Below are 70,799 nucleotides of genomic sequence, written 5' to 3' on the forward strand. Positions count from 1 at the left end.
TATCACTTATAATGTAGCTCATTACAGTCTCAGAAGCTGGAAATTTGTGTGTGGTTGTGTAGCATTATCTTATCTTTGATTTATTTGTGATAGTGTTGAACACAGAAAATATCATTATTCATCCTCTTCCATTTCAGTATCTACCTGTCTTTGTGACTCTGAGACATGGAGTAAACGAGAAGCCAGGCTCTCTGTGTATTTAAATAAAAGAAAGAACCCTGCTGTGATTTGCTTGCCTGAGATCCTTCCTCAGAGACCTGTGGTGGAGCTGCAGGGGCACATGGATGTGTGCAAAGGTGGAGGGAAAACGAGCCCTGACACAGCAGCACTGCCAGGGAGCCCCAGGAGTTATTAATTGTATTGTATTGTATTGTATTGTATTGTATTGTACTGTATTGTATTGTATTCATTTTTTTTTTCCAAGCTATTCTCTTTCACCTCCCACATTTTTTTCGGAGTCCTTGTGTTACTGTGAGGACTGATTCTTCTTGTTGCTGAGGAGAGTAAGCAGAGCATGGAACATACAGAACGAGTCTGTCCAATGTGGAGGCACCCGGGTGCTAAAGCATTCAAGATGCTAAATCAGGGCAAGGAGAGCTCTGCAACTCCAGGAAACACAGCAGGCATAGGGAAAACAATCTGTTGGATTAGTTGTTATACCTCTGGTAAAATTTCATAGACTGAATACAGTGAACCACCCTGTTATAAATGAAGTCTCAACTCCGAATTTAGTAACATGAAAGAATATTTATAAAAGGCAAGTAAATAGCGCTGGGTGCGCGGGGAGTCTATGCTCTACCAACACACACACACGCACCCGTCGAACTTTCCAAATATATGTAGGACATTGCTGTTACATATTTACAAGAAACCCAAGTACACCTATATATACGGATATCCTATCCCCGCTTCATATTATAATTCTCTTTGTGGTAGTCTTAGTGGGTGAAAGGCTCACGGTTTCCCCATCACCATTAGCAACCTTTTGTTCCAGAATGCAGGAGTGGCTTCGACTGTCTCCCTTTTCTTCTGCACATGCTCTGCCCACCACAAGGTTCCCGAAAGCAACAAAACGTGATTGCTTTTCCCGCGTTTCGTTAACCCTTGAAATCACACTAATAATATTATTATCATATAACATTAAACAATAAATGTTAACAGTTCTAACCAGCAACCCCCCCAGCAACTTCCGTGCCTTAACAGAGGGGAAAACAAGCAATCCCAGATGGCAGGGTGTCACCTCAATCACCCTTCTTTGTTTCCTCTAAACTCTTTACATTCCTGATGACCTCATCGTTAAGAGTCTGATGTTATCACCAACCACTAGGCTTTCCAACCCCCATTGCTACATTCCCAAATCTCCCCCTTCTTTATTAATATCAACCATTTTTCTGACATGAATTAACACTCCATATATAACAACCCCAAAACATCTAATGACATTGGAAATGAGTTGGACTTGATGATCCTTGTGGGTTCCTCCTTGTCAGGCTATTCCGTTAGTCTCTGACTCTGAAGAAGGTGATCTGTCTGTGTGTACCCTCCACGGCCAAAAACCACTTGTGTGGGAGGCACTCAGTGACAGTGACCCCCACCAGCTGGCTCTGCCTTCCCTGGCTGATCAGCACAGCCCTGAAGAGTGCCCCCATGGCCCCACACACCACAGCCCCCTCGCTCTGCAGAGCAACACCGCCAGCTGGGGGGGCTGTGGGCAGCATGGGCAGAGGCTGCAGGAATGGCTGCTCAGGCCAGCCCAGACGTGCTGGACTGGGACAAGGCTGTGTGGGACATGGGGTGTCCCAGGAGCAGAGCAGGGAGCTGTGTGTTTACAGTGGTTCTGCCTGAGGAGCCCCAAGGGCAGCAGTGTGGTGCTGTGCTGTGCTGGGGAGCGGGGCTGGCCTAGGGAGCTGCAGGCTGTCTAAGAAGGTGGTGCAGTGGGGTTTACATCCTGCAGATGGCAGCAGCAGGGACACTGCTACTGACGTCCTCTTCTCCATTTCCTGTTTGTGTGCCATCCCAGCATGGGCTGTTCTGCTGGTCTGGTCTGGGATGGGCTGGGGAGAGGACAGGGAGGTGTGGAGAGCTGAGGAGGGTTTGGGCTGGGGTGGCCTCCTGAGAGGACAGCAAATGTCCAATAGCAGCTTCCCCAACGAGTTCCTCCTCCTGTTGTTATATATGGAGTGGTAATTCGTGTTGAGAAAATGGTTGATATTAATAAAGAAGGGGGAGATTTGGGAATGTGGCCATGGGGGTTGGAAAGCCCCATGGTTGAGATAACATTAGACTCTTAATGACGAGGCCATCAAGAATATAAAAGAGTATAGAGGGAACAAAGGAGGGTGGTTCAGGAGACTCCATGCAGTCTCCGGTTTCTTGTTCTCCAGATGGTTCTCTTGTTCTCCAGCCCTTAAGGCATGGATGTTTCTGGGTGTTTGCTGTTGTTGTTACATTCAAAGTTGTTTGACCAATGAAAAGTTGTTTTGAAAAGAACTGCTGTGGAGAGAAGGGTATAAGAGGGGAGCCTGCCCTCAAGATAAAAAAAAAAAAAAAAAAAGGCAACACAATGAAGTTACATCATCAATAAAGAAGCAGAAAAAGAAGTGAAGAGGAACAGGCTGGCAGAATGGAGACCAGGATGGGAACAGGCATTTTGATTGCCTCATGAAGATAGGTTTGGCCAGACTCAGCAAACCGCTCAGAGAAGCTCGTCGCTGGAAATAGGCGCACTGGAGCTGGAGAGAAGCTCGAGCTGAGAGAAGTGGACCTGTGCACACAACTGCCTCTCGCTGGTAAGCCGTTGCGCATTATGGGGAATCATACGTCCTTAGGAACAAAGACTGTCCTGGTAAACTTACAGCTTATTCTCCTTATTAACAATTGGACAGTTTATGAGCCTGAAATATGGGACCAAACTGCGGTCAAGGTGTGGGACTCTGCAACTAAAAATGACAACGTTGCGGTGGGATTGCTTGGCACCTGGCAAGCAATCTCTGAGGCCTTAAAGAGCCATGTGGAGCCACAATCACAAACGTGTGGCTTGCCTGATAGTGAGGGAGCTGTAGGCTCCTTTACTGATCTGACTGCTATGCCACAGGCCACTCTGCTGCTGCAGCCATCGAAGGCCTTTGCTATTACGCCCCCTGCTGACCTGGACGTACCTTTTGACCCAGGCCTCATTGGCCTTGCAAAGGAGATGGATATGTTTTTCTTCGATCTGGGAAGAACGGGATACAAAAGGCCTGAAGACCGAGTTGCTTGACAACTTAACGCGAGACATATTGTTCAGAAGCAATGGAAAATGGAGACTTGTTAGTAATCAAGTAAAGGAATGGAAAATGGAGACTGTTAAGTCATGGAACTTAAAGCATTGTTTGTTACCTTTCCTGAGTGTACGTATGTATAGGCATACTCAGGTTTAGTATGTAAAGCAATGTTCTGTATATTTAGAATGTTTGATGTTCGTGTGTGAATGTTGGTGGAGCGTAGACTCCCCGCACACCCAGTGCTGCTTACTTGCCTTTTATACCTTTTAGAAATATTTGTTTTATAAATATTACAAAATTCAGATTGAGTTGAGACCTCATTTATAACACTGCCATTCACAGACACACGTGAGCTGCAGCTCCTGCACTTTGGGCTCTTCCTAGGCATCCACCTGGCTGCCCTCCTGGGCAACAGCCTCATCCTCACAGCCGTAGCCTGCAACCACCGCCCCCACACCCCCATGTACTTCTTCCTCCTCAACCTCTCACTCCTCGACCTGGGCTGCATCTCCACCACTGCCCCCAAAGCCATGGCTAATTCCCTGTGGGACACCAGGATCATTTCCTATGCAGGTTGTGCTACCCAGGTCTTTTTCTTTGTTATGTTTGTAGCAGCAGAGTTTTCTCTTCTCACCATCATGGCCTATGACTGCTACATTGCCATCTGCAAACCCCTGCACTATAGGACAATAATGGACAGCAAAGCTTGTGTCAACATGGCAGCAGCTGCCTGGGGTAGTACTTTTCTCAATGCTGTGCTGCACACTGCCAATACCTTTTCCCTTCCCCTCTGCCAAGGCAATGCCCATGGCCAGATCTTCTGTGAAATTCCCCAGATCCTCAATTCTCTTGCTCAGATGTCTTGATCTGGGAAACTGAGCTTGTTGTTTTTACTCCTTGTTCCCTTTTTGGGTGTTTCTTTTTCATTCTTTACTCCTATATGCAGATCTTCAGAGCTGTACTGAGGATGCCCTCTGAGTAGGGTTGACACAAAGCCTTTTCCACGTGCCTCCCTCACCTGGCTGTGGTTTCCCTGTTCATCTGTACTGGATTATTTGCCTACCTAAAACCCCCCTCCATGTTCTCCTCCTCCCTGAATCTTTGGCTGGCAGTTCAGTACTTAGTTGTACCTCCAGCAGTGAACCCCCTCATCTACAGCATGAGGAACATGGAACTGAAGGTTTCCGTGTGGAAAGTGATGACTGGACATTTTTCTGTAGCAATAAACTGCCCATGTTTTACATATAGCTAAGGTAACTTCTTACAGCTGCAGAGACCCAATATATATATATATATATATAATTTTATGTTTTAAAATTCATTTCCTTTATTCACGATAGAATAAGAAATGTATTTTTTCATCCCCTTCCATTTCAGTATCTACTTGTCTCTTGTGACATAGAAACTTGGTGTGAAGGAGCCAGGCTCTCTGTGCATTTGCATTATAGAAAGGACGTAGCAAGGAATCGTTTCCTGAGATCCTCCCTCAGAGACCTGTGATGGAGTTGCAGGGGCACTTGTCTGTGTGCAGATGTGCACGGAAAGAGAATCTTGGCACAGCAGCAATGCCTGGGAGCCAAACAGCTTGGTCTGCCCAGAAGTGCTTTCCTTCACCACCCACGTTCTCCTACAGAGCCCTTGTGTTGCTGTGAGGACTGATTGTTCTTGTCGCTTGCTCACTGTTCTGCTGTGTGGCAGTCCTGTGTCCACAGACAGGGACAGGCCAGTGGCACTTCTCTAACACAGACGGCTCCATACCAGCATCTCCAGCATAAAAGGGGATCTGCTGAGGGCAGTGCCTTAAGGCTCAGATCTTCTCCTAGAGCTGTTGTCATGGATATTGCAAAGGAGTAGACTTGAAGGAGGCTCCCTGCTTAGCTTATTTCTCTTCTATGAGTCTCTGACTCTGAAGAAGGCTGGCTATCTGTGCGCAGCCTCCATGGCCAAGGAACCACTTGTGTGGGAGGCAGTCAGTGGCAGTGCCCCCCACCAGCTGGCTCTGCCTTCCCAGCCTGACCAACACGGCCCTGCAGAGTGCCCCCACAGCCCCACGCACAACAGTCCCTCACTCTGCAGAGCAGCACCACCAGCTGGGGGTCTGTGGGCAGCATGGGCAGAGGCTGCAGGAATGGCTGCTCAGGTCAGCCCAGGCAAGCTGGGCTGGGGCAAGGCTATGTGGGACATGGAGTGTCCCGGAAGCAGAGCAGGGTGCTGTGTGTGTGCAGTGGTGCTGCCTGAGGAGCCCCAGGGCCATCAGTGTCATGCTGTGCTGTGCTGGGGAGCGGGGCTAGCCTACACAGTTGCAGGATGCCTATGGGAGGAGAATCTCCTGCAGATGGCTGCAGCAGGGACACTGCCACTGACCTCCACTCCTCCATTTGCTGCTTTGGGGCCTTCCCAGCCTGGGCTGCTGGGCTGGGCTGGGGAAAGGAGAAGGAAGTGTGGAGAGCTGGGGATGGGCTGAGCTGGGCTGGCCTCCTGGGAGAGACAGGGAGGACCAACAGAGCAGGGGCTGGGCTGGGCTCTTCTTCTCTGGACACCCTGGCAGATGCTGCCGCAGGAGGTCAGCATCAGCCCTAGATCAGCCCTGTTCAACCACCGTTCACAGCACTGGGCTCCAACCCCAGCTCACACAGGCGGTTTCTTTCTTTCTGTGAGAAGAATCCAGAAGTTATCCCATCTTATATAAGGGGCCTGCCGCTGGTCAGAGCTGAGCCAATAAGCAATGTTGTCTGTGCTTCTCTGAGAGAATATTTAAGGAAAGGGAAAGAAAATAAATAAATAAATAAATAAATAAATAAATAAATAAATGCTACATAGCAGCTGGGAGAGAGGGGACAGATAAATAGCCAGGCAGTGGCCAAGTGAAGGAGGGGGAGGAGGTGCTCCAGGTGCCAGAGCAGAAGCTCTCTTGCTGGCTGTGGTGAGGACCGTGGTGGAGCAGGTAGACCCCCTGCAGCCCATGGAGTACCATGGTGGAGCAGATCTCCATGCTGCAGTCCATGGAGGAGACCACAGTGGAGCAGGTGGACCTGCACTGATGGAAGCTGCGGTCTGTGGAGAACCCCCACCAGAGTAGATTCCAGGATGGAGCTGTAGCCCATGGAGAGGAGCCCACACGGGAGCAGGCGACCTGGCAGGAGCTGCTGCCCACGGGGGACAAGGTTGGAGCAGTTTGCTCATGATGAATGGAACCCGTGGTTCGGAGCCATAACTGGAGCAGTTCTTGAAGAGCTGCTGCCTGTGGGAAGCCCACTCAGGATCAGTTCAGGAAGGACGGCATCCCATGGAAGGGACCCAACCTTAGAGCATGGGCAGAGAGTGACTCAGAAGGAGCAGTGGAGACAAAGTGCTATAGATCGCCCATAAGCCCCATTCCCCCATTCCTCTGTGCCGCCTAAGTGGAGGAGATAAAAGAGGGTGGATGGGGGAAAGGTGTTTGGGGTTTCTTTCCTTTGTTCCTCACTTTTCTAGCTTGTTAGTAGTAGACAGTAAATTTTAATATCTTCCTAATCTGAGTCTGTTTTGCCCATGATGATAATTATTAAGCGATCTCCATGTCCTTATCTCAACATTTGAACTGGTTTCATCATATTTTCTCCTCCTTTCCCTTAGAGGAGGGGGAGTGATAGAGCAGCTGTGATGAAGCTCAGATGCCCACCTGTATAAAACCACCATAGAAGGTTGCAGAAAGTGGAAGCAAGGGCAGCTAACCTGAGAGGAATGCAGAGACATCACCTGAGCAGCCAGGGATCAAGTCTGGAAAGCTAAGGCTATGGTAAAATTGAATCTAGATAGGAAGTTCAAGGGCAACAAGAAGGGCTTCTATAAGTACGTCAGTGATAAAAGGAAGACTAGGGAAAACATGGACCCTCTCCAGAAGGAAACAGGAGACCTGGTTACCCGGGATGTGAAGAAGGCTGAGGTACTCAATGAGTTCTTTGCCTCATTCTTCACTGGAATAGCTCCAGCTACACCATCCAAGTCCCAGAAGGCAAAGGCAGGGACTGGGAGAGAGAACCACCTACTGTAGAAGATCAGTTTTGGGAGTATCTGAGGAAACAGAACGTGCACAAGTCCACGGGACTAGGTGAGATGAATCCCAGAGTCTTGAGGGAACTGGCAGATGAAGTTGCAAAGCCACTACTCATCATATTTGAAAAGTGGTGGCTGTGCAGTGAAGTTTCTACTGATTGTAACAGAGAACATAACCTCCACTTTTTAAAAGGGAATAAAAGTAGGCCCAGGGAAGTCTAGCCCAGTCAGACCCACCTCTGAGCCCAACAAGATCATGGAACAGATCCTCCTGGAAACTCGGCTAAGGCATATGACAAATAAAGAGGTGATTGGTGACAGCCAACATGTCTTCACTAAGGGCAGAGCGTGCCTGACATATCTGTAGGCCTACTGCAATGGTGTTACGGTGTTTGTGGGTAAGAGAAAAGTAACTGACATCATCTACCTGATTCGTGCAAAGTGTTTGACATATCCCTGTGGCATTCCTGTCTCTAAATTGGAGAGACATGGATCTGACAGATGGACCACTCAGTGGATATAAGGAATTGTCTGGATGGTCGCACTCACAGGGTTGTGGTCAACAGATCTATGCCCAAGTGGAGATCTGTTACGAATGGTGTTCCTCAAGGCTTGGTACTGGGACTGGCACAATTTCACATCTTTGTTGGTGACATGGGCAGTGGGATTGAGTGCACCCTCAGCGAGTTTGCTGATGACAGCAATCAGTGTGCTGGAGGGAAGGGGTGTCATCTAGTGGGGCCATGACAGGCTTGAGAGGTGGGCCTGTGTGAAACTCATGAACTTCAACAAGGCTGAGTGTAAAGTCCCACACATGGGTTGAAGCAGTCCTATGCATAAATACAAGCTGGGTGGAGAAGGGAGTGAGAGCAGCCTTGAGGAGAGGGTCCTGGGAGTATGATGCTTCAAAAACTCAACGTGTGTAGGCAATATGCACTTGTAGCCCTGAAAGCAAAATCCTGGGCTGCATCAGAATGAACATCGCCAGCAGGTCAGGGGAGATGATTCTCACTTTCTCTTCCTAAATTGTGAGACCCCACTTAACTTACTGTGTTCACCTCTGGGATCCCCAACGTGAGAAAGACATGGACCCATTGGAGCAAGTCCAGAGGAGGGCCACAAAAATGATAAGAGGGTTGGAGCATCTCTCCTATGAAGAGGGAGAAGAGGAGGAATTAAGAACAGAAGGCCCTGGGAAGAACGTAGAGCAACCTTCCAGTAGCTCCAGAGGGCATAAAGGAAAGCTGGAGAGAAAGAATTTATTAGAGGATGTAGTAATAGGACAAGGGGAAAAAGCTTTAAACTCAAAGAAGGTAGATTGAGATCAGATATTCAGAAGAAATCATTTACTCTGAGGGTGGTGAGGCACTGCAGGAGGTTGCCCAGAAAGGTTGTTGGATGGTGTCCCATCCCTAGAAGCATTCAAGGCCAGGCTGGATGGGGCTTTGAGCAACCTGATTTTGAGGAAAGTGTCCCTGACACAGCCAGGACAGCTGACCCAAATGGATCAAACAGACATTCCAGACCATCCAGCACTCCCTGCAGCCCACCACCCTACTACCAAAAGCATCTCTAAGCCTGCAGCGGAGGCGCCTGCTGGGGAAGAGCTGGGGAGGACCTACCAGCAGGATTAGAGAGGGCAGTTTGGGTACCAAGTCCTGCCCAGGGGTCCAACACTTCTCACCACTCTAATCCTGCAGGAGAGGTTCCTCTGTCTGTGGGTGCTGGGCAGGAATCCTTGGGTTTCTTGAGGGCCCAAGGCTGTAGAAGATGGGCGCTACCAGCGAGTGCATCATGAGGCGTCACACAGAGCCACTTTTGCTGGAAACTGCCTGTGGCCGGCAGGATGGAAATGCCTCTGTCAGTAGGAATAGTGTCTAGGGACTGGGAGTTCTGGCAGCCGTGCAGCCTTGTGAGGAATGTTTTAACAATTTGTGTCCATAAAGAACAATTCTGTTTGAATCCTGTCTGCCTCTGGGCCCTGCACTGGCAATTTAATTCTTGAACCACAGATGCAGTGTGTCCCAGTCTCCCCCTCATTCTAGTCAATTTATCAAGTCTTCAGAAAACACTCCTTAAATTTATGAACCTGTTTGCTTTTGTTATTCCGGACTTCTATTTCTAACAGTTACAGCCTTTTTTTGCCTGTCTTCTTCGAGATTAACTTAACACTGCTATAGATGTGACTGTGAATGGCTGGGGAAGAATGTTTTAATTACTCGTGAAGCGTCAATAAGAAAGCTGTTTGTGTTTGATGTCTGGGAGTTTCAGAACAACTGATAACAACTAGTGACTATTATGGGATACTATGCAGATCTTTGGTATCTGGCCAGGGGGCCAAGAGATTAAGAGGAAGGAAAAAGAAGCTGAAGGATGGCTGGGAGACAAGACCTGCAGAAAATGTTCTATAAACTTGGTATGGTGTCAAGTGAATACAAAGGGGAGAGGAAGACTACGAGCCTTCAGCATGAAAGACCCCTAGAGACCCCCAGAGGAGACTGATGCGCATGCTCCAGTAGGAGGGACTGGACCCCGGAAGCTAATTATAATAATCTATTTTTTTAGAAGTAGTAATGAATATGTATTAGTCTAGGAGCATAAATATCAGCTGCTTGATGTAACTGGTGTGTGTCCTGGTGGAGCGGACACTCCCAGTGCACCCAGCGCTGTTTGCTTACCTCTATTCCTTTATATTCTTTTAATAAATCCTATTTTTTTTTTATTTAATCCTAATTTGAATCCTGAGCCATTTATAACATGATGAATGGAGGTTTTTCAGAAGGAATAAACTGCCTGTGTTCTTAATGTTAACTGTATACAGACCCAGAAATCTTTTTATTTGTTTCTATTTTTTTTTCTCACCCTATTCTTCAGCCTTTCATCCCTAGCATTGAATTCCAACCTTAACATGATTCCTCAACAGAGCCCTGAAGAAAATCCCAACGTAACATAACATAGTCTCTACACTAGACACAGACTAGAAGCCAACGCAGTAAACACAGGCCTCCTTCTAATACTCTGCCCAACCACTAACCCTGGAAGGCAAGATCTAACCCCTAAACCCTAACCTGAACACCTAATCCCCAAATCCTGCATTCTTTTGGTTTAGTCACTTAACTGAAGCAGTTTGGCCTCATGAAGCTGAGAGAAACAACCCTGCAGACACCAAGGTCAATGAAGAAATAGGGTGTGGAAGTGCTCCAGGTGGCAGAGCAGAAGTTTCCCTGCAGCCCATGGTGCACCATGTTGGAGCAGATCTCCACATGGCAGCTGATGGAAGACCCCATGTGGAAGCAGGTGGATGTGGCCTGAAGGAGGATGCAGTCCAGGGAGAGGCCCTGCAGGAGAAGACTCCAGGTCAAAACTGTGGAGAGGAGCCCAGCTCTAGGCAGCCCCTTGTGATGGGGCCTTTCTTATGAGGACAAACGTGTATTGACCCTTTGATAGATGCTGCACAGGCAAGGACAGGACTCAGGATGGCATCGCCCTTCAGGAAGGAACTACCTTTGCAATTCCCTTGAAGTGTGGAACTCCTGGCTGTGTCACAGCTTGAGCCACTGAACTGTGCAGGCAGACCAAAGTCCCACTGTGACAGAAGCGACCTCGTGCTTCCCCTGAAGCCACTCCCCTCCCAGTCTTCCTGAACTACCATTGACACCGCAGACTCAAGCAAACAGAGATAAAAGGGAGTGCGAGAATGCCAGTGCTGTACAAACTCAACGACAATGATACATGATATAGCAAGTAACTGCAACACGACCTGAGCACCAGCTCATCACAAGCACCAGCTTCATGCTTAGTTGGTTTGAAAGGACTGAGAACGGGGCATTAGAAAAAGCATAAAAGAAGGAGCTACATCTTAGTATGCACTCAGCCTCACCAGAAGTAGCCCTGCAGAATGACAACCCATCTGGACGCTCATGGCTTGGACAAGTGTACAGTTTGCTGGTTGAAGAACTTTCTGAATGGCCATGCTCAAAGAGTGAGGGAGTGAAGGGAGTTCAGTCCAGTTGGTGTCAGTTGTCCAGATGTCCAGTTTAGTCATCAGTGACATTCCCCAGGGCTTGGGATTGGGTCCAGTTTTATTTAATATTTAGATCTACGATCCGAATGAGAGGATCAAGTACACCCTCAGTATATTTGCAGATGACAAGAAGTTAGGTGGGACAGTTGATCTGCTTGAGGGTAGGAAAGCTTTGCAGAGGTATGTGGAAAGGCTAGATTGATGGACTGAGTCCAATCACATGACATTCAACAATGCTTCTGCACTTGGATCATAACAACCCCATGCAGTAGCATAGGCTTGGGGAAGAGTGACTGGAAAGCTGTCCAGAAGAAAAGCACCTGGGGATGTTGGTCAACAGCCAGCTGGACATGAGCAGCCACCACCCATCATGGACAGGGACTCTGACATCTTCCAATAGATCATCTGTGCTTATGAGGTCACTGTCAGCTGAAGATCTGATAGGCCACGAGCAGGCCCATGGCAGGTGAATATTCCTGTGATAACAGTGGTGCCTGAGTCGCTGACAGGCTGAGAGCAAGGGTGGCCTGTGCTAAGTGCTGTGAGGACCCTGGTGCCTGAGAAGCCAGTAGGCCAGGAATAAGCATATGTCTTGTGTGGGTCTTTGGGAGCTTATGATGTCATGTCAGCGATGGCACCCCATGCTTGATTATTCCTGAAATACAACAGAAACCCCAGGCACCTGTCTACTGGTGCATCACACTACTTCATTGGGAACAGAAACCAAACAGGTGTCTATGTGGTGCTCAGGTCAGTGGTGCCTGTGGAGCTGACAGACCAGCAGCAGGCCCACAGCTCTCGTAAGAGCTTGTGAGGTCACCGGAGCCTGAGAAGATGACAGGCAGGAAGGAGACCCATGCCTGGGAAATGTACCTGTGATGCCACTCCTGGCTGAGTAGCCAATAGGGCAGGAGCAGGTGCATGGCCATATAAGTTCTTGGGAGGTCACTGGAGCCTGACTACTTCCATGGCGAGTATGCATCAGCTGCACGGATATCAGAGAATCACAGAGTCATAGAATGGTTTGGGTTGTAGGAATTCTAGTGACCATCTAGTCCACATCCCTCTGCTACAGGCAGGGACACCTTCCATTAGGCAGCATGTGCCTATGAGGTCATGGTCAGCTGAGGAGTTGATAGGCCAGGAGCAGGCCCCTGGCCTGTGGATGTCATTTGGATGCCAGTGGTGCCTGTGTAACTAAGTGGCTGAGAGCAAACATGGCCTGTGCTAGATGCTGGGAGGACCCTGGTGCCTGAGAAGCCAGGAGGCCAGGAATAAGCACATGGCTTGTGTGGGTCTGTGGGGAGGTCACTGGTGATCAATTAGCTGATAGGTCAGGGCAAGGCCCACGGATTGTACAGATACCTGTGAGGTCACTGGTGCCTGAGGAGGTGGCAGGCCTGCAACAGGCCAAGAACTTGTGTAGGTGTTTGTGAGGTCATTGCTGCCTGACTACAGGCCAGGAGCAGGCGCATGGCAGGTGAAGATGCTATGGCATCACCTGGAGCTGTGTTGGGCAGAATCATGAAATAGCCCAAGTTGGAAAGAATCAAGGATCAGTGAGTCCAACTCCAGCCACCAGACAATAAAATAAATTATATATGTATCTAAAAAACTATACAAACTGTAAATACATATTAAATATTAAAATATATCATGTATATATTTATAAAAGAATAAACCTTTTACATATGTATAATACATGTAAAATTAATGTAATGAAAAATAAAATAAAAAAGTAAAATAAAATAAAATAAAATAAAATAAATAATATAATTAATATAATATATTATACTGTATAATATAACATAATACTGTATAATATGTATAATATACTGGAATACTGTATGTAATATAAATATATATCAAATAAAAATATAATATAATCTATAATATAATATCGGTAATTATATATTATATAATATGAACTATATAATAATACATAAAATATATAAGAATAATATTTAATCTAATAAAATATATAAAATATAATAATGTATAAGTAATATATATATTGTATATATTCATAAAAATGTGTGTTCTATTAAAAATATAAAATGTATATATATGTGTGTGTATTTATATATATATATATATAATATATATTTATATATATTATAAATATATATATATAATAAATATATATATATATTTATATATATATATATATATATATATATATATATATATATATATATAAAAAACTATATGTCTGAGAGCGTTATCCAAACACTTCCTGAACCCTGCCAGGCTTGGAGCTTTGAGGAGGCTGGGAGGCACCGCAGGGCCATGCCTGGGCACGGGGCCAGGAGGAAACCACCGTCTTCCTGCCCGGGCGCCATGTCACGTGGGCTGCGGTTTGTGCACCTGCAGTGGCAGGCAGGCTCCAGCTCCCGACCCGCCACGGGGAATAACGGCCCCTGGGTGACACGCTGAGAGCCAGGGAGACGCCTGAGGCTCTGGGCTGCAGCTCTGCTGCCAGGGCAGGCCCTGGACCAGCTCTGGCTGCTGCCGGGACCCCACAGGAGGCTCCCTGGGGAGGGACGGGACAGCCAACGCTCCCGGCATGGGGCTCTGGCCCTGCCCAAGGGCCTTTCCCAGCTGCTGCAGCCAGCACAGCGGGGGCTGTAGCAGGGGCAGGGGCTGGTCCCTTCCCAGCCTGACACAGCCCTGCTGCAGGCACAGACCTGAGGATTCAATGGTGCAAGGATGGCCGGACAATCGCACCTTGGGGTCTTGGATGCTACAGCTTAGGAGATGCTCCGTGCTCCCACAGCAGGCTGCAAGGGGTGTCAGAGCCAGCTGCCCCCACACCCAGCCCTACCCCACGATGATCTCCCACCGCAGTGACGTGAGAGCCGCAGCGGAGCCGTCCCTCATATATGGTCATGAAGAGCGCTGGAGAAGTTCATTGGAGAGCTGGGCTGCGTCGGAGGGGAGATAAGTGCCGATAACTTCTAAAAAGGTGCCTGCTGCTTCGATTGGCTCCTCCTGCAGCTGGGACAGCATCTGCACAGATATATTGCCCTCCCATCATCTCCATTTCACTGTGGGTCCCCAGGAGCTCCAGCAGCAGGGCACTGCTGTCAGGACAGGAGCCTCAGGATGGGGACAGAGGGACTCCTGTCCCCTTGGGTGCTGTGGCTGTTCCTCTGGGTGAAGCCTTGCAGAGGTAAGTGCCAGCTTCTCTGTTCCACAGCCTTGGGACAATGGGCAGCAGTGGGGTCATTGGGATCTCTCTGGGAGTGGGGTTGTTTTCAGGCACCACTGAAATGAGTGGCAGAAGATTCTCAGTCTCTCAGCTCTGTTCTTTAATCTGTGCCTGTCTGGGTGGGAGGGGTAATCCATTTTCATATCTCCCATGTTTTTGGCAGCCCAAGCCTGACTTCATTTCTAGACACCTTGTCCTTGGGTACCCTTTTGTGACCCCTTGTTCCCCAGCACTGTGCCTCTGGATCTGGAGGAGTCCCAGACAATGAGGGTGGCCCTCAGTGAGCTCCAGGGCACAGCCAATGTCTGGGATGCCCCAGGGGGCTTGTGTGCTGTTCCCTGCCCCTGGGATCTGGGGAAGCACTGACTCCAGGAGGACAGGTTGTGTCCCATTAACAGAAGGGGACTGGGGCATCTGCACCGAGAGGTGCTCTTCTTGGGGACCCTGGTCAAGCACAGGGGCCAGTCTGACAGCAGGGATCGGGAAGGGACGTGGGCAGTTGGTATCCTTGTGGTCAACCCAGACAGTGAGTTTGGGAGGTGCCTGTGGCAGACAATGGGTAATGGAAGCTGCTCAGGGGCATGGGTCTGTTTGGGGGACACTGGGATGGGGAACAGTGGGAGCCCCATGCAGGGCTGGGGGCTGTGTGGGGGTGGGCATGGGTGGGGGCAGGGGTCCGCTGGGGTGGGAGGAGGTGGTGAGGGCTGTGGGGCAGCAAATGGCCCAGGAGGGCTAGAGCTGGGTATCCCCAGCCCAGCATAGCCCATGGGGAGAGGAGGAACCCCCCACTGCCCCTGAGATAGCCTATGGGGACAGGGATCCCACCCTGGGAACTGGGAGTCTGCCTCGGGAGGGGGTCCTCACGGACATGCAATGTGGGGCTTAAAACTCTCCTGACCCTTCCTGTGTTGGTGTTTGAAGGGGCTGCGGAGGTGAGGCTGGCGGATGGCGGCAGTCGCTGTGCTGGGAGAGTGGAGGTGAAACACCAGGACCAGTGGGGGACCGTGTGTCATTTCTCCTGGGACATGACTGATGCTGCAGTGGTTTGTAGGCAGCTGGGCTGTGGGGTTGCTCTCAAAGCTCCTCAATATGCACACTTTGGGCCAGGCTCTGGGCGCATTTGGATGAGTTATGTTGGCTGTCGTGGCACCGAGTCTGCCCTGTCTGACTGCACACATGCAGGATGGGGTCAAACAGGCTGCACTCACAGCTTGGATGCTGGAGTGACATGCTCAGGTAAGGACTGAACTTCTTCCCTACCTCTGGGACGAAGACACTTCTAAGAGACCTGGCTGTGACCTCAGGAAGCAACAAGTGGACACCAGAACATGGCTCTGTGTGTCAAGTTGCACTCTGAGCTGGGTTTGTCACTGCTGGTGTCCCTTGTCCCTGGGGAAAGCCCAGTGGGAGCACACTGAGCCTGGCCCTGAAGCTGGAGCAGCCAAGCCTGGGGAGGTGCCTGCGGTTGGGAGAGGAAAGCCCTCACCCTTCCCCACTGTGTTGCCTGGTTCCCATCTTTCTCCTCCCATCCAACCAGGCCCTGTCTGGCAGGCTGGTCCCTATGCCGGGGGAATCTAGAGCAGCTCCCCCAGCCACCAGCAGCCTCAGGGAAGGGCGTGCAATGGCCCAGGACTTTTGGGTTGTACCCCCAGCAGCCAAGAGAACGTTGGCCAAAGCAGAGGGGCTGCTCAGAGGGCAGGAGCACTGGGTTTGTGCAGAGGAGCAGGGTGGCAAGCAGCACCTTGTTCCTGTCCCAGGGTCCCCCCAAGAGAGGCAGCCCCCAGTGACATGGCCCCTCCAGGCAGTGCTGACCCACTGCTCAGCCTCTCCTGCCTGCCCTGTGCCCCAGGGGCTGTGCCAGCACCTCCTGGCTCTCCTCTCTGCCTGCCCTCACACCGGGAGCTTGTGTCAGCCCAGGGCTGCTCTCTGCCTGCTTTCCTGACCCATGCATGGTAGGTGGCTGGGGACGTGCATGCCCAGCACCACACTGTCCCTGCCGGACGACCCCCCTTTGCGGAGGATCCCCCGAAGTGCCCCATCTAACAGGAGCTCCCCAAAAGCCCCACCATTCCCTGGGAACAAGGGAGCTTTTTGGCAGACCAAAGATTTCTTCTAACTGGCCTGAGCCTTGTGGGGCAGAGCAGGCTGAAGTAAGCCCCCAGTTCCTGGGCCTGTTTCCCCGGGCCCACGTGCTGCAGGTGCTGCAGTGGTGGGTCGGGGGCCAGGCAGCCCAGGGACTCCGGGCAGCAGCAGTTTGTCTGAGCGGTGCCTGCGGCTGGGGGCTTGCAAAAGAGGACATGGGTGCTGGGCTGGTTTCTGAGGAGCAGCAGGGGGGCCCTGACCTCTTTGTGGCATCAGCACCCATTGAGAGCTGCTGGGCTGGCCGTGGGGCTCTGCATGTGGCCACCTCAGGGATGAGGTGGGAGGTGGGCACGGAAGTGCCAGAGGGCTCTGGGAACTCACAGGTCTCCTTGGTTGCTCCAGGATTTGTCCGGCTGGTCGGAGGGGACAGCCCCTGCTCAGGAAGTGTGGAGGTCTACGACAGGGACCAGTGGAAAGCTGTCTGTCACTCCCACTTTGGTGCCAAAGCTGCCGAGGTGGTGTGCAGGGAGCTGCAGTGTGGCACAGCCCTGTCTGTCCATGGGGCAGCTCAGCTGGAAGAAGGGGCCGGTCCTGTCTGGGACAGAGAGCTGCAGTGTGTGGGGAATGAATCCGTCCTCTCCTTCTGTCCCACGGGGGCCGCCAAGGACAAGGCCTGCACCCACAGCAATGGCACTCATGTCACCTGCACACGTAAGGACTTTGAGTGGGATGATGGCCATGGGGGCTGTGGTTGGAGCTGGAAAGCAGTGTGGGCACTAGGCTGTGCTGGGTGGGGGAGATGTGAGGAGAGGTGGTGGTCTGCAGCCCTAAAATTAGAGTGCTGCAGGAGGAGAAAGGCACGTTGTCTCTTTGGCCACTACTGCAGCTCCTGTGGGAGCAAGAGCACAAATGTGGCCTCTCTCACCCTCCTTTGTCCTTGTGTACACAGGGTTCAGGCTGGTGAACGGCAGCAAAGCGTGTGAGGGCAGGGTTGAGGTCGACGTGCTGGGGACATGGGGCACCCTGTGTGCCTCCCGCTGGGACCTCTCGGACGCCCACGTTCTGTGTCGGCACCTCGGCTGTGGCTTTGCTGAGTCCATTCCTGGAGGAGGGCATTTTGGGAGAGGAACCGGCCCCGTCTGGAGAGACTCGTTCCACTGTGACGGGACTGAAGCCCACGTGGGGCAGTGCCCGGTGACTGCCCTGGGGGCCTCGCCGTGCTCCCAGGAGAACGCTGCTGCTGTCATTTGCTCAGGTGAGTGCTGGGCAGTGCTGCAAAGTCCATTTGCCCCTGGTGTGTGACACGGCCACCCACAGCTGGGGACCCCACGGCAGTGCCAGGCTGAATTTCTCCTCTCGCCAGGCCCCAAGTCCCTGCGGCTGGTGGGCGGAGGGAGCTGGTGCGACGGGCGCGTGGAGGTCTTCCAGCACGGGACGTGGGGCAGAGTCCTGGATGAGCAGTGGGACATGCAGGAGGCCAGCGTGGTGTGCCGGCAGCTGCAGTGCGGAGAGGCAGAGGCAGCCTACACCCCCGTGAGGGCCGAGCGAGGACCAGGACCTGTGGGGCTGCGTGGGGTGCGGTGTGCAGGGCACGAGGCTAACCTGAGCCTCTGCAACACCTCCCTGCCTCAGAGCACACCGGCAGAAGGGATCATGGAGGACGTGGGGGTCGTGTGCCGGGGTGAGTGGTGCTGCACGTCCCCCAGGTGTGGGGCTGGGAGGGCAGCCAGTCCCTGAGGGTCGGGGTTCTCCCCACTGCAGGGAGCCGGCGGGTCCGGCTGGTGGACGGGGCCGGGCGCTGTGCCGGGAGAGTGGAGATCTACTACCAGGGGCGCTGGGGCACTGTCTGCGACGATGCCTGGGACCTGGCCGACGCCGCCGTCGTTTGCCGCCAGCTGGGCTGCGGAGGGGCCCTGGAGGCAGCCGGCTCTGCTCGGTTTGGGGAGGGCTCCGGGCAGATCTGGCTGGATGGCGTCAACTGCTCCGGGGCCGAAGCTGCTCTCTGGGACTGCCCTGCCGAGGCCTGGGGGCAGCACGACTGCAGGCACAAGGAGGACGCGGGAGTCATCTGCTCAGGTCTGTGCTGGGAGTGGGGCTGGGAGCTGGGGCCAGTTAGGCTGGGTGAGGGCAGAACCAGGTAGGGCCAAGGCCATCAGTGGCTGACATCCAAGGATGTCCCTGGGGCCTCTCCTCCTTCCAGAGTTCATGGCCCTGAGGCTGGAGAACAGCGACGGCTGCTCTGGGCGCCTGCAGGTTTTCTACAATGGGACGTGGGGCAGCGTTTGCTCCAACTCCATGACCACCGAGACGGTGTCACTGGTGTGCAAGGAGCTGGGCTGCGGGAATGAAGGGGACCGGGAAATATTCTTAAATTATGCCAAGCTGTCTGGCACCGCATGGCTGGATCTCGTGGAGTGTGGGAAGAGCAACAGCTCCTTCTGGCAGTGTCCCTCTGCTCCCTGGCATCCGCAGTCATGTGATGACCTCCGAGAAGAGACCCACATCACCTGCAATGGTAAATCTGAGCCATCAAGGCACCAGGTCCTGTTCCCCACTGGGTATGGTGAAATGCAGAGAAGGAACCCAGAGGTTCCAACTTCCTGCTTTAGACCCTGTTGCTGCTGGTGGCACAAAGGTGACTTCAGCTCTCAGAGCCACCCATGTCCACCAGCAGCAGTCAACAGCTGGGCTGCCAGCAGCTCCCTGGGGGATGCAGAGGCAACTGCAGGCAAGGTCTCAGAGGAGACCATGCAGGGCTTTCAGGAGTCCCCCCTCCTGGGACAGCCTCCTGCTGCTCTGTGAACCAGGGACCCTGTAGGGCCGAGCACTTGGGTCCCCCCTGCAGTGCCGTGTGTGTCCCCTGAGTGAACAGGGTTCTGCTGCTGCCCTGACCCAGCATGGGGATGTGCAAGCAGAGGTCAGCCCTGCTTCCTTCTGCATGACCCCCAGAGCAGCCCTTTTCAGCCCAACTTCTCTTTCCTTTGGGACATGGACAGAAAGGCCACAGGTGGCTGCATGCCCCAGCTCCACCAGCTGCACAGGTAGGGAGCTGCCCCTGCACGTGCCCCCCTCACCTGGCAGGGCTCTCCCAGCTGTCCTGGTGCCATGGGACATTGCTAACTCCCCAGACAGGGAGAAGATCCATGCTGTGGGAGGCAAGGATGGCTGCTCAGGCAGAGTGGAGATCTGGCACCGCGGCACCTGGGGGACGCTGTGTGACAATGCCTGGGACATGCGGGATGCCGAGGTGGCGTGCAGGCAGCTGGGCTGTGGCCCCGCGGTCTATGCCCTGGGCCAGGCTGCTGCTGGAGAGGGGACGGGCCCCATGTGGCTGATGGAGTGCAGGGGGACGGAGCTGTCTCTGCAGGACTGCTGGGCCCAGCCAGGGGACAGCGGTGCCTGCCAGCATAAGGCAGATGCGGCTGTGCATTGCTCAGGTGAGCAGTGGGGCTGGGAGACATGGCTGGGGGCTTGGCAAGGAGCTGGCTTGGGTGTCTGCCCTGCTGGATCCTGGCATGGCCCCGCTGCTGGCCTGAGCAAGGGTGTTTCTGCAGAGTGGGGGGCTGGTGTTGGGTGGGGAGCAGCCTCAGTGGGGCTGGATGTGCCAGTACATCCCCTGGACTGCCTGCACTGTCCTGTGAGCAGCCCAGAGCAGAGGTGCTGGGCCCTGTCCTTGCCACCCTGCTCAGCCCCAAAGGAGGGACAATTCAGGGGGCACATGCTGGGGTCATTTGCCAGGGAGGCTGCCTGGTGCCACAGCCCCAGCCTCTCAGCCCAGCTCTCCTTCTCCTCTCCTGCAGCTGCACCCAGGACAACAACATCCCCCCCACAAGCAGGTAAGCTGTCCTTCCCCAGGGCTGGTGCTGTCCATGTCCACGCTGTGACCCACAGCCAAGGGAAGGGGCTCCTTGCTGGGCTGTGAGACTCCCAGGAGGTCGAAGGAGCTGGGAGAAGTCTGTGATGTACCCAGCAGGGTGGGAGCTGCCCCATCACCCAGCCCTATCCGCCCCCCCAACCCCTGCTGCCTTGTGTGGTCAGGAGTGGCATGTCCTGCCCCCAGCCTCTCCCTTGTCTGATGCTGCCCCTGCCATGTTCCTGTTCATGCAGATCCCCCACGGGGTCGTCCGACCACCAGCAGCGATAGAATCTCGGTGCCTGTTGTCATCTGCATCATCCTGGGGGCCCTCCTCTGCCTGCTCCTGGCCCTCCTGGCTGGGCAGGTGCGAAGCGCCAGGGCTCAGCGCAGAGGTGGGTCCTTCCCCAGTGGTCCTGGGGGGGAGATGCCTCCTGGCACGGCTGGGGGTGCTGGGGGTGTTGGTGTTCTGGGGCACAGAAACAGAGCCGTGTGCTGCCTCCTGCCCCATGTGCTGCCCCACTGACTGACAGACCATGGGGCACCATGGTCTGGGGGGGTGGAGAGAGCCCAGACCTTGGGGCATCAGTTCTGGGCTGAGGAGAGAAATGTGAGAGCTGGGCTGGGTGAGACGGGGAGGATGCACTGCTGGCAGTGCTCTGGACAGCACTGGCAGGAGGAGCATGGGGCAGCGGGGTCCATCACCGTGTTGTCAGCCACCTCCCAACAGGGCACGGGCTGTGCTATTGCTGTGTGGGGCAGAGATGGAGCAGCTCCATGGGGAGGAGGAATGAGGGAACTGGTGTAGGGTCTGCAGTGGGATGTGACCCAGGGACCAAAGGGGCACAAGGGCTGTCTCCAAAGGGATGGTGTGAGGCTGCCCCAGACCATCTCCATGGGGATGCTGCCCTCCCTGGGGATGTGGCTGCAGTGCCAACACAACACAGTGGGGCTGTGCTGTGGGGACAGCCCTGTGCTGGCCTAGGGAATGGGGCTGGGGGAGCCCAGTGGGGTCCTGTCCCTCTCTGCCCATGCCCAGATCAGCCCTGCCTCTGTCCCCAGGCTCCGGGAGAGCTGGGGAGCCCTTCGCTGAGGCCGTGTACGAGGAGATCGCTTACAGCCTGGCGTGGGAGAAGCAGGCGAGGTTCAGTCCCTCAGGTGAGTGCAGGTCCCTGTGGAGGCACATCTGCGGGGCCCTTTCTCCCTGCCCCAGACCAGGGCTGTGTCCTGCAGCTCCTGCCCATGGTCCCCAAAATCGCTGGGCTGTGGGGATTTTGGGAGAGCATCCAGGTGCTGAGCCCCAAAGAGGAGCTTCCTCCACACCGGCTCTGCCCATCCCAGAGGGGATAGCTCCTCTCTGCCTGGCCCTGAACCAAGGACTAAGTGAAGGGCTTTCCCAGGGCAGCTGTTGGAGTCCCTCTGAGAATTGTCTCTTTCCAAGGAACTGGTCTCCTCCCCATGCACCCCCAGCTCTGTGGGTGCCCATCCCCAGCAGTGTTGACCACCAGTCAGGGCAGCAGGGCTCATCCCACAGCACCCACTGCAGCTCTCTGCAGGCTCCTTTTCAGAGGGGTCCCTGACCCAACTGCAGCCCTACCCCAGGCACATGAGGAGGAGGATGGTCCAGGGGTAAGACCCTGGACCCAGGGATAAGAGGTGGTGAGGGAAGGTAAGTGGTGAGGGGTAAGACCCTAGACCCAGGGATAAGAGGTGGTGAGGGGAGGAAGGGCTCCATTTCTCCTCCCTGCAGACAGACCAGACGGACAGCAGTGCCACCGAGTCTTATCATCAGAGCTGGAAGCATGAAGGCTCTGCTGTGACCCTGACACCAGCAGCATGTCAGCCCTGTGTCCCCACACACCCTCCCATCCTCTGCTCTGCAGGACATCTCTTCTCATTGCCACCACCTTCCCTCTCCTTTCAGATGTCCCTGTCCTGCCTGGAGGTTACCCAGCAGATGGCTATGATGATGCTGGGGAGGTTTTTGACCCTGGGGAGGATCCTGTCCCTGGGCAGGGGGACTGGGAAGTGCCCAGGACACCAGAGGAAGGAGCTGGGCACAGGGATGTAGTCACAGGTGAGAGGGCAATGCAGCACTGCCACTTCCTAGGTGCCAATCCCAGGCCTAGGAGAATCCATGCCATATTGAAAGCCTGACCATCCATGGAGAACCTGTCCTGGGATATTTTGTGGGGGCTTGGAGAATGGACCGAATGTATCAGGCTGGTGAGGATGAGGAAGGTGATAAACAGCCCCGAGGGGCACCCCACAGGCCCCACCACAACAGCCTGCCTTGATGCTTACAGGGGGAAGCCTGCACTCCTGGAGAAGTGCTGGGGACTCTGGAGCTGAGGGAGACACCTTGTCACCTTTCCTGGGGAGCACGGGCTATGACGATGTTGAAGAGGTGTCTCTGGCATGTCCCCATGAGGACACCCAGGATGTGACACTGCAGCCCCCTGCACAAGAGTTCCAGAGCCCCAGGCCAGCAGAGCCCAGCCCTGCCGAGCAGCTGGGTGCAGCCAGGAGGGAGGAGAGCTCAGTGCCACTGGGAGAGCCGTGAGCATCAGGGAATGGTGTCCCTTTACCAGCAGTCAGCAGACGCACATGGGTATTTCCCCTCTTGGTATTCCCCTGTTTTTATGCTGCATGTTGGTATTTGTTCATATTAAAACCCTCTGGGGGCTTTGCTCCACGTCCAGTGTTTCCCTGACCATGTATCTGGGTGTCTTCCTGAGGCTGATCAAGGGGAGCAGAGCTGAGAAACACAGCAGTCGGGGAGGGTCTCGTCATAGGGTCAGTGTCTGGCTGTGGTGCTGACAGAGCCCCTGGTCCCTGGACACTATTCCTACTGACAGAGACATTTCTGTCCTGCCAGTCACAGGCAGTTTCCATGCAAAGTGGATCTCTGTGAAGCCCTGTGAGGCACTCACTGGCAGTGCCCACCCTCTGCTGCCTTGGGCCCCCATGGAGCCCAAGGATACCTGCCCAGCACCCACTGGCAGGGATACCTCTCTTGCAGGTGTTGAATAAGTAGAAAGGTGGGACCCTTGGGCAGGGCTTGGAACCCAGACTGCCCTCCCAGCTCCTGCTGGTGGGTCCCCACAGCCTTCCAGTTCTTTCCCAGTAGGCTTCTCTGCTGCAGGCTGGGAGGTGTTTTTGGTAGTAGGATGGTGGGCTGGAACACCTATTGGAGCATCTATTTAATCCGTTTGGGTCAGCTGTCCTGGCTGTGTGCCATGGCATTGTCCTGCATACCCCCAACCTATGTGTTGTGGGGACAGTATGAGAGATGGAGAACCCATTGGTATGGTTCAGCAGTAAGTGAAACACTGGTCTGTTAACAACACTGCTTAGGTCTCAAATGCAAAACTCAGCTCCATATGAGCTTCTCTAAGTAGAACCATAGAGATTGAAAGAGTTTCAAGGGGGAAATGAATCCTAGCACAGGAGCTAGCAGGACTCATCGAGAGAGCATTAACTATGACGGGGAAGGGGATAAAACAGGGATCACCAGAGAAGTGCCTGGGGGAACAATGCTGAAGCTGAGGGTGAGGCAGATGTCTCATCTGAAGTGCATCTACACCAATGAATGCAGCATGGCCAACAAACAGGAGGAGCTGGAAGCGATTGTACAACAGGCTAACTCTGACCTAGTTGCTGTAAGGAAGCATGCTGGGATCACTCCCACTACTGGAGTACTGTGATGGCTACAAGCTCTTCAGAAGGGATTGACAAGGAGGGAAGGGTGGTGGTGTGGCGGCTCTTTATATTAAAGAGTGTTTTGATGTTGAAGAGCTTGGGGTTGGGAATGGTAGAGTGTCTATGGATAGGAATCAGGGGAAAGGCCTGTAGGGGTGACATCTTGGTGGGGGTCTGTTATATGATCGTATGACCAGACTGGTAGATGAGGTTTAGGAGTTCTTTTTGCTTTCCATGTTTAGAGATAGGACAGAGTCTTAGAGGGAGGTTTTCATGTTCTGCTTTGGGGAGCCAGTCAGAGTTTAGTGTAAGGACTAGATTTTTGGTTAGGTTTTTGTTTGTTTATTTGTTTTTATGGTGTTTTACTGGGTGAGGGCTGGTGTTAAGGCTGGCAATCTAATGCTAATGATTAAAAGCTAGGCTTTATTGAGAGTTAAGACTAATGCTAAAAGGTAACATGTCTGGGGTTTGACTTCAAGGTAGGATTTGAGGATGGGGATTAGAGCAATGAATTCCTTCCAGGGTGCGGGATTTAGAGTAGCTGTAGGTGTTAAGGTTACTGGACATAACATGAATATTTTTCAAGTGAGTGTTGCAGAAGCATCAGCCTTACCTGAACCCCTATCACTGCCTCCTAATCCTTCCTTTCTCTTAGCCAAACCCCTCTTCTTTCCCCTAAATCTCCCACCTTTATTCTCCCAGCTTTCCCCTGGCCTTACCAAATGTGTCACCCTGTTGGGGGCAGCTTTCTGAAGGCCTTTATGACCTCAGTGGCTCTGCCTCACTGCTGTTGGCCAGCCATGTGCTGGGACAGAAGTGACCTCACAGCCAGCATCCACAGGGCTACAAGGAGCTGTTGTGCTCAGGAGGCCTCTTCCCAGCCCACCCCCCTAAGAGCAGTGGGTGCAGGGGATGCCCTGCATAATCGCTCAGGTACTCTGCCTGCCAACCAGCTCATGCTTCAGAAGGCCTGCCACACATCTAGACTCACATTTCCTCATGCAGCCTTTAGAGAACAAGGGCCCAGCTCCTGCTCTGCTGCTCCTCCCTGTCTCTGCCAGGAGACCAGACCAGCCCAGCCCAGACCCTCTCTAGCACTCCACAGCTCCCTCTCCTCTCTCCAGTCTAACTCAAACCAGCCACCAGAGGAGACAAGTCTAGGCTGGCTCCAAGGCAGCAAATGCAGAATGGAGGGCAGTGGCTGTGTCTCTGCTGCAGCCATCTGCAGGAGATCCCTTACCCTTCCAATGTGCAAGCTCTTTATAATAAGATAGAGAAAATCTACATGAAATCTAAACAAGGAAACCTTTCCTATGAAGTAGTGAGGAACGGGAAAAGGTTATTCGGAGAAGTAGTACCCCACTCCCTAGTAGTTTTCAAGGCCAGGGTGAATGGGACCTTTAGCAACCAGGTCTTGTGGAAGGTGCCTCTGACCATGGCAGTGTGGCTGGAACAAGATGGTCTTTAAGATCCCCTCCAACTCATGCCATTCTATAGTTCTATGATACTGGAGGCCCCAAATTGGTTGTGTAGCTTGTGTAGACAGAAGGATTTCAATTCCTGTGAAAATGTTTCCTTCCCATGTATTACAAGTGTCACCTTGTGGGTATGCAGTCTCATAATGGAACAAGAAAAGATAATTCTCAAGACAAACTCTTCTTTTGAATTACAGAAAAAGAGAGCACTGGAAATAAGTGTCCATCCCCAGCTGCAAGAAGAGACACCAGTAATTGCTTCAGTCATTTTCAAAGTTGATTCCCCTGGAGGCCCAGGGACGTGGCAAGAGCTCCCTGTGCTGCTGAGCTGGGTTGGGCTCCTGGGCACAAGGGGAGCTCCTGGCAAGTGGGCAGCACTGCAGAGAGACAGCTCTGCCCAGGAGCAGCTCCTCTAAACAGTGCAGCAGGGCTGGGGCACTGCCTGCAGGGGACAAGGGCAGCTGAGAGAAGGGAGGGAGATGTTAAAGGCAGTGTGAAGGGGGGATGCTGAGAGCTCACTGCAGGAGAAATCTTCACAGTCCTGAACAGGGTAAGTCTCCGGCTGCAGCGCAATGCAGCTCATGTTCCTGGTGCCATCTCCAGATTTGATGGAATATCCCACAGTCGACAGGGGCTTTCAGGAGAACACTCAATGTTTCTTTGGATAAGAGGAGAGCAACAAGCTCCAGAGCATGGATTCTCTTCCATAAACAGAAGAGGGACAGGACACGAGAGTTCCTTCTTGAAGGACCAGCTGCAGGCTGTGAAGGCAGGGTGCAGACAGGGGTGGCCAGGGCTGTGGTGCAGAGCAGGGTCCCTGCTGTGCCCCCGGGGCTGTGTGCCGGGGCAGGTCCTCTGCCGCCTGCCAGGCTCAGCACTCAGCCTGCCTGGGGAGCTGCCCAGGGCGCTACGGGGAGAAGCTGTGGGTGGAAGGAGCCCCCCAGCAGGGCAGGACAGGGCAGGGTCCTGCTGGTGCACTGAGGTTACTGTTTCCCAGAGGCTGCTGCCTGTGGAAGGCTTCTCACAGATACACAAAACCCCCAGAACACCTCAGAGTGGACTCCTCAAGGGAAAGTTCAGAGGAAGAGTTTCCTGAAGACATGTATTCTGTGCTTTGAGATTTCTCCTCTTGCTTTGTGGGTGGCAGTTAGAGATGGAATTTATTTCTCCATTTGGATGAAGGCACTGAGACCGCAGTTATTGTAAGGTCTTTTAGGTCTGAGCTGCTCCATAGCCTTTGAAAACATGGAGTTATCCCTGAAAATTACCCTGGGACAGGAGATATCTACAAGGCAGATGTGAGTACACTGTGGATGGGATGGGTCTGTGAGCAATGGCATGGAGGAGATATGGGGACAGGGAAGAAGACCCCAGCAGGGACAGATTGAGGCAGGGGCAGGGAGAAGAGAGGGAACTGCCTGAAACTCCAAGGGAGAGGGGATTCAGGCACTCCCTGACAGGCCTGCAGTGCAGGCACCTTCTCTGCAGCAACCCCCTGCTCTCCCCTGCCACCCAGCACAGCCTCTGCCCTCAGGGGCTTTAGGGCATGAGCCACCTCCTCCTCAGCTGGACCTCCAGAAGAGGAGAGGAACCTGTTTCCTGCAAGGCGATACGCAGTTATCAGAATTATATGAGTACTTGCCCTGCAGTGTCACTTCTCTAGGTGGCATGCAAGCTTGGTAAGCTAAAGGCTTCCCTGCATGCCCATCTGCCTGTCTGTCAGCAGGTTGGACCACTGCAACGTTCTTTCTTATTTCTAAACCTGTGTGTGGTTCTCCCACTCTCTTTGTCTGGGGTGCAGGTGGATGTAAGTTCTGACATGGACTGGCAAGGCCTTGCCCTGAGGGTGTCTTCTTGGGAAAAAACTGCCCAAGCTTCATTTTAAAATGATAGGGATGGTGTCATTGAGTTGGGAGGGTAGGAGAATGAGCTCACACATTTCTCATTCGTCTCTGGGGACAGTGATTTCTTTTAGAGAAGCAGGTGGGTTGCTCAGGGAAGTTAGCCTAACTTTTCTCTGTTTTTCCCTCCATGGACAGGCAACCATGCCCAGAGGCAGCAAATGTCCAACAGCAGCTTCCCCACAGAATTCCTCCTCCTGCCATTCGCAGACACACACGAGCTGCAGCTCCTGCACTTCGGGCTCTTCCTGGGCATCTACCTGGCTGCCCTCCTGGGCAACGGCCTCATCCTCACAGCCATAGCCTGCGACCACCGCCTCCACACCCCCATGTACTTCTTTCTCTTCAACCTCGCCCTCATCGACCTGGGCTCCATCTCCATCACTGTTCCCAAAGCCATGGCCAATTCCCTGTGGGACACCAGGGCCATTTCCTATGCAGGTTGTGCCACCCAGGTCTTTATGTTTGTTGTCTTTCTCACAGCAGAGTTTTCTCTCCTTACCCTCATGGCCTATGACCGCTACATTGCCATCTGCAAACCCCTACACTATGGGACAATAATGGACAGCAGAACTTGTGTCAACATGGCAGCAGCTGCCTGGGGCAGTACTATTCTCTATGCTGTGCTGCACACTGCCAATACCTTTTCCCTTCCCCTCTGCCAAGGCAATGCCCTGGACCAGTTCTTCTGTGAAATTCCCCAGATCCTCAAGCTCTCCTGCTCAGATGCCTACCTCCAGGAAGTTGGACTTCTTGTAGTTAGTGCCTGTTTATTATTTGTTTGTTTTCTTTTCCTTGTGCTGTCCTATGTGCAGATCTTCAGGGCTGTGCTGAGGATCCCCTCACAGCATGGCCGGCACAAAGCTTTTTCCACGTGCCTCCCTCACCTGGCTGTTGTCTGCCTGTTTCTTAGTACTGCCACATTTGCCTACCTGAAGCCCTCCTCCATCTCTTCCCCTTTCCTTGATCATTTGCTGGCGGTTCTGTACTCGGTGGTGCCGCCAGTAGTGAACCCCCTCATCTACAGCATGAGGAATAAGGATCTCAAGAATGCAGTTAGTAAACTCGTTTTGGGGAGGTTTTATGGTACTCATAAAGATCCCTTCACTCTCCATTGATGAATCTCTATACATCCCTGTCCAGGCTTCTGTTTTGGTCATTCTAATTACTATTATATACTTTTTTTCTTTTTTGTCATTATGTCTGTTTTTGCCCTTTGCATTCTACATAAATATTTTTATTCCCCCCACTTCTATAAATGAATGAACCAGTTCTGTCCCATATGGAGGCCCATATGTGCATTTAACACTGTAAGTGAGTCAGTGAAGACTCTCTCATAGCATCTCTAAGAAAATGGAATTACCCCAGTGCACTTTCTGAAGACTGGGCTTTCCTTCCCTAACAAGTGCCGAGAAAAGGCCCAAAGCATTGCTCCCCAGAAGGGTCTGCTCTTGCTTCTGTTCAGGAGGGAATTATCATTGTCACATTGTGACCTGACAGAGACCTAGGGCTAGATTTAAGATTCACACATGGGTGTCTGCTCACAGCAGAGACAGGGAATGGTCACTGTATTACATAGCCAGGGCCGTTTCCACATGTGACCCATAGGTGATGTCCTTCAGGAGGGGAATCTGGAACTGCCTGCAGAGCCCAGGACACCTCCAGGGACAGCAGAGCCTGGCGTGGGCAGTGACTGCAGCCCCCATGAATGTGAGAGGTCTCCCACTGTGTGCTCAGCCACAGGGAAAGAACTAAAGCCAGGTATTCACAGGAATTCTGTGACTGCAGTCTCAGAGAAAAGAGTGGCACCCAGCAGGCAGAGGGAAGGGGAGCTGGGGACTGATTCATTTCCCCCTTTGTGAAGTACCTCTCCCTGGTCCAGCCCAGTGATCCTGGCTGTCTGCTTCCCACCCTGACTAGCACAGCCACGCAGATTCACCCCACAGCACCATAGCCCATTTGCTCTGCACAGCAGCACTGTCAGCGTGGGTATGTACTTATGGGGAGCATGGGGACTTTGGCATAATGACCACATGGACACCAGGGTTCTTTAAGGACCAGTAACTGCTTCTCCTTTATTGATGACATAACTTCAGCTCTCCTATTGATAACATGAATTGAACTCTCTTATTGAGGACAAGACTCCCTTCTTATACCATTTGCTCTACAGCAGTACTTTTCCACTATTCATCGGCCAACAACTTTGCCTGGCAACAGCAAACACCCAGCAACTTCCATGTCTTAACAGCTGGAGAACAAGCAGTCTGAGACAGCAAGGTGTCTCCTGAATGACACTTCTTTGTTCCTTCTAAACACTTTACATTCCTCATGGTCTCAGTCCAATGTTATCACCAACCATGGGTCTTGTTGACCCCCATGGCCACACTACCACAGGGGACAGCCATTCCACTGTGCCCAGGGGGAGCTGATCTTTGAAATCTGACCAGCTCCATTCTTCTGCTGCCATCAGTAGCTATACTGGGGGAACAGACACCAAGACAGTGGATCAGCACTGGGTCATGGGCCCAGAGATTTTCAGTACCCAGCTGCAGAAAGCACTGACTAACCTGATCTACCTATAGAGCTATCACTGGTCAGAGAAGATGATGGTAGTGGACACCTCCAGAGCTTCATTCTGACTCAAGGAAAAAGGGGATGGACTATGGAGTTAGAGTGTGTGACAGTCCTGTGTTTTGAGGCCTCTGAAGGTTGGTGTTTGTAATTTCTGCTCATCAAGGGTGCTTGGTGAGTGAGGTAATTCTCAAAATGAGATTCTTCCCAATGGGAACCTGAAACACAGTTGGTGCAAGGATACTACAGAAAAGTTCTCAGAAACTCTGTAAGACATTCCAGAATGACTGAATCACAAATTAGTTGGAGCTGGAAACAGTCTCTCTCCATGTTTATTGTAAGCCCTCTTATTCAAAAACCGGACTATGGTTTCCTGCAGAACTTTGGACTACAAAGCTGGTGAAGGGACTGGAACACAAATGCTATGAGGAGCAGCTGAGTGAAGTGGCGTTGTTTAGTCTGGAGAAGAGGAGGCTCAGGGGAGACCTTACTGCTCTCAACCACTACCTGAAAGTCAGGTGTGGGGAGCTGGGGGTCAGTCTCTTCTTGCAGATAGCTTGCAATAGGACAATAGGGAATGGCCTCAAGTTGCTCCAGGAGAGGTTCAAGATGGAAATTAGGAGAAATTTCTTCTCAGACAGACTGGTTAGGCATTGGAACTGATTGCCCAGGGAGGTGGTAGAGTCACTATCCCAGAGGGAGGGGGGGGGGGGAGGCTGTTAGAAAATTTTGGATGCGGTACTTAGGGACATGGTTTAGTGGGTAATATTGGTGGTAGGGAGACAGTTGGACCAGATGATTTGGAGGTCTTTTCCAACGTTTCTGACTCTGTGATCCTATGACTCTCTACTCTAGGCCAGACAAGCCCAACTCTCTCAGCCTCTCTTCATGGGAGCATTGTTCCAGCCCTCTGATCATTTCTGTGGATGTCCTCTGGACCAAGTTGAAGTCCTAGGTCCTAAGTCTAATGAGTGTGTTGTGCCTGGGCCACACAGATGGATGCAGTACTCCAGGTGGGGTCTTTTGAGAGCAGAGTAGAGGGAGAGATTCACATCCTTCAACCTGCTGGTTACGCTGCTTTTGATGCAGTCCAGGATATGGTTGGCTTTCCGGGCTGTAAGTGCATGTTGCTGGCTCATGTCAAGCTTTTCATCTACTAGTACTCCCAAGCCCTTCTCCATAGCGCTGCTCTCAATCCGCTCATCGCCTACTCAGCACTAATGTTTGGGATTGCCCTGAGCCAGGTGCAGGACCTTGCACTTGCCCTTGTTGAACTTCATGAGGCTTGCACAGGCCTATCTCTCAAGCCTGTCACGATCCCTCCAGATAATATCCCTTTCCTCCTGCATGTCAACCGCACTGCCCAGTGCTGGGAATGGTGGGTGTGAAGGGCTTCTCTGGGACCACCGCCCTTGGGGCAGCATCTGCTAGGGTGTCCAGAGAACAAGGGCAGAGAACATCATAAAAAACAACAACAGATATTTATAGATGTATATATATATATATATATATATATACACACATATATGTGCCTATCAGCCTATCACCATATTAGTATATGGTATTCTTTGATATATTCTATTATATTACATGTTGATACATTCTTTGGAACCACTCTGATGGCAGGGTTCAGAACAATTGACTCTGGTTCAACTTGTGGTGGAACAAAAGCCCCAGGTGCCTTTGCATGGGGCTGCTCTCCAGTGTCTCTTGCCAAAGAAGAGCCAAAGACACCACCAGGAAGAAGGAGGCCTTGCCACCACTTCCTCACAGGTTCTGGAGCAATTCAGAGGGTGTTGGTGCAATGGGGACAGTGGGGAGTGGCCAAGAAGATGAGCCTGATGCCATCTTGGCCGCTGCATGCCAGGGGGCAGTCGGCAAAGGGGTGTCTTATGCTGTCTTTTCCAAGGACCTATGGCTCAGCTGGGCCCACAGAATGAAGCCTCAAAGCAGTCTGATACTCTGGGGTCCATGGAGTGGAGAGCTGCACTAAAATGGAGTAGCCTTCCATGTGCAAAAGTCACAAACTGCCCCCTCCTGCGGGAGCATGGGCCATCACCACTGCTGTTCATTAGTATTGTAGCATTACAATAGTATCACAACTGATTGTTCACTAGTATTTTTCATCCTGGCCATGGTTCTGATAAGGCAATTTTGGAATTTTCCATTATGACTGCTCTTCTGGTACCTCCCAGAATGTACATTTCTGGTACTCCCCAGAGCCTGGGATGCAGGGTCCGAGACATGATCAGGGAGTGCCTGTTTGCACTCACCTGTTTTAACTGTTGCTTAATGGAGGGCTGATGTGACAGGAGGTAATTCTGAACCATAGCTCAGGTGGGGAAAAGCTACTCCAGCACCTTTTTCTCCAGTCACTCTATCTGTAAGAGAAAGTGGTTGACTTGTGGTCAAACTCAGATTCCTTGCCACACTAATCTTGGTTTCCAGTGTGATCCACCCTTTCCCCGTGAGAGATTTCAAGGGGAACCTGTCACATGCTGCCCTGCCAGGGAGGAGGCTGAGGGTGCACATGGAATTGGGAGAGGACCCAGTGAGGACAGCTGACCTGAACTGACCACAGGGATATTCTGTGCCATAGGATGTCATGCACATCAATTAGAGCAGTGGGGAAAGAAGGAGGAGGGGGCATGTTCAGAGTAATGGTGTTTGTTTTCCTGAGAAGTCATTACATGTGATGGATGCTGCTTTCTTGGAAATGGCTGAAAATCTGCCTGCCAATTGCAAGTAGTGAATGAATTCCTTGGTGTACTTTAGGTATCAATATCAGGAAGGACATTCAAGAGGTTTAATTCCACATCATCAAGAAGAAAAAGAGAGGGGGAGAAATAAATAAAGCTCTTTTGTCTGGTTTCACAAGTTCTCTGTTAGGAAAGGGAAAGTCCCACAGCGTATGGGATGTGAGATTTGTTAAGTGATCCCTTGGGAAGCTCATTTTGTTTGTTTGTTTCTTTTTGCCTCCTCCTGGAGGCAATGTTAAGGCACATGCAGGACAAGGAGGTGATCTGGGACAGCTAGCATGGTTTCAACATTGGGAAAGCATGCCTGACCAATCTGTTTGCCTTCTATGAAGGAATGACTGAATCACTGGACAAGGGAAGACTGACCAATATCACCTACTTGGACTTTTTAAGGTCCGTGACATAGTCCCACATGACATCCTAATCTCTGTTTCCCAATCAGTGGGAAATTCACTAGACCATCACAACTTTTAAAACATAATGGATAGGGGCTTTTCAACTTTGTCTGGTTAGAGCAACATTTGCTGATTAGGAATATGTACATGGCCTAACATGAATGTTTTCCCAGAGTGCTTTAGGAGCATCAGCCTTACCTGAACCCCTCTCACCTCTTCCAAATCTTTCCTTTCTCTTAGCCAAGACCCTCTTCTCTGACCAGAATCTCCCAACTTTATTCCCCTAGCTTTCCCCTGACTTCCCCAAATGTGTCACCCTGTTGGAGGCAGCTTTCTGACGGCCTTTATGACCTCAGAGGCTCTGCCTCCCTGCTGTTGGCCAGCCAGGTGTTGGGACACAAATGACCTCACAGCCAGCATCCATAGAGCTACAAGGAGCTGTTGTGCTCAGGAGGCCTCTTCCCAGCCCACCCAGAAGCACCGGGTGCAGGGGATGCCCTGAACAATCCCTCAGGTTCTCACTTCAGTGCCTGGTAAAATTGTGGAGAAGATTGTTCTGGGAGCTATTGAAAAACACATAAAGGACAATGAAGTCATTGGTCAGAGCCAATATGGGTTCACTAGGGGAAGGTCATAACTAATAAACCTAATTTCCCTTTCCACAAGGTCACCAAGCTAATTGACTAAACGAATCCAGTCAATGTAATCTTCCTGGATTTCAGTAAAAATTTCAATACTGTCTCTCACAGTAACCTTCTGGACAAAATGACCAGAATACAGTTAGAGAAAAGTGTAATAAGATGGGTGAACAATTGGCCAATGGGTCAGGCCCAGAAGGTTCTTGTAAATGAGGTTATATCAGGCTGGTGGCCAGTCACTAGTGGGGTTCCACAGGACTTCATTTTAGAACCAGTCCTCTTCATTTTTTTTGTAAATGATTTGGATGAAGGACTTGAAGGTTTTTGAGCATGTTCAGGGATGACACCAAACTGAGTGGAGCTGTTGACTCTATTGAGGATGGTGAGGCCTTGCAGAGAGATCTGGACAATTTAGAGAGCTGGACAATCATCAACCACATGAAGTTTAAGAAGAGCAAGTGTCAGATTCTGCACATGGGAAGGGGCAACTCTGGTTATATGTACCAACCTGGGGACAAGATGCTGGAAAACAGCCCCACAGAAAGGGATCTGGGGATTTTGATCAACAGCAATTTGACCAAGAGCCAGCAGTGTCCTTTGGCTGCCAGGAGGGCCAACTGTATCCTTGGGTGCATCAAGAAAAACATTGCCAGATGCTCAAGGGAAGTGGTTGTCTCGCTCTACTCTGTGGCTAGAACCTAGAGCTGGGAAAGGTGGTTGCGAGGAACTGCTCTGGGACCAGTGCCCTGGGGCAGCATCTGCCAGGCTGTCCCCTGTTCTGCTGGTCCTCTCTGTCTCTGCCCAGAGGCCAGCCCAGCCTATCCCCTCCCCAGCTCTCCACATCTCCCTGTCCTCTTCCCAGCCCAGCAATCTCTATGGGTGCTGGAAACCAACAAGCAAGAGCAGAATCATCCATCACTACCTTAATGCTCATCCTGGGACTCTGATCTCACCCTCACGTGCCCACAGAGAAACAAAGAAAGGAGAATCGCACAAGTCTATTCCTTAGTAATATCCATGACTGCACCTTTGGGAGAAGAGCTGAGCCTTCAGGCACTGCCCTGAGAAGATCCCCTTTTATGCTGGAGATGCTGGTATGGAGCCAGCTGTTCTAGAGAAGTGCCCCTGGCCTGTCCCTGCCTGTAGACACCGGGCTGCAACACATCAGCATGGTGAGCAAGCGACAAGAGCTATCAGTCCTCACAGCAACACAAGGGTTTAGAAGGGACGTGAAGGAGAACAGCTCGGGAAAGGCCAAGCTGTCTGCCTCCCAGGCATTGCTGCTGTGCCAGGACCCTTTCTCCCTCAATGTCTGCACACAACCAAGTGTCCCTGCAGCTCCACAGTGGTCTCAAAAGAAGGATATCAGGAGAACAAGTCACTGTAGGGACGTTCCTCTTATTAAAAGATTCAGAGAGCCTGGATCCTTCTTTACACCAAGTCTCTGAGTCACATGAAACAAGTAGATACTGAAATGGAAGGTGACGAACAATCATATTTCTTTGTTAATAACTTTATCACAAGGAATGTAAAGAAAAAAAAAAAAAAAGAAAAAATAATATATAAATAAATCAATAAAGAGAGAAAAAATAACATCTGGGCCAGTAATGTGTTATGTTATGAGTGATCTGCAGAAGATAGGTAGTATATTGCTTCTGAAAAGCATCCAGTCTTCACTTTCCATACTGCTTCTTTCAGCTCCTTGTTCCTCATGCTGTAGATGAGGGGATTCACTGCTGGAGGCACCACCGAGTACAGAACTGCCAGCAGAAGATTAAGACAGGAGGAAGATGTGAAAGGGGGCTTCAAGTAGGCAAAAAAGGCAGTGCTGATGAATAGGGAGACCACGGCAAGGTGAGGGAGGCATGTGGAAAAGGCTTTGTGCTGGCCCTGCTCTGCGCACATCCTCAGCACAGCCCTGAAGATCTGCACGTAGGACAGCACAAGGAAAACAAAACACCCAAATGCTATTAATACACTAAGCATAAGAAGCCCAGCTTCTCTGAGGTAGGCATGTGAGCAGGAGAGCTTGAGGATCTGGGGAATCTCACAGAAGAACTGGTCCAGGGCATTGCCTTGGCAGAGGGGGGAGGGAAAAGGTATTGGCAGTGTGCAACACAGCATAGACAAAAGTAATGCCCCAGGCAGCTGCTGCAGTGATGACACAAGTACTGCTGTCCATTATTGTCCTGTAGTGTAGGGGTTTGCAGATGGCAACATAGCGGTCATAGGCCATGATAGTGAGTAGGTAAAATTCCGCTGTGATAAAGACAGTAAAAAGACCTGGGTGGCACAGCCTGTATAGGAAATGGTCCTGGTGTCCCACAGGGAGTTGGCCATGGCTTTGGGAACAGTGGTGGTAATAGTGCCCAGGTCGATGAGGGCAAGTTTGAGGAGGAAGAAGTACATGGGGGTGTGGAGGTGGTGGTCACAGGCTATGGCTGTGAGGATGAGGCCGTTGCCCAGGAGGGCAGCCAGGTAGATGCCCAGGAAGAGCCCGAAGTGCAGGAGCTGTAACTCGCGTGTGTCTGCGAATGCCAGGAGGAGGAATTCTGTGGGGAAGCTGCTGTTGGACATTTGCTTCCTCAGGGCCTGGTTGCCTGTCCTTTGGAGGAAAAGAGAGACATATTAGAGAGACTTCTCTGAAGAAAACTTTCACCATGTACCACTGAAACCTCCTCAAAAAGTCTCACTGCCTCTTCCCTGTGAGCTCTGTATTTTTTCTGTCCAAGCATGCCTTGGTGATGAGGCATATTTATGTGTTTTCAGGAGGAATCCATACTGCTTTACAGTATCTAGTAAAGTGTACCAGAGACGGATCTCTGGTGCCCACTGGCCAGAGACATTTCCCTGTTTGCGGGTGCTGAACAGGACATCCAATAGTCTTTCAAGAAACAGTGAAGGTGGTGTTGGTGCTGCCCATAGGCTAAAGGGTGTGGAGTGAAATTGTGAGCTTTCTCAAAGACCTACAGATCAGTATAATGGTCTGTGAGCTTCAGTCTCTGACACAAACCTGACAACTCCATTATCATCCCTCTGGTTGCCCTTCAAAGTAGGAAAGCGAGACCAGAAAACCCAGAGATTGCCTTCCATTCAGATACTGCAGATTTTCATTTTCCCTGTCAAGAATGTTCCCCAAAGATGCCCCTAAGGGTGCTATGGAACTGTGAGCAGCCTGCCCCAGCAAGCAGCCTCTGGGCACCAGCAGGACCCTGCTCTGCCTTGCTTGGGGGGCTCCTTAAAGTGACAGGTTCTCCCCGCAGTGTCCTGGGCAGTTCCCTGGGAAGGCTGAGTGCTGAGCCTGGCAGGCGGCAGAGGCCCTGCCCGGGCACACAGCCTTTGGGGCACAGCTGGGACCCTGCTCTGCACCACAGCCCTGGACACCCCTGCCTGCACCCCAGCTGTGCAGCCTGCAGCTGTCCCCAAAAGAAGAAACCATCATCCCCTATCCCTGTGACAGCTTTGAAAAGTAATACCCTGCTCTGGAGCTTGTCATTCTTCTCCTATCCAAAGAAACTCTGATAGTCCTCCTGAAAGCTCCCATAGGCTGTGAGATTTGCCAGCAAATTTGGAGATGGCACCAGGAACAACAGCTGCGTTGCCCTGAAGCCAGAGACTTACCCTGTTCAGGGCTCTGAAGATTTCTTCCACAGTGAGCTCTCAGCATCCTCCCCCCACACACACACTGCCTTTAACATGTCCCTCCCTTCTCTCAGCCACCCTTGTACCCTTCATGCAGTGCCCCCAGCCCTGCTGCGCTGTGCAGAAGAGCTTCTCCTGGGCAGAGCTGTCTCTCTGCAGTACTTCCCACTTGCCAGGAGCTCCCCTTGGGCCCAGGAGCCCAGCCCAGCTCAGCAGCACAGGGAGCTCTTGACATGTCCCTGGGCCTCAAGGGGAATCGACTTTGAAACAGACTGAAGCAATCCCTGATGCTCCTTCCCTCTATAACTTAAAGAAACTTTTCCAGCACTGTCATTCCTCATACAGGAAAAGTATGAGGTCCAGGAATCACCTTTCTGTGCCCTGGTTTTAGGCAGGACACCCATCCAAGGACAGGGAGGGATCTCCATTCCCCCTCCTGAGGGAAGAGTTTCAGCTGAATCAAGCAAGGCATCTCATTCTTTGCAGTCCAGAAGCTAGGAGGGGGCTCAGCTGTCTCCCATGCCTCACACAAGCCCACAGGAGTTGGGATTCACAGAATCACAGAAGCATCTAGGTTGGAAGAGACCTCCAAGATCACCAAGTCCAACCTCTGACCTAACACTAACAAGTCCTCCACTAAACCATATCACTAAGCTCTAAATTGAAACGTTTTTTAAACACATCCAGGGATGTCGACTCCACTACTTCCCCAGTCAGCCCATTCCAATGCCTAACAACCCTTTCAGTAAAGAACTTTTTCCTAATATCCAACCTAATATCCAACTGGCAGAAGAGCTGACTAAGCCACTCTCAATAATTTATCAGCAGCCCTGGCTATCCAGGAAAGTCCCAGATGACTGGTGGCTAGCAAACGTGATGCCCATCTACAAGAAGGGCTGGAGGGTAGACTGGGGAAACTATAGGCCTGTTAGTTTGAGTTCAGTGCCAGGGAGGATCAGGGACTACATTATCTTAAGTGTCATCACATGGTACTTACAGAGCAACCAGGCGATTAGGGCCAGTCAGCATGGATTTATGAAAGGCAGGTCTTGCTTGATGAACCTGATCTCCTTCTATGACAAAGTGATGTGCTTAGAGGGTGAGGGAAAGGCTGTGGCTATGGTCTACCTTGACTTCAGTAAATCTTTTGACACCATTTCCTACAACATTCTCCTGAAGAAACTGGCTGCTCATGGCTTGGACTGCCATATGCTTCATTGGGTTAAAAATTTTCTGGGTAGCCAAGCCCAAAGAGTCATGGTGAATGGAGTTAAATCCAGTTGGAGGCCGGTCACTAGTGGAGTCCCCCAGGGCTGAGTACTAGGGCCATTTTTATCAATGACCTGGATGAGGGGATAGAGTGTGCCCTCAGTAAGTTTGCAGATGACGCCAGGTTAGATGCATGTGTTGATCTGCTTGAGGGTGGGAAGGCTCTACAAGAGGATCTGGATAGGCTGCACCGATGGGCTGAGGCCAGCTGCATGAAGTTCAACAAGGCCAAGTGCCGGGTCCTGCACCTGGGGCACAACAACCCCAAGCAGATCTACAGGCTGGGAGATGAGTGGTTGGAAAGCTGCCAGGCGGAGAAGGACCTGGGAGTATTGGTCGATAGTCGGCTGAATATGAGCCAGCAGTGTGCTCAGGTGGCCAGGAAGGCCAACAGCATCCTGGCTTGTATCAGAAACAGTGTGGCCAGCAGCACTAGGGAAGTGGCTCTGGTGAGGCCACACCTTCAGTACTGTGTTCAGTTTTGGACCCCTCGCTACAAGAAGGACATCGAGGTGCTTGAGCGAGTCCAGAGAAGGGTGATGAAGCTGGTGAGGGGTCTGAAGAACAAGTCTTATGAGGAATGGCTGAGGGAGCTGTGGTTGTTTAGCCTGGAGGAGGTTCAGGGGTGACCTTATATCTGTCTATAGGTACCTTAAAGGAGGCTGTAGAGAGGTGGGAGTTGGTCTGTTCTCCCACACGCCTGGTGATAGGATGAGGGGGAATGAGTAAAAATTGCACCAGATGAGGTTTAGGTTAGATATTAGGAAAAACTGTTTTACTGAAAGGGCTGATAGGCATTGGAATGTGCTGCCCAGGGAGGTGGTGGAGTCACCATCCGTGGAGGTCTTTAAAAGACATTTTGATGTTGAACTTAGTGATATGGCTTAGTGGAGGACTTGTTAGTGTTAGGTCAGAGGTTGGACTAGGTGATCTTGGAGGTCTTTTCCAACCTAAATGTGATGCTGCGAAAAGCTTGTGTGTTGAGATAAAGACAGTTTAATAAGACAGAAAAGAAAGAGAAAATAATAATAATAATGATGATAATTATATATTTTATGATCAATAATAATAAATATTTTTATTACTATTACAGAATGTACAAACCAAGTGATTCTCAAGGCACTTGCTCAACACTCATTGACTAATACCCAGCCTATCCCCAGGCAGCTGTCTCCTGACCCTGGCCAGCCTGCAGCAGGATCTGCTCTGCAGGCCTCTTGACCTTACCTTTGTTTACAACAAAATCATCTTTCAAAAGGATTTGAACTATTTTCTTTCTGAAATACTTGTGCTGTGTTACCCCACTCAGTGATGCCATCAATGGACTGCAGGTATTCAGAAGCTTCCCCCTGTTCCAGAACAGTCTGGATCAGTCCATGGCAAATGGCAGGGCTGTGTATCCACCCCTGGGACAGTCATTTCTAGGTGTATTGGACACCCCTGAAGTGAAAGCAAACTGTGGCCTTCACACTGTTGTCAAAGGGCTAGATAAAAAATGCATTCGTGATATCCATTGTGGCATACCACTTGGCTGCCTTTGACTCCAGTTCGTATTGCAGTTCTGGCATGTCCAGCATGGCAGCACCCAGTGGTGGAGAGACGGCATTCAGGCCACAGTAGTCTACCATTAGTCTCGACTTACCATTATACTTTCACCCTGGCCATATGGGACTATTAAAGTGTGAGTGAGTCTTGCTGATCACTCCTTGGCTCTCCGGTTGATGACTTACATTATGGATGGAATGAGGGAGTCTCGGTTAGTGCAATAATGCCTCAGGTGCACTATTGTGGTAGTAATGATCACCAGTTGTTCATCAATCTTCATGAACCCAAATCAACTGTCACAGTAGTTGGAGTGGCTGCAGGACCTTTGGAATGTGTTGGAGTGGTTGCAGGGCATAACACAGGGGTTGGAGTGGCATTGATTGAGTCTCCGTAAGCAGAGGTTAACTCCCAGCATGTTGATTTGTGTCTCTTTGGAATGGCCGTCGTAATCACACCACTTTTTCAAGGGTTTCTCTAGATTTTTTGGATTCTGCATTTGTTCAGGGGTGAATTTCCAAAGCATTGGAGGTGTTCACTGCTACAGGTACCTGCCCATATCCTCCCTCAATCCCTTCCACTCCAAACTCTCCTGCCTCTGGACAGATCTCTGGATGGCATTCTTAAATAATTGTCTGACGTTAAACAAAAGCTGAAACATATTCATGAGACATAACAATACGAACATGCTGTTTTGACCATCCCAAGGATATTCAAAGCTTTGCAGAGCTATTGGCAGTATCCTGGAAGAGAAGGGGGAAATGAAGGAGAAAGGGAGAGTTAACAAGTGGGGAAAAGCGTCCCCCTCTTGTCCTCTCCATGTCCCAGTCTACCAGTTCTGGGGGCTGAGTATCAGGAGAACAACTGGTGCTGCTGCTAAAGACTGAGGGAAAGAAGGCATTAAGTACCTTAGCCTTTGCCTCATCTCTTGTCACTATGTTTATCCCACCTACAATAAAGGATGAAGATTTTCCTTAATCTTCCTTTAAAGTATTTCTATAAACAGTTTTGATTGTCTTTGACAGTAATAGGTCAGTAATTGAGCTCCTTCTGGGCATTGCCACTTCTAATTTTGACCCTGAACAGTATCATAACATTTAGGACACAGCTCTGGACAAAATGACAGCACACAGGAGAAGGAAGCACAGAAAAGGTGGAACCTGGCAGCCTGCAATTCCCTACCCTTCTTTGATTCTGTGCTGCAATTCCATTCAGCTGGTTACTCCTGTATTATCCAAACTTGCCTGCAACTCCTGATGCTGCTGTCTTTTCAGAGATAGCACAATCACACAAAGGTTGAACCGTCTGCCTGCAGACATTAACAGCTGACAGAATGGAGCGTCAGTGTGGGGGAGCCTTGAGAAACTGCATGAATCTACAGTAATCTCTTGACATTTACAAGGAGAAGAGTCTAGTCCTGCACCAGAGGAAGAGGAGCCCCACACATCAGGGCAGACTGGGACCCTGCTGAGTGAGCAGTGCCCAGGAGGAAGAGGAGGGCCTGGGCACCACCATGGATGCCATATGAGCAGTGGTGTCTGCTCACCATGAACCAGGCCAGATTCCTACAGAGCTGCCTTACGAGGAGCACGGCCACCAAGAAAACCTCAATTACCAGACTCATCTCAGATCCGGTGAGACACCGCATGGAAGAGGGTCTACAGCCAGCAGGGAAAGAGGTGCAGGTGTGAGTGTCCCAAGGACTGCATGGGGTGGAATGGAACAAGGGCTGTGGCAAGGATGAAAGTCCAAAGAAGACCAAGTTCTTTGTGTCCATGGCTATGGCTGTTGTCAGTGTCACTGTGGCCTATGAGGAGACAGCTTATCGCTAAAGTGCCAGGGCCTCATTGCCTCCTGACACCCAACCATGAACCAGGCAGAGGTCATACCACTGTCCTGAACTTGGCAATGCACATCCCCATCTCATACTGTCCCGGAAAGAGCCCTGAGCAATGTGTAAAGAGAAAGGATCTCCCTTCTGTACTGGGTCTGGCTGGAATGTTAACTTTCCCTGCAGCAGCACATACAGTGCTGTACTCTGTACTTGTAGCTGGAACAGCAGTGTTATCACACCTGTGTTGTGTCTACTGCTGAGCAGCAGTGGCACAGCATTGGGCCTTTCTCTAACCCTCCTAGGGGGTGGGCAAAAAGTGAGGAGAGAAACATCACTAGGGCAGCTGACCTAAACCAATCAAAGGGATATTCCATACCATGTGATGTCACACTCAGCAATAAAAGGTAAAAACAGGAAGAAGAGGGGAGGGGTGGGCTCTCGTTGGGAAACGTCGGTCCTCCTCTCGAACACCGGCTGCGTGCGTTGAGGCCTTGCTTCAAGGACGTGGTCAATCATCGCTCATTTGTGGGAAGTAGAGAGTAATTTCTTTCCTCTGCACTTCCACATAGCCTTCATTTGTTTTATTTGTTTGTTTTCCTCCTTTTTTTTTTTTTTTTCTCCCTTTCCCCCTCCCTTTTTCCCTTTCCCTTTTTATTTCCCCTTATTTAAATTGTTTAGTTCATGGTAGTCTTTATTTAATTATTATAATTATTTCCCTTTAATTAAATTATCCTTATCTCAACCCGTGAGTTGTTCTTTGCTTTACTTCTCCCCCTCCTCATCTAAAGGAGGGGGAGTGAGAGAGCGGTTGTGGGGTTTAGCTGCCCAGCACGGTAAAACCACCACAATAAGACTCTTTTAAGCACTGAAAAGCTGCATTGAGGTCTCCCAGGACCCTTCTTTTCTTCAGGCTGAACAGCCCCAGCTCTCTCAGCCTTTCTTCACTGGAGATGTGCTCCAGTCTTCTAATCAGCTATGTGAACCTCCTCTGGACCCACTCTAACAGATCAACTTTCTTTTCGTGTTGGGGACCCTACACTCCAAATGAGGCCTCACAAGGGCAGAGCAGAGGGACACAATCACCTCCCTCATCCTGCTGGACACTCCTCTGTTGATGGAGCCTGGGGTGCAGTTGGCTTCTGGGCTGCAAGTATGCACTGCTGCCTCATGTCAAACTTTTTGTCCAACAGAACCCACAAGTCCTTCTCAGCAGGGCTGCTCTCAAGGAGTTCTTCTCCCAGTCTGTCCTCATGTCTGGGACTGCCCTGGCCCAGGTGCAGCGCCTTGCACTTGGACTTGTTGAACCTCTTTAGATTCACATGGGCCCACTTCTCAAACTTGCTCAGGTCCAAACAGATATCATCCCTTCCTTTTGTTGTATCAACAGCACCACTCAGCTTGGTGTCATTGGCAAAGTTGCTGAGGGTGCACTTGATCCCACTGTCTACGTCTTCTGATAAAAATATTAAACAGTGCTGGTCCCAAGACAGGTCCTGAAGGACACTACTCCTCACTGGCCTCCACCTGGACATAGAGCCATGGATAGCAACTTCATAGAGCAATGACCTCCACCTGATAATAAAACAATTTCTTCATCCTGTTCCTGACCACAACATTGGAAGAATAACCCAACGTCCAGGCACCAGCACTGAGGAAACACCCTTTTATTAAAGAGACCTGACAGGGGTAGCCAGCTATACCTTAACAATAGATACAGATACAAGGGCCTCTGGGTCAAAAAGAGTGGGTTTAGGCCACTCTGCAGAAGTGGAGTGAAGGCAGATAATTATCACAGAAAAAGATTATCACAGAAAAAAAGCACAAAGACCAGCAGTTTCCTGAGATGAATCGGAAATCCCTTGTGAAGAGACATGTGCAGCTTACTGCTGCTGAAGGACTACTGATTGACTCAGCTTCTTCAGTGCATCCTTGAGCTCCTGGTTCCTCATGCTGTAGATGATGGGGTTCACTGCTGGAGGCACCACTGAGTACAGCACTGTCACACCCAGGTTCAGGGATGGGGAGGAGATGGAAGGGGGCTTCAGGTAGGCAAATAAGGCAGTGCTGGAAAAGATGGAGACTACAGCCAGGTGAGGGAAGCACGTGGAAAAAGCTTTGTGCTGTCCCTGCTTGGATGGTATCCTCAGCACTGATCTGATGATCTGCACGTAGGAGAAAAGAATAAAAATAAAACACCCTGAAGCTAAAGAGAGACTAATCAGAACAAGCCCAACTTCCCTGAGGTAGACATCTGAGCAGGAGAGCTTGAGGATCTGGGGAATTTCACAGAAGAATTGGTCCAGGGCATTGCCTTGGCAGAGGGGGAGGGAAAACATACTGGCAGTGTGCACCATGCCATTGAGAAAGCCACTGCCCCAGGCAGCTGCTGCAGTGATGACACAAGTTCTGCTGTTCATTATTGTCCCGTAGTGCAGGGGTTTGCAGATGGCAACGTAGCGGTCATAGGCCATGATGGTGAGAAGACAATACTCTCCTCCAATCATGAACAGAAAGAAAAAGACCTGGGCAATACATCCTGAGTAGGAGATGTTCCTGGTGTCCCACAGGGAATTGGCCATGGCTTTGGGAACAGTGGTGGTAATAGTGCCCAGGTCGAGGAGGGCGAGGTTGAGGAGGAAGAAGTACATGGGGGTGTGGAGGCGGTGGTCACAGGCTATGGCTGTGAGGATGAGGCCGTTGCCCAGGAGGGCAGCCAAGTAGATGCCAAGGAAGAGCCCGAAGTGCAGGAGCTGCAGCTCGTGTGTGTCTGCGAATGGCAGGAGGAGGAACTCTGTTGGGAAGGTGCTGTTGGACATTAAATGCCTCAGGGCATGGTTGCCTGTCCATGGAGGAAAATGCACAATCAAGACAGGGTATCTGAGCAAAATCCACTCTGTTTCTCATGGAGCTCCTGCGCACTAACTTCCATTCTTCCCTTCTCAGGGTAGCATATTTCCCTCTCCCCAGCTGGCACTCTGCCCTGTGCTGGGTGAGTGCACTGTAAGGAACACAATTCTCTGCCTGAGTGCCAGCATCTGCTCCTCTGCTGACCCCCCAGCCTGCTGTCCCAAATTACTTACATATGCAAGACCTCCAGTGCAAGAGAACAAACAATACAGAGAGGTGGACGGAAAAGCAGCATGACCGAGAGAGGGGAGGGAGAGATGAGCAAGCAGAAAGGGGTCACCCTCCCAGCCGTGCCTGCTGCCTGCCAGGCAGCACCATGGCAGAGCAGTGGCTCTCAGCCCTTTGCCAGGCAGTGGGACAGGGCACATGACAGGAGAGGCAGACCTTCTTTATTCTGGGGCTCTGTCTATCCAACAGGCAGCTCCTGCCCAGAATCCCCCAGCCCAGAGGGCAGAGGCTCTGCTCAGTGGGAGAGGAGAGCTGAGGGGGGTTGCTCAGGGACGGAACCTGCACTGCAGGGGATAGCAGGGAGGTGCCCATGTATCCACTGCAGCAGGGTTTCCTTTTTCAATTCCCTTTCTCCCTGCCCATTTCTGCTGCCTGCAGGAGTCCCCTCCAGGAGCTCTATTTCTGTTCCCATGTCTGTGCCCTGCCAGTGCTCACACACCCCATCCCATCTGCTGTCTGCTCAGCTCTGTCCTGAACCCTCTCAGTGTGTGCAGGTGCTGAAGAGCAGGTCACACAAGCCCTGATGAAACTGGGAAGGTGATGCTGCTGCATTATGAAGGTCTGAGGGTGCTGAAGGCACTTTTTGAGGTTCCTCATAAAAATTGAGGTGACAGAAACTCCAAATCTTCTGTACTCTGTACAGCTCTGTTTCCATTCCTATCCTGATGAACCAAAGAAACCTGAAAGCACGGCGTTAGGAAAGCCCAGACCACATCAGGCAGCCACAGACTTGATCTTCTGTCTGAAGAGTCCCCTCTGATATGGTCTGGGGGTGCTGTGGTGCTGTGAGCATCCTGCCCCTGCTCTGCCCTGCCCTGCTGTGGGGGCTCCTTCCACCCACAGCTTCTCCCCGCAACACCCTGGGCAGCTCCCCGGGCAGGCTGAGTGCTGAGCCTGGCAGGCGGCAGAGGCCCTGCCCTGGCACACAGCCCCTGGAGCACAGCAGGGACCCTGCTCTGCACCACAGCCCTGGCCACCCCTGCCTGCACCCTGGCTGCACAGCCTGTAGCCAGCCTGGTGATTAGGAAGCCTCATGTCCTGTCCTTCTGACAGTTTTGTCAGGTAATCAGTATTCCAGGGAATATCCCTGTCCTCTGTACTAGAGAAGCCAGCCGTGGTAGAGAAGCCTGCATGGGAAGTGGCAGCTATAGAAGAACCCTGTAGGATATTGCATTACCTGCCCTCACACAGACACTTACCATGTTAGAGCTGTGAAGATTTCTCCCACAGTGAGCTCTCAGCACTGCCTTTACACTGCCTTTTTTTTTTTTTTTTTTTTACAGTGCCTCCACACTGCCGTTAATATCTCCCTCCCTTCTCTCAGACGCCTTTGTCCCCTGCAGGCAGTGCCCCCAGCCCTGCTGTGCTATGCAGAGGAGCTGCTCCTGGGCAGAGCTGTCTCTCTACAGCGCTGCCTAATTGCCAGCAGATCCCCTTTGGCCCCCGAGCCTGGCCCAGCTCAGCAGCACAGCTCCATCCCAAGGCCTCCCTGTCTCTACCCCTTCAGCCTCCCTGGAGGTGTCCCTGGACCTCCAAGGGAATTGACTTTGAAAGTGAAGCAATCCCTGATGTTCCTTCCTCCCACTGGGCAAGGAAACTCATTTCCAGCACTGTCATTATGCATTGTCAGATGAACAATATGGGGAATGACACAGAATCACCTTTCCATGTCCTGGTTTCAGGCAGGTCATCCATGCAAGGACCTGGAGAGATTTTTCTTCCCCCTGGTGAGGAAAGGGTTTCAGCTTAGTCAACCAAGACATCTCATTCTTTGCAGTCCAGAAGCTAGAAGGGGGTTCAGCTCCCTCCCATGCCTTACACAAGCCCACAGGATTCCTCTTGCCTGGGCACAAACCAGGCATCTGCATGTAATCTGCTTGCCTCAGCTCCCAGCACATTGAATGGAGACAGAGGCCAGGAGGGAGCTGATTTTCCAGAGGTGGCCAGAGACAGATGCAGGTAACTGCATGCTCTGATGGATTAATTGTGGGAGACAGGGAGCATCCAGAAGCATCATTTTTAAGTGCAGGGAGATTTTCTTGGGCTAACAGAAATGAGAGCAGATGCCTACATTTAGCACCACTGAATCTTTTTAGTGTCCATTAGTATTCTCTGAGCAACCTACACTGCTTTCACTTGACGATATGGAGTCATGTAGCACAGGGAGAGCTAACTTTCTGTCTTCTCCATCAACTCTGTTTACAACATCTCCATTAGTGACCATAATGGCAGTGGCCTCATGGACATCTCCACATTGCCTAAGCCAATTCAGGGAAGGTTCTTGATTTTGTTATGGCCAAATACCGGGCCTGTAGCGCTACATCAGATGTCAAGACTCTCACACAAAACTACCTGTGGCTGGAAGGGCCAGCACTGGTCCTGGGAAGGAAAGCCATCCCCATCCAGAGCAAACGCATGGCAGAAAACCAAGGCAGCAATTGCAGACAGTTTGCTCCCTCCCTCCACTTTTATTCAGCCTCTTGATGTCATTGAACAAGCCAACAGTTTTCACAAAGTGCCTGTCAGCAGCACCTGGTTGTTCCTGGAGATCAGCTTCACCTCTGCCAGAGGCCTTCAGGGGCTGTAGAGACACACCTGGCAGCAAATCTGTTTCCTGCCAGGCCTGTCCAGGGTGTCCCAGTTCTGATTCTCTGTCCTTGGGGACAGCAGGGTTTGCTCTCTCTGTTGACATCCCATTTCAACTGTACGTTCCCAACTGCTGTCCACTCCAGCATGTCTCTGGCTTCAAACAAAGCCTTTGCACACTTGGAGTTTTGGAAATTTGTTACCAGGCTTCCCAAAAGGAAAAGAAACATCTTGGCCTGATGTCAGAGCTGAGGGACATAAGGAAGGAGATAGAGGACTTAGGTGCCAGACCTCAAAGCAGCATTTCTGGGCCTGTTCAGGAGGCTGTTAGTGGAGATCTCATTGTCAGTAGCCCTGAAAGGCAGAAAAGCTCATTGCCATAAAACATTCCTCTGCAAAAGTTGCATGCAGATTTCAAGAAGGTCCACGAGATGAGCTGGGGAGCTAAAGCTTGCTTAGTATTACTTTGGTTGAGGAGTCTTTCCCAGAGCATATCCTCTTGGATCTCATTGCTTGGAGTATTGATAAGAAAGTGACTGAAAGTGAGGGTAGACCATACCTGACCACCCGCAATATTTCCTAGGATGAAATGACCACATCTGTGTGTGAAAGGAGAGGAGTGGGTCTCATTTACCTGGATTCAATACAATCCCCCACAGTATTCCCTTTTCCAATAATAACAGTGTTGGAGGGATAGGCCAATTGAAACTCCATGATGTCCAGCAAGGACAAAACCCCATTTCTGCTTCTGAGGTGGACAACTGCCCTACTGTGACACAGGCTAGGGGCTGTATAGTTTTATAGAATAGAATTTAAATGGATCAAAACAAATTGAACCAAATAGAACAGAATAGTTCAGTTTGAATGGACCTTCAAAGGGTATCCGGTACAAGTGACCAATCTCTTGAGGGCTAACCCGGAAGTCAGAGACTATATATGAGAGCATTGTCTAAATGCCTCTCTGACACTGGCAGGCCTGAGGCATCAACCAGGTCTCTAGGAAGCCTGTTCCTGTGTTTGACCACCCTCACAGAAGTGAAAGGTTTCCTATCTCCAGTGTGAACCTCTCCTTGTGTAGCTTTGTTGTCATTCCCACACATCCTGTCGGTTACCAGGGAGAAAAGATCGTCACCTCCCTCTCCACTTCTCCTTCTCTGGAAGTTGTCAAGAGTAATGAGGTCACCCCTCAGCCTTCTTTTCTCCAGACTAGACAACCCAAGTGTCCTCAGGCTCTCCTCACAGGACATGCCTTCCAGCCCACCTTTACTGTCCTCCTCTGGATGCTTTCAGCTCCACATCTTTCTTCTATTGTGAACACCGGAATTGCATACATGATTTAAGTGGAGGCTGCACCAATGCTCAATATAGCTGAAAACTCACCTCTTTTGGCCATCTCTCTGTGCTGTGCTTAATGCATCCCAAGATGGTTTTTGCCCTCTTGGCTGCCAGGGCACCCTGCTGGCTGATGTTGAGCCTGCTGTCAAGCAGCACCTTGAGAGCCCTTTCTGCTGAGCTGCTCTCTAGCCACTTGTCTCCCAGTCTGTGCTGGACCTGTGTCCAGCATTACTCTGTAATCATCTGAGGTGATCAGCTCCAGGCAGTCACTTTCTCCAGAGCAGTGGCAGATCACAGCCTACAAGGGTTTCCTGAGCAAGGACAATTCCAGGGGAGCGCAGAGACCTGACTAGAGCTTGCAGCTCTCACCAGAGTGGCTGATAAAGCATGGGCATTGATGGCAACCAATCCCCACCCCCACGAGTGCCAGTGACCAGGAGCATGGCCAACAATGTGGGGAAACGGAGCAGGTCTGGCTGGTGCTGTTGTTGGTGCAGCCATTGACCCAGGAGGTGCACGGAGGGCACCCAGTGAGAGAGGGCCATCCAGCAAAGGGTGGGAGGCACCAGGTACACCTGCACCCCACACCCAGGCCTGCACAGCCTGAGGGCATGCACCCCACTGATCCTCAAGGCAGAACGGTAGCCACTCATCTCCAGGCAGAGGCTGCAGGTCCAGCTGGGTCACCAGCACCATCTGCCCCAGCAGTGGCTGATGTCTCCACCCAGACAGAGCTGCCGAGGAGTGAGACTGCCGTGCAGACCTCAGGCTGCTGGAAGTGCCCAGGCCTTTCCCCTAGGGCAGGGACAGGCAGCAGAACTGCCTGACAAAGGTGCACCCAGCTGGAGGACTTCCTGCAGCAGGGGGCCGAGCTGCAGGAGGCAGGGAGAAGGCTGCGTAGCAGCAAGGAGGTTGATGAGGAGTTGGAAAGCTGGATTCTGCACAGTCTGCAGGGAACCCACAGCCCACAGCCAAACAACCCAAAACTCCCTCACTGCACTCACAGAAGGGAGGGGGGCCAATATCGCCAGAGGATGGAACGTGGCAACGACAAGGGAAGAAGAGTCTTCCCCCAAAGCCTGAGGTGCCCTTACAGAAAACGTCATCTCTCTATTGATGGAAAAGGAAAGACCTGTGGCAGGGGGTTGGAGCTGGGTTAGATACACCAGTCTGTTCCCCACATAATGGTTAGGGCAATCCCAAGCACAAACACAGGCCAGAAAGAATGGATTGAGAGTAGCCCTAATGAGAAGGACCTGAGGGTGCTGGTTGAAGAGAAGCTCAACATGAGTCAGGAATGTCCACTTGCAGCCCCAAAAGACTACAGTATCCTGGGATGCATCAAAAGCAGAGTGACCAGCAGGTTGAGGGAGGTGATTCTTCCTCTCTTCTCTGCTCTTGTGAGACCCCACCTGGAGTTCTGCATCCAGCTCCGGGGCCCCAGCACAATAGACACATAAGATTTTGGACATAGGACTTAGAGAGTGGGACCAGAGCAGAGCCACAGCAATAATCAGTGGAGTGGAACACCTCTCCTGTGAAGGCAAGCTGAGCCTGCTGGGTTTGTTGAGCCTAGAGAAGAGAAGATTCTGGGGGGAACCTTCTTGCCTTCCAGTGCTTAAAGGGAACAAGTAATATGGGGAGAGACTTTTTCCAACTCCAACCAATTTGTGATTCAGTCATTCTGGAATGTCTTGCAATGTCTCATTGACATTGTTTGAGCCTCAAAGACATGTTTGAGCCTGTTGCTGCCATCGGCGGGAGGCAGAGAAACTGCGTGCGTGAGGTGCGAGCAGGTGGATGACCTGGTCCACATGGTGGCGGAGCTCAAGGAGGAGGTGGAGAGGTTGAGGGCCATCAGGGAGTGTGAGCGAGAGATAGACTTCTGGAGTAACTCCCTGCAGGGCCTCAAGGGGAGGTGCCGAGGTGAGACTCCTCAAATGGGGGCGGACCCCCTGCCCTGTCCCCGTCGGGCAGAGGGAGGGGATCTGGGAGCTGAGGAGGAATGGAAACAGGTCCCTGCTCGACATCGCAGGCGACGCCCTCCCCTTCCGGCCCCACCTTCCCAGGTGCCCTTACGCAACAGGTTTGAGGCCCTGAAGATTGAGAGGCCGGTGTGTGAAGAAGAGGTAGCAAATTTTCCCAGGAGGATGCCTGGGGTGAGGAGGTCAACTCCGTGCCTCAGGACTGCCTCCACCAAGAAAGACAGGAGGGTGATTGTTGTTGGAGACTCTATTCGTAGGGGAACAGAGGGCCCTATTTGTCGGCCTGACCCTACCCGTAGGGAAGTCTGCTGTCTCCCTGGGGCCAGGGTCAGGGACGTTGCCAGGAAGCTTCCTAACCTGGTACGCCCCTCTGACTATTACCCACTTTTGATAGTCCAGGCGGGCAGTGATAACATCGAAGAGAGAAGCCTCAAGGCTATCAAAAGGGACTTTAGGGGACTGGGTCGGTTAGTGGATGGAGCGGTAGTGCAGGTGGTGTTTTTGTCCATTCCTACGGTGGCAGGGAGGGGTTCAGAGAGGACACAGAAAGCCCACCTGTTAAACACGTGGCTCCGGGACTGGTGCCAACGCAGAAATCTTGGGTTTTTCGATCATGGGGCACTTTACTCAGCACCTGGCCTGATGGCCACAGACGGGTCCCTATCTTTTAGGGGAAAAAGGATCCTGGGCCAGGAGCTGGCAGGGCTCATTGAGAGGGCTTTAAACTAGGTAGGAAGGGGGATGGGGCTGAGGCTAGGATTGTTGGGGCTGTGCCAGGGGGAACAATGGCAAGGCCGGAGGATAAGGCAATGGCCCAGCTGAAGTGCATCTACAGCAATGCACGCAGCATGGGAAACAAACAGGAGGAGCTGGAAGCCATCGTGCGGCAGGCAGGCTACGACTTGGTTGCCATCACGGAGACGTGGTGGGACCAGTCTCATGACTGGAGTGCTGCAATGCCTGGCTATAAGCTCTATAGAAGGGACAGGCAGCACAGAAGGGGTGGTGGTGTGGCTCTCTATATTAGAGAGTCTTTCGAGGTTGTAGAACTCGAGGTTGGGAATGACAAGGTCGAGTCCCTTTGGGTTAGGATCGGCAGGGACAACAAGGCTAGTGTCCTGGTCAGGGTCTGCTATAGACCGCCGAACCAGGATGAGGAGATGGATGAGGAATTCTACAGGCAGCTGACAGAAGTTGCAAAATCGCCAGCTCTTGTACTCGTGGGGGACTTCAACTTCCCTGACATATCATGGAAGCACAACACAGCCCTGAGAAAGCAGTCTAGGAGGTTTCTGGAGAGCGTGGAAGATAGCTTCCTGACGCAGCTGGTTAGTGAGCCTACCAGGGGTGGTGCCCCACTAGACCTTCTCTTCACAAACAGAGGAGGACTGGTGGAGGACGTGATTGTTGGGAGCTGTCTTGGGCAGAGAGACCACGCAATGGTGGAGTTCACTATTCTTGGCGAGGCCAGGAAGGGGACCACTAAAACCGCTGTATTGGACTTTCGGAGGGCTGACTTTGAGCTGCTCAGGACACTGGTTGGTGGAGTCCCTTGGGAGGCGGTTCTGAAGGGCAGAGGAGTCCAGGAAGGCTGGGTGCTCTTCAAGAGGGAAGTCTTAATGGCGCAGGAACGGTCTGTCCCCACGTGCCCAAAGACGAGCTGGCGGGGAAGAAGACTGGCCTGGCTCAACAGAGAATTGTGGCTTGATCTTAGGAGGAAAAAGAGGGTTTATAAGCTTTGGAAAAGTGGGCAGGCCACTAAGGAGGACTTTAAAGAAGTAGCGAGGCTGTGCAGGGACAAAATTAGGAAGGCCAAAGCTCATCTGGAGCTCAATCTGGCTACTGTCGTTAAAGATAACAAAAAACGTTTCTATAAATACATCAACACAAAAAGGAGGACTAAGGAGAATCTCCATCCTTTACTGGATGTGGGGGGAAACTTAGTTACAAGAGATGAGGAAAAGGCGGAGGTGCTCAATGACTTCTTTGACTCAGTCTTTAGCGGCAATACCGGATGTTCTCTGGATACCCAGTACCCTGAGCTGGTGGAAGGGGATGGGGAGCAGGACGTGGCCCTCACTATCCACGAAGAACTGGTTGGTGACCTGCTACGGCACTTAGATGTGCACAAATCGATGGGGCCGGATGGGATCCACCCAAGGGTACTGAGGGAACTGGCAGAGGAGCTGGCCAAGCCCCTATCCATCATTTATCAGCAGTCCTGGCTATCGGGGGAGGTCCCAATCGACTGGCGGCTAGCAAACGTGACGCCCATCTACAAGAAGGGCCGGAGGGCAGACCCGGGAAACTACAGGCCTGTCAGTTTGACCTCAGTGCCAGGAAAGCTCATGGAGCAGATCCTCCTGACAGTCATCATGCAGCACTTGCAGGGGAAGCAGGCGATCAGGCCGAGGCAGCATGGCTTTATGAAAGGCAGGTCATGCCTGACGAACCCGATCTCCTTCTATGACAAAGTGACACACTGGGTGGATGAGGGAAAGGCTGTGGATGTGGTCTACCTTGACTTCAGTAAGGCTTTTGACACCGTCTCCCACAGCATTCTCCTCAAGAAACTGGCTGCTCTTGGCTTGGACTGGCTCACGCTTTGTTGGGTTAGAAACTGGCTGGATAGCCGGGCCCAAAGAGTCGTGGTGAATGGAGCCAAGTCCAGTTGGAGGCCAGTCACTAGTGGAGTCCCCCAGGGCTCGGTGCTGGGGCCGGTGCTCTTTAATATCTTCATCGATGATCTGGACGAGGGCATCGAGTGCACCCTCAGTAAGTTCGCAGATGACACCAAGTTAGGTGCGTGTGTCGATCTGCTTGAGGGTAGGAAAGCTCTGCAGGAGGATCTGGATAGGCTGCACCGATGAGCTGAGGCCAACTGCATGAAGTTCAACAAGTCCAAGTGCCGGGTCCTGCACCTGGGGCGCAATAACCCCAAGCAGAGCTACAGGCTGGGAGAGGAATGGTTGGAGAGCTGCCTGGTAGAGAAGGACCTGGGAGTGATGGTGGATAGTCGGCTGAATATGAGCCAGCAGTGTGCTCAGGTGGCCAAGAAGGCCAACGGCATCCTGGCTTGTATCAGGAACAGTGTGACCAGCAGGGCTAGGGAGGTGATCGTCCCCCTGTACTCAGCTCTGGTGAGGCCGCACCTCGAGTACTGTGTTCAGTTTTGGGCCCCTCGCTACAAGAAGGACATGGAGGTGCTTGAGCGGGTGCAGAGAAGGGCGACGAAGCTGGTGAGGGGCCTGGAGAACAAGTCCTACGAGGAGCGGCTGAGGGAGCTGGGCTTGTTCAGCCTGGAGAAGAGGAGGCTCAGGGGCGACCTTATCGCTCTCTATGGGTACCTCAAGGGAGGCTGTAGCGAGGTGGGGGTTGGCCTGTTCTCCCACGTGCCTGGTGACAGGATGAGGGGGAATGGGCTTAAGTTGAGCCAGGGGAGTTTTAGGTTAGATGTTAGGAAGAACTTCTTCACTAAAAGGGTTGTGAGGCATTGGAACAGGCTGCCCAGGGAAGTGGTGGAGTCACCATCCCTGGAAGTCTTCAAAAGACGTTTAGATGTAGAGCTTAGGGAAATGGTTTAGTGGGAACTGTTAGCGTTAGGTCAGAGGTTGGACTCGATGATCTTGAGGTCTCTTCCAACCTAGAAAATTCTGTGATTCTGTGATTCTGTGATTCTGTCTCTGAGAACTTTTCTGTAGTATCATTGCACCAGCTGTACTCCAGGTTCCCAAGGGCAGAGACTCATTTTGAGAATGACACCACTCACTGTGTAACCTTGAGGAGCAGGGATTACAAACAGCGGCGAGGCCTCAAAACACAGCATGGTCATGCACTCTAACTCCACAGTCTAGCCCTTTCTTCCCTGAGTCAGAAGGAACCTCTGGAGGTGTTCACTACCATCATCTTCTCTGAGCAGTGATAGCTTTACATTAGATCATGATAGTCAGTGCTTTCTGCAGCTGGGTATTGAAATGTCTGAGCCCATGACCCAGTGCTGATCCACAGAAGCTGTTTCACCATTACAGACACTGATGCCAGCAGAATGATGGAGCTGGTCAAATTTCAAAGATTAGCTCCCCTTGGGCAGTGGGGAATGGCCATCCCCACACTCCCCACATGTGGTCCCCAAGCTGCTGCTGCTGCTGCGCACAACAAACAGGCTGTGGTTCTGTACCAGACAGAGGTACTTTACGAAGGGAGAAATGAATCACTCCACAGCTTCCCTCTCCTCTGCCTGCTGGATGCCCACTCTCTTCCCTGAGATTGCAGAGTCACAGGTTCCCTGAAATACCTGGCTTTAGTTCTTTCACTGTGGCTGAGCTCACAGTGGGAGATCTCTCACTTTCAGAGGGGCTGCAGTCACTGCCCACAGCAGGCTCCAGTGTCCCTGGAGGTATCCTGGGCTCTGCAGGCAGCTCCAGATTCCCCTCCTGAAGGACATCACCTATGGATCACATGTGGGAATGGCCCTGGCTATGTAATGCAGTGACTATTTGCTGCCTCTGCTGTCAGTAGACACCCATAGGTGAGTCTTAAATCTAGTCCTTGGTCTCTGACAGGTCACAATGCAAAAATGAGCCATTCCCTCCTGAACTGAAGCAGGTACAGATCCTTGTGGGGAGCAATTCTTTGGGCCTATTCTTGACACATTTTTGGGGGGAAGGAAGTCCCAGCCTTCAGGCATTGCACTAGGGTAATTCTGTTTTATTACTGAGATGTCATGAGAGAGTCTTCACTGACTCACAGTGTTAGATGCACATCTATATGGCCTGCTAATGGGACAGTACAAGCTTGTTCATTCACAGCAGTAGGGGGAATCCAAATATTTATGTACAAATGCAAGGAACAGAATCAGTAATAATAACCCAACAGCCTAAAAAAATAATAATTAATAATAATAATGATAAGTACAAAGACAACACAAGCTTGGAAGGGGATGTACTTGTATTCATTATTGGACAGTGCAGGGATCTTTATAAGTACTGGAAAACATTCCCCAAATCTGTCTCCTAACAGCACACTTGAGCTCCTTGTTTTGCATGCTGTAGATGAGGGGGTTCAGAGCTGGAGGCACCATGGAGTACAAAACTGCCAGCAAAAGGTTGAGGAATGGAGAAGAGATGGAGGGGGGCTTCAGGTAGGCAAACATGCCAGTGCTGATGAACAGGGAGACCACAGCCAGGTGAGGGAGGCATGTGGAAAAGGCTTTGTGCTGGCCCTGCTCTGAGGGGATCCTCAGCACAGCCCTGAAGATTGGCACATAGGACAGCACAAGGAAAACAAAACACCCAAATGCTAAAACAACACTAACCACAAGAAGCCCAGCTTCTCTGAGGTAGGCATCTGAGCAGGAGAGCTTGAGGATCTGGGGAAGTTCACAGAAGAACTGGTCCAGGAGATTTCCCTGGCAGAGGGGCAGTGAAAATGTATTGGCTGTGTGCAGCACAGCATAGAGAAAAGTACTGCTCCAGACAGCTGCTATCATGTTGACACAAGTTCTGTTGGCCATTATTGTCCCATAGTGCAGGGGTCTGCAGATGGCAATGTAGCGGTCATAGGCCATGATGATGAGAAGATAAAACTCTGCTGCGACAAAGAGAATAGAGAAAAAGACTTGGGTAGCACAGCCTGCATAGGAAATGGTCGTGGTATCCCACAGGGAGTTGGCCATAGCTTTGGGAACAGTGGTGGTAATAGTGCCCAGGTCAAGGAGAGAGAGGTTGAGGAGGAAGAAGTACATGGGGGTGTGGAGGCGGTGGTCACAGGCTATGGCTGTGAGGATGAGGCCGTTGCCCAGGAGGGCAGCCAGGTAGATGCCCAGGAAGAGCCCGAAGTGTAGGAGCTGCAGCTCGCGTGTGTCTGCGAATGGCAAGAGGAGGAACTCTGTGGGGAAGGTGCTGTTGGACATTTGCTGTCCTCTCAGGGCAGGGTTGGCTATCCATGGAGGAAAAAAAGAGGGACAAGTTAGAGAGATTTCTCAGCAAAATTCACACCTTCTCCCACAGAAATTACCTTTCCATGAGTTGAATGAGGAATGAGTCAGCTCATCTCCAACCCTCCCAACTAGATGACAGCATGTCTGACAGTTTAAAATGAAACTTGGGCACCTTGTTCCCAAAAAGATGCCCTCAGGGCAGGGCCCAGCATTCCATGTCAGAACAGAAGCTTACACCCACCTGTACCCCTGACAAAGAGATTAAGAAACCCCCACACAGATGGACAAATAAGAAAGAATACCACAATGCTCCAAACAGCCGACATAGAGAAAGGGAGATGGGCATGCAGGGAAGCCTTCACATTACTAAGCTTGCCATCCACCTTTGGAAGTGACACTGAAGGGCAGGTACTCTTAGCCTCATTGTTGTGTATCACCTCTAAAGACACAGGCTTCTCTCTTATTCTGGAGGTCCAGCTGAGGAAGAGCTGGCTCATGCCCTAAAGCCCCTGAGGGCAGATGCTGTGCTGGGTGGCAGAGGAGAGCAGGGGGTTGTGCAGAGAAGGCGCCTGCACTGCAGGCCTGGCAGAGAGTGTCTGAATCCTCCCTCCCTTGGTGTTTCAGGCAGCAGCTCCTTCTACCATCCCTGCCCAGGTCTCTACTTCCTAGAGTTGTCCCTGATGGCAGCTGCTTCTCTCTCCCCACTTCTCCCTGCCATGGCTCACAGACAACATTCCACCCGCTGTGTGCTCAACTCTGTCTTGCAGACACCGCCTGTCCCTGTATAATTTTCAGGAATATCTCCATGTGTTCTGTGGCTAAGGAGTAGCTCGTACCTATCAAGAGCTAAGAAGAACTGGGCTCTCAGGGTCTTCATCAAAATGTAGAAATAAATTCCCATCTCCCACTGCCACCCAGGAAAGCGAGAGGAGAGAAGTCGAAATGCAAACACCTTCCCTTCAAGAATTCCTTGCTCTGATCTTCCTCCTGAAAAGTCCCTTCCAAAATACCCTCGGGGTGCTCTGGAGCCTGACTCATAGAGCAGCATCTGGACAGGAGGAGAGTTCTGCTGACTTATGAGGTTCCTCATAGACCTACAGATCTCTTTCAGTGTAATGATCTTGGAGGTTGTTTTACTAATACAAACCTGACAACTTCCTAATGATCATCCTGACTGCCCATCAGGGAAGGAAATTTAAAGCACAGACTCCAAAGAGTGTCTTCCCTTCAGGTAGTCCCTGCCTTGGTTTTCACTGTCAAGAATATCCCCAAAGATGTAGTGGGGGTGCTGTGGAGCTGTGAGAAGCCTGTCCAAGGCAGCAGCATCTGGACACCAGCAGGATCTTGCCCTACCCTGTCCTGCCAGGAGGCTCCTTCCACCCACAGCTTCTACCCGCATCTCTCTGGGCAGCTCCCCAGGCAAGCTGAGTGCTGAGCCTGGCAGGCAGCAGAGGCCCTGCCCTGGCACACAGCCCCTGGGGCACAGCAGGGACCCTGTTCTGCACCACAGCCCTGGCCACCCCTGCCTGCACACGCAACAGCCAGCCCTGAAAGAAGAAACTCTCAAGTCCTCTCCTTCTGATAGTTTTCACAGTTAAACCCTGCTCTGGACCTTGTTCTTCTCCTCTTATCCAAACACTGAGAGTCCTCATGAAAGATCCCATAGGCTGTGGGATTTGCCAGCAAATCTGGAGATGGCACCAGGAACAACAGCTGTGTTGCCCTACAGCCAGAGACTTACCCTGTTCAGGGCTGTGAAGATTTCTCCCGCACTGAGCTCTCAGCATCCCCCCTCCACACTGCCTTTAACATCTCCCTCCCTTCTCTCAGCCACTCTTGTCCCCTGCAGGCAGTGCCCCCAGCCCTTCTGTGCTGTGCAGAGGAGCTGCTCCTGGGCAGAGCTGTCTCTCTGCAGTGCTGCCCGCTTGCCAGGAGCTCCCCTTGGGCCCAGGAGCCCAGGAGCCCAGCTCAGCAGCACAGGGAGCTCTTGCCAAGTCCCCGGGCCTCCAGAGGAATCAACTTTGAAACACACCGAAGTAAACATTCATGCTGATTCCCTCCATTGGATAGGGGACAATGTCCTTTTTCATTTCAGAAGAGGTATGATGTCCAAGAATCACTTTTTCCATATCCTGGTTTTAGTCAGAACACCCAGCCTTCCCTCTCCTGAGGGAAGAGTTTCAGCTGGGTCAGTCAAGGCATCTCCTTCTTTATTTGCAGTCCAGATGCTAGAAGAGGGCTTAGTTGCCTCTCCCATGCCTCACACAAGCTCACAGGATTTGGGATTCCTCTTGCCTTGTTTTAAATATGCACAAATCAGGAATCTGCATGTTAGCTGCTTGTCTCAGCTCCCAGCACATTGAATGAAGACAGAGGCCAGGAGGAAGCTGTTCAGATGCAGACACCAGGTGAAAATGGAGGTGCCAGAGAGACATTAGAGTAATATTTGAAGTGCCAAATCCCTCTGGGCCATAAACAGAGATTTTATTGATGCATGTTCAGTATAATATAGTCATAGCCATTTCTCAAGAGCAAAGAAATAAAAAGCAAGCTATGACTTGGTTGCAATAACTGAAACATGGTAGGACTACGCTGATCACTGGACTGCTACAATGAATGGCTATAAGCTGTTCAGAAGGGACAGGCAGCACAGAAGGGGTGGTGGTGTGGCTTTTTATATTAGAGAGTGTTTTGATGTTGTGGAACTCGAGTCTGGGAATGATAATGTTGAGTACATATGGGTTAGGGTCAGCGGAAAGGCCAACAAGGCAGGCATCGTGCTGGGGGTCTCTTATAGATCACCAAACCAGGATGAGGAGATGGATGAGGTGTTCTACAAGCAGCTGGCAGAAGTTGCGCAATCACCAGCACTTGTTCTCATGAGGGACTTCAACTTTGCAGACATATCCTGGAAATGCAATGCAGCTCAGAGGAAGCACTCTAAGAGGTTCCTGGATAGTGTCGAGGATAGCTTCCTGACCCATTTGGTTAGTGAGCCTACCAGGGGAGGTGCCCTGCTAGACCTGGTGTTCAAGAACAGAGAAGGACTGGTGGGAGATGTGGTGGTCAGGAGCTGGCTTGAGCAGAGTGAGCACGAAAAGGTAGAGTTCTCTATTCTTGGTGAAGTCAGGAGGGGGATCAGTAAAACTGCTGTCTTGGACTTCTGGAGGGCAGACCTTGAGCTCTTCAGGACACTGGTTGGCAGAGTCCTTTGGGAGACAGTCCTGAAGAGCAGAGGAGTCCAGGAAGGCTGAGCACTCTTGAAGAAGGAAATCTTCAAGGCTCAGGAGCAGACTGTCCCCACATGCCCAAAGATGAGCCAGAATGGAAGAAGACTGGCCTGGCTGAACAGAGAGTTGTGGCTAGAGCTTAGGAAGAAAAAGAGGGTTTAGGACATTTGAAAAGAGGGAAGGCCTCTCAGGAGGGCTATCAGTATGTCACGAGGCTGTGCAGGAACAAAATGAGAAAGGCCAAAGCTCATCTGGAGCTCACTCTGGCTACGGCTGTTAAAGATAACAGAAAACGTTTTTATAAATACAGAAACACAAAAAGGAGGACTAAGGAGAATCTCCATCCTTTACCGGATACGGGAGGAAATTTAGGGAAAAGAGATGAGGAAAAGACTGAGGTGCTTAATGCCTTCTTTGCTTCAGACTTTAGCAGCAAGACCAGTTGTTGTCTAGATACCCATCCCCCTGATCTGGTGGAAGGGATGGGGAGCAGAATGTGGCCCTCATAATCCATGAGGACATGGTTGGAGACTTTCTATGGCACTTGGATGTACACAAATCAGTGGGGTCAGATGGAATCCACCTGAGGGTACTGAGAGAACTGGTGGAAGAGTTGACCAAGCTGCTTTCTATCGTTTATCAACAGTCCTGGCTATCAGGGGAGGTGCCAGTCAACTGGCGACTAGCAAATGTGATGCCCATCTACAATGAGGGTTGGAGGGTGGACTCAGGAAACGATGGGCCTGTTAGTTTGACTTCAGTACCAGGGAAGCTCATGGAACAGGTTATCTTGAGTGTCATCATGCGGCACTTGGAGGACAACCAGGCAATCAGGCCCAGTCAGCATGGGTTTATGAAAGGCAGATCCTGCTTGATGAACCTGATCTTCTTCTATAACAAAGTGACACACTTAGTGGATGATGGAAATGCTGTGGATGTGGTCTACCTTGACTTCAGTAAGGCTTCTGACATCGTTTCCCACAGCATTTTCCTGGAGAAACTGGCTGCTTGTGGCTTAGACTGGTGTATACTTCATTGGATTAAAAAGTGACTGGGTAGCTGGGCCCAAAGAGTTGTGGTGAATGGAGAACTCTGCTAGTGACCAGCAGTTGGAGGCCGGCCACTAGTGGAGTCCCCCAGGGCTCAGGACTAGGGCCAGTTCTCTTTAGTATCTTTATCGATGATCTGGATGAGGGGATTGAGTGCACCCTCAGTAAGTTTAAAGATGACACCAAGTTAGGTGTGTGTTTCAATCTGCTCGAGGGTAAGAAAGCTCTGCAGGAGGATCTGGATAGGCTGGACTGATGGGCTGAGGCCAACTGGATGAAGTTCAACAAGGCCAAGTGCCAGGTCCTGCACCTGGGGCACAACAACCCCAAGCAGAGCTACAGGCTGGGAGATGAGTGGTTGGAAAGCTGCCTGGCAGAGAAGGACCTGGGAGTATTGGTGGATAGTCGGCTGAATATGAGCCAGCAGTGTGCCAAGAAGGCCAACAGCATCCTGGCTGGAATAAGAAGCAGTGTAGCCAGCAGGGCTAGGGAAGTGATTGTCCCGCTGTACTCAGCTCTGGTGAGGCCGCACCTTGAGTACTGTGTTAAGTTTTGGGCCCTTCGCTACAAGAAGGACATCGAGGTGCTTGAGCGAGTCCAGAGAAGGGCAACGAAGCTGGTGACGGGTCAGTAGAACAAGTCCTACGAGGAGTGGCTGAGGGAGATGGAATTTTTCAGTCTGGATAAGAGGAGGTTCAGGGGCGACCATATCTCTCTCTACAGGTATCTGAAAGGAGGCTGTAACAAGGCGGGCATTGGTCTATTCTCCTACGTGTCCTTTTATAGGACAAGGGGGAATAGGCTAAAGTTGCACCAGAGGAGGTTTAGGTTGGATATTGGCAAAAACTTCTTTAAGGGGAAGGCAGGAGGAGCCTGGCCAGGAGAGATGTGAGATTTGGGGGAGGAAATAGGAGCTTGGACAGCAGAAGCTAACTATTTTGAAGAGGTAAGAATATTCAGGTAATGTTGATCCCACCATAAAGCTGACTTAAAGCAGTCATGTAAGGGCCTTACCCTATTTTAACCTGTTACATTAATACCTAAATCTAAATGCCACTCCACACCCTGACAGAAATCCACCGCTCTAATTTTTTACCACAATATCCCTTGAAGCCAAAATTAGTCCATAACCCCTTTCCATTACCTTTCCTCTATTGCTCACCCTGATCCCTGCACTTAACAATAGCATTAAAATGCTCTATTTAACCCTGGTATTCTTGCAGACCTAAACAAAACCCTCAAACAAACAGCTTGCCCATACCCTAACCACAGACCTGACACCACAAGCAAACCCTCCCACTAAACATCTGCTTGATCTCTCAACCAGCAAGGTTCGCCACAGTCCCTAATTCCACACATGAACAACTAACTTTCAAAGCCTGTCTTCTTGTGCATTAACCTTCTCACCTTTAACCCTTTTCCTAACCCTTAACTTTAGGTTCTTGTTCCCTTGGGGCAGGGCAGGAACCGTGAGATTGCTGTGCAGTCACATGGCATTCAAAGATGAATGTGAGGGGCCATGGATTTGATCAGCTTGTAGGCCACAAGGAGGAGATGGGTGGGAATGCTCTGATGAGCTCAGCTCTGCCTCAGGATCTCCCGAACCAGCAGGAGGAATTGGCCTGTGAAAGTGACTGTGAGGTCAGTTCTGTCTCTGTGGTTGATAGGACAGCAGCAGGAACATGTCACAGAAAGGGACTGTGAGGTCTTTTCCGTCTGAAGTAGTTGTCAGGTCACACTTATACCCTGGATCTGTACTTTTCATCTGACATCTGCCAGTGGTCCTGGTAGGCCAGCAGAAGGTTGACATGCTGACTGTGGGATCCCCTCTGCCTCCATACCCAGGAGGACCCAGACAGAAAGAAGGCCCACATATGGGTTGTCCTGTCCCTTCTACTTGAGTCCATGACTGGACAGCAGCAGGCACAAGGCTTGGGTTTGTCTACACAAGAAGCTGCAAGGCCAGTAGCTGGACCGTGGTTTGGAAGATGCTGGTGAGGTGATGTCTGTCTGGTTGGCTGACAGGCCGCAAGAAGGCCAATGGGTTGGGAAGCCTACTTTAGGACAGGTTTCCACCCAGGTGGAACTTTCTTTATTAGTAGGAAAGAGCAGTAGAGAAAAACCTGCCAGAAAATGCACCTTGGAAGGTTGGCATTGGCTATGAAGAGGAAGAAATGTCCCTCAAAGAGTTGTGCTGTGGTGCTAGAGGTCACCCAAAGAGTGTCTTTGATCAGATCATGGCTTTGTGTTTGAAGGAACAGCTGGTGAGGGTTCACAAAACATCGGTGAAACCACGGAAATGCCAGAATGAGAGCAAGGTGAAGAACAGAGATGGGTGTCTGCAGGTTTCCAGGAAATAGGGCAAAGTGTGGGGCAGCATAGGAAAGTCTGGAGAGGATAAAGAGGTGGGTGCAGGCAAGAAGGGAAGGCCCCAGCAGCCCTGACATTTTTGTCCCCTTCGATACAGCTTCTGAGGAGATGAGATGCAGTCACTGCAAGGGGGCTCATTGCTTTCTTGAGACCCTGTGCAGAGGCAGGGAGGTGTCATACCATTGTTCTTGAGGCATCACACAGCCCACCATATCCCACAGACCCCAAGCAAGAGCCCAGAGCCAGACATGGGGGTGCAGGATCTCCCCACCCAGTAGCTGGAGTCAGGACCTGGCCCTTTTACTGCAGCACAACAAACCCAGACTTTTCTCAGCACAGTGCTTTGCCTATCTGTAATCATGGCCTCCAATTATCTGCCCTAACAAGTCCCTGAGGAGAATCTCCTGGTAACGGCCCCCAGTGGGGCCCATTAATACTCCAAGTCACTTCAACTTTTCCTTCTGACTTTACTTGCTCAAGCAATTGCATCATTCTCCTCTTATTACCTCACATTCACAGACTGAGCACCAAAATCCACCATGGAACTCATTACAATACAGAAACAACTAAAGAACCTAAACAACTAAAGAATTCCATAATGTTATTCATATCCTCTAGATTTGAACAGCTAATTGGAGAGCTTTCATGGTGTAGTTAAGGAGAAAGATTTAAAAAGCACCTAATACAAATCTTTGCTCATTTTAAAGGGTGAATTTTGTTGCATTTCAGTTTTGAGCATCTTTCTTCAATTGATATTAACCCAGGGCTTCTCCAATGGAGACATCATAGGGAGGAAAAGCAGACTCTTGAGGTCTGACAGTGCATGGACAACCTTGCTCCTCACCACCCCAACCCTGACACTTCTCTTACTGGCCACCTGGAGCTTGAATCACTTTTCCTTACTCCACACTTCTGCACAGAGCAGAGCCTGACCCTGGATACTCCATGGCCGCCTTGCAGGTCCTGACAGGCTGCGGTGAGGGGATGAATGCCCTGGGCCCTCTCCCTGCTCTGCCCAGGCCAGCAAGGGCCCAGAGTGGCCTCCTGTCCCCTGCCCCTGCAGCTCTGGGCTCCCTTCATGCAGCCCTGGCTCTGCAGCACCAAGCCCTGCTGGGAGCCCTCCCCTACATGCTCCCACCACTCCCTGATGCTGTTGTTGCCCTGTGCCGGGCAGTTCCCAGCCCAGTCCAGGCCCTGCCCACCTCTACCCACTTCGATGCCCTCTCCCCAGCCCAGATCAGCCCAGTCCAGCCCAGTCCAGCCCAGCCCAACAGCGCAGGCTGGGCTGGCCCCAGGGCAGTGCCCACCACAGGCTGCTGCAGGGCTCTGGGCATGGCCACCACAGCCCCAGCCCTTTGCAAGGCACCACAGCTGCTGGGACAAAGGTGGCTCTGGGCCTCCCCAGCAACCCCAGGGCTGGGGGCAGCCATGGCTTGCGAAATGGAGGTCCGTGAAGCTGTAGGAGTCCTGGTCTCTTTCCTGGGAGATCCCCAGCACAGAGTGCCTGTGTCCTGCAGGGCCAGCCCCAGTCCCCAGGCCAGCACAAGAGGCCTGGCCCAGGCACAGGGCAGCTCCAGATTCCCCTGAAGGATGACATTTGCCATCAGTCCCAGCACCTTTGGGACACTCCCAGGCCAGTCAAAGGACAGCTACTATTTGCTGGCACCACAGCTGCTGGGACAAATGCAACTCTGGGCTTCCTCAGCAGCCCCTGCGCTGGGGCCAGCCATGGCTCAGGAAATGGACGGACATTAGGCTGCATTCTTCTTCACCAATGTTGTAAGTTGCCCCCTTAATTAATTGTCAGAGAGCATTGTATTAAAAATAGAAAGGAATCTATTGAGTAAGCAAGCAGGAAGCAAAACAGCGCTGGGCGGCCGGGGAGTCTCAGCTCCGCCAACGGCGCACACCTCACCCCCGCCAGGGTCCCTTTTTATATCTTGGTAATTCCAGGATTACACAGCACATCCTGGTATGTTCTGCGACTGCACGCACTGTTGCTAGGGGGTCATCTCTGTCCCTCTGGTGGTCATGAAGATGAAGGCCGTAGTCTTCCTCCGCGTTGTGGTTCAACTTCTTCTTTTTTTTTTTTTTTTATTTGGTCATGTTGGCCCAGCATGAGACAGAAAGGCAGGATGTTGATACACTAGTTTAACAACTTATCAGGAGGTGGTTACATGAGCTTTGCAACAGTGTCTTTGAACAAAACAGGCAACTGAGATGCAGAAAGAGAGAAGGAAAGGGGGGGTTCTCTTTTTTTGTTACATTAAGCAAAAGAATTTTCATAGTGTCTAGCCAAGCATTATACTGCTCCTTACTTCAGCAGGGAGCTTTCGCAACTCCCGCTCCTCAAACAGAACTCCTTGTTTTTTATAATACAAAAGACAATGAACAAACATTTATGGTTTGTTCAAAAACCCTCTTCCTCTCTGCTCAAGTGTATCTAGCGACTCACTGAGGCTGTCCGTGTCCAATCGTCCTCATGGAGCAGTCACTCCTGTCCTAGCCTGATCGTGCCACCTTCCTGCTTACTGTGGACAGCGATGGGTATGGGTTGGGGCAATCTTACCTGTCCTGGAGAGCATTGGCAGCTCTTCCTTCCAGCTGACTTCTCAAGGTGAGAGCAGCCAGGAGTGTGCCGTGGTCTGTTCCAATCGCCGAATGATTCTGGCTGAAATAGAAGAAGCTCCAAATAGAACAGCATCCCTCTGTGAACATGGGCAGCCCCTGCCTCTATGCCCGAGGCTCTACCGCGACTCACTGAGGCCGTCCGTGTCCCATTGTCCTCATGGAGCAGTCACTGCCCTCCTGGCCTCATCGTGTCACCTTCCTGCCTGCTGTTAGAGGCAGGTGGATGTGGGTTGGGGCAATCTTACATGTACATGCCCTTGAGAGCATTGGCAGCTCTACTGTCCAGCTGAGTGCTCGAGGCCAGACAGGCCAGGATTGTGCCATTTCTGGCTGAAAAAGTGTCGTGGTTTAACCCGACCGGCAGCTAAACACCACGCAGCCGTTCGCTCACCCTCCCCCCTCCCTCTCTGGGACGGGGGAGAGAAATGGAAAGTGAAGCCCGTGAGTTGAGATAAAGACAGTTTAATAAGACAGGAAAAAAAATAACAAAAATAATAATAACAATAATAATAATGATGATACAATGGTGATAATACGAAAGTAATAATAGTATGTACAAACAAGTGATGCACAATGCAATTGCTCACCACCCGCTGACTGATGCCCAGCCTAACCCCGAGCAGTCCGGCCCCCCTCCCCCCGGCTAGCCACCCCTATATATTGTTTAGCATGACGTCAGATGGTATGGAATACCCCTTTGGCTAGTTTGGGTCACCTGTCCTGGGTCTGTCCCCTCCCAGCTCTTACTGCACCCCCCAGCCTGCCCGTTGGCAGGACAGAGCAAAGGCTGAGATGTCCTTGGCTTAGTATAAGCACTGCTCTGCAACAATTAAAGCATCGGGGTGTTATCAGCACTCTTCTCATTCTAAGCCAAAACACAGCATTCCACCAGCTACTAGGAAGAAAATTAATTCTGTGCTAACTGAAACCAGGACATCTATCCACCCCTTATTCCATACCATTTATGTCATGCTCAGGTTACACTCTTTTCCATACATTCTAATTAGTCACCTATAGTAATCATGGTAGTGATAACATACAGTATAATATACTATTTAACATGGTGCAATTCAGTTCATGGGCTATTCTCACCCAGTATTAAATCTCCTTGAGGTACACACCGGACCTCTCCGTTCTTTTGCATCACCCACCAAGTGTATCCAGGTCCCTGAGCGAAAACAATTCCACGAATAGGTTTGCCTTTTCCTGAGGCAGGAGTAGCCCAGACTGTTTTACCCAGCATATTTTTTACATGCACTACAGGAACTTGGACTGGAGCAGCTGCAGGAGCTGGGACTGGAGCGGCTGCAGGAGCTGGGACTGGAGCGGCTGCAGGAGCTGGAGCTGGAGCGGCTGCAGGAGCTGGGACTGGAGCGGCTGCAGGAGCTGGGACTGGAGCGGCTGCAGAATCCACCGTAGGGGTCACAGTGGCCGTTGGATCTGTCACAGGGTTTGGAGTGGCCGCAGGGTCTGTCACTAAGTTGACAGCAGTATCAATGGCAGCTCGATAGGCATGAGCCAGGCCCCAGCACGTTACAATGATTTGTGTTACTTTGGAACTGCCAGAATCATTACACCTTTTTTTCAAGCATTCTGCCAGTTTTTGAGGATTTTGCCATTGTTCAGGGGTGAATTTCCAACACACTGGGGGTGCCAACTGCTCTAGATGCCTGCCCATATCCACCCATACTCCCTGCCACCCACAACTATACTGCCTCCGGGCAGATCTCCGGATGAGCTTCATAAGTAGTTGTTTAACTTTAAGCAGAATCTGAAGTGCATTCATGAGGCAGAACAACAAGACTATGGTATTCTGAGTATTCCAGAAATATTCAATATCTTGGAGAGCTATTGTGACAAGCTCAGGGGATAAGAGGGTGGTGAAGGAGGAAGGCAGAGTGACCCAGGAGGATACAGGGGTGGTGAAGGAGAAAGGGAGAGTAAGCAAGTAAGGAAAAATATCCTCCCCTTTCCCCTCCACAGATTGACTCTCTAATGGAGAAAAACAATAGGTATAATTGCTAATAGTTCCCAAGATGCTGTTTCCAAAGTACAGAGTCCACGATGTTACTGAGTATAAATACCAAGTTAGAGTCATGACCAGATATCTTATCGTCTCATAAGCCATTGCTATAACACTTAGTACCATAATGGTCTGAAACCAGGGCCCGGAGAGGAGAAACAACACTACAGAGAGCAAATACGGAAAATAATGTACTATAATACTCAATTTGGAAAACAGGCGCAGCAGAGTTGTGATTAAAGCAATCAGCATCATGACAAGTGACTATTAAGCAGGTCTAATCCTTCCACCAATTTTAGTTTAACACACTCTGATCAGATCTGCCGTTATCTCAACCTTTCGGGCCCCACGTTGGGCGCCAAAAAGACTGTCGTGGTTTAACCCGACCGGCAGCTAAACACCACGCAGCCGTTCGCTCACCCTCCCCCCTCCCTCTCTGGGACGGGGGAGAGAAATGGAAAGTGAAGCCCGTGAGTTGAGATAAAGACAGTTTAATAAGACAGGAAAAAAAATAACAAAAATAATAATAACAATAATAATAATGATGATACAATGGTGATAATACGAAAGTAATAATAGTATGTACAAACAAGTGATGCACAATGCAATTGCTCACCACCCGCTGACTGATGCCCAGCCTAACCCCGAGCAGTCCGGCCCCCCTCCCCCCGGCTAGCCACCCCTATATATTGTTTAGCATGACGTCAGATGGTATGGAATACCCCTTTGGCTAGTTTGGGTCACCTGTCCTGGGTCTGTCCCCTCCCAGCTCTTACTGCACCCCCCAGCCTGCCCGTTGGCAGGACAGAGCAAAGGCTGAGATGTCCTTGGCTTAGTATAAGCACTGCTCTGCAACAATTAAAGCATCGGGGTGTTATCAGCACTCTTCTCATTCTAAGCCAAAACACAGCATTCCACCAGCTACTAGGAAGAAAATTAATTCTGTGCTAACTGAAACCAGGACAAAAAGGAAAAGCAACAAACGGAGCAGCATCCCCCTGTAACCATGGGCAGCGCTTGCCTGAGTGCCCAAGGGTCTCCAGTGACTCACCGAGGCTGTCCCTGTCCCGTAATCCTCATGCAGTAGTCACTCTTGTCCTGACTTGAACTTGTCACCTTCCTGCTTGCTGTTAGAGCCTGGTAGGGGTGGGCTGGGGCAATCTTACCTGTCCTGGAGAGCATTACCAGCTCTTCCTTCCAGCTGAGTGGTCAAGGGCAGAGAGGCTAGAAGTTTGCCGTGGTCTGGTCTCACAGCTGTGTGTGTCTGGCTGAAAGAGAAGAAGCACAAAAAAAGCAGGACTTCCCTGTGACCATGGGCAGCCCCTGCCTCTCCGCTCAAGAGTATCTAGCGACTCACCGAGGCTGTCTGTGTCCTGTTGTCCTCATGGAGAGGTCACTGCCATCCTGGCCCAAGCGTGTCATCATCCTGCTTGCTGTTACATCATGCTGGGCGTAGCCTGGGGAGATCTCACCTGACCTAGAGAGTGTTGGCAGCTCTTATTCCAGCTGCTTTCCCACGGGGAGAGTGGCCAGGAGTGTGCTGTGTTTTTGTGCCATCGCTGTGTGATTCTGGCTGAAAGAGAAGAAGCACCAAACACAGAAGCATCCCTCTCTAAGCTTGGGAAGCCCCTGTCTCTGTGCCCGAGGGTCTCCAGCGACTCACCGAGGCTGTCAGTGTTCCGTCAACCTGATGGAGCGGTCACTCCCATCCTAACCAGATCGTGTCACCGTCCTGCTTGCAAATAGAACCTGCTGGGTGTGGGTTGGGGCAATCTTACCTGTCCTGGAGAGCGTTGGCAGATCTTCCTTACAGCTGTCTTCTCAAGGGGAGAGCAGCCAGGATTGTGCCATGGTCTGGTTCCATCGCTGTGCGTTTCTGGCTGAAAGAGAAGCACCACGAGACAGAGCAGCATCCTCCTGAGACCACAGGCTGCCCTTGCCTCTGTGCCCGACAGTCTCCAGCGACTCACCAAGGCTGTCATTGTTCCGTCATCCTGATACAGCGGCCACTCCCGTCCTACCCCGATCATGTCACCGTCCTCCTTGCTGTTAGACCCTGGTGGGTGTGGATTGGGGCAATCTTACCTGTCCTGGAGAGCGTTGGCAGCTCTTCCTCAAAGATGACTTCTCAAGGGGAGAGCAGCCAGGATTGTGCCATGGTCTGGTCGAATCGCGGTGTGATTCTGGCTGAAAGAGAACAAGCACCAAACGGAGCAGCATCCCTCTGTCAAACAGGCAGCACCTTCCTCCATGCCCTAGGCTGTCCAAAGCTGTCCCTGTCCCATCGTCCTCATGGAGTGGTCTCTGCCCTCCTAGCCCGA

The 70,799-nt window shown here is 51.4% G+C and overlaps 2 protein-coding genes and 1 pseudogene across 3 annotated transcripts; 1 reads left to right on the plus strand and 2 right to left on the minus strand.

Annotated features, from left to right (window-relative positions):
• Positions 1 to 7,038: 7,038 nt before the first annotated feature.
• Positions 7,039 to 22,539, plus strand: LOC309891051 (scavenger receptor cysteine-rich type 1 protein M130-like; the record flags this gene model as incomplete). The annotated part of the gene is made up of 11 exons (XM_082785442.1): positions 7,039 to 7,188; positions 11,396 to 11,483; positions 17,018 to 17,326; positions 17,565 to 17,870; positions 17,979 to 18,296; positions 18,377 to 18,691; positions 18,816 to 19,173; positions 19,697 to 20,052; positions 20,723 to 20,863; positions 21,531 to 21,626; positions 22,352 to 22,539. 11 exons carry the CDS (start codon positions 7,039 to 7,041, stop codon positions 22,537 to 22,539), a joined length of 2,625 nt encoding a protein of 874 aa, XP_082641568.1.
• A 12,987-nt stretch (positions 22,540 to 35,526) lies between these two features.
• On the minus strand, positions 35,527 to 36,486 carry LOC309891052 (olfactory receptor 14A16-like; annotated as a pseudogene). Its single transcript has one exon. The product of its transcript is annotated as an olfactory receptor 14A16-like (transcript).
• Positions 36,487 to 44,076: 7,590 nt separating this feature from the next.
• LOC309891053 (olfactory receptor 14C36-like) lies at positions 44,077 to 45,012 on the minus strand (the record flags this gene model as incomplete). The annotated part of the gene is made up of 1 exon (XM_082785443.1): positions 44,077 to 45,012. One exon carries the CDS (start codon positions 45,010 to 45,012, stop codon positions 44,077 to 44,079), a length of 936 nt encoding a protein of 311 aa, XP_082641569.1.
• Positions 45,013 to 70,799: the final 25,787 nt, after the last annotated feature.

Source organism: Aythya marila (assembly GCF_965140915.1).
Source record: "Aythya marila genome assembly, contig: HAP1_HAP1_SCAFFOLD_154, whole genome shotgun sequence".
Lineage (NCBI taxonomy): Eukaryota > Metazoa > Chordata > Aves > Anseriformes > Anatidae > Aythya > Aythya marila.